This window comes from Melospiza georgiana, chromosome 7, assembly GCF_028018845.1.
Source record: "Melospiza georgiana isolate bMelGeo1 chromosome 7, bMelGeo1.pri, whole genome shotgun sequence".
NCBI classification, from domain to species: domain Eukaryota; kingdom Metazoa; phylum Chordata; class Aves; order Passeriformes; family Passerellidae; genus Melospiza; species Melospiza georgiana.
Genome location: NC_080436.1, coordinates 40,262,477 through 40,324,360, shown reverse-complemented (window position 1 = coordinate 40,324,360; position 61,884 = coordinate 40,262,477). Strand labels below are relative to the sequence as shown.

Genomic DNA, 61,884 nt, shown 5'->3' with positions numbered 1-61,884 from the left:
TCCAGCATATCCCACCTGCAGGTGATGCACAGCTCACCCGGGCACAGTGGGGTGTGTGTGACCCCTGCATGGGGAGCACAGCTCACCTGGGCACAGTGGGGTGTGTGATCCCAGCACATCCCACCTGCATGGGGAGCACAGCTCACCTGGGCACTGTGTGACCCAGCCCTGCACACAGCTCACCTGGGCCATGCAGGGACAGCGGGACAGGCACTCCTGCCCTGAAGCAGAGCGTGTGGCAGCAGCACAGCCCCAGGGGTGGCCTTGTCCCCAACAGCTGCCATCAGCTCCCGGCTGGCACGGGAACACCCAGATATTAATGCTGCTTTGGTATTCCCCATCACATTTCTGTCCGGGCTGCAGCAGCCACACCAGGGACCATAAATCTGAATTTGTGACCATTCTGGAGAGACACCACAGAAAGGGACCGACCCCAAACTCCCGTGCCTTCCAGCAGCAAAGGCAGGAGCTCGACACAAGGCAATTCTGGTGCTGCAAAATATTTGGGGCAAAGCTGGTCACAGCAAACATTCTTTTCCTTACCACTTACATGCTGTGGATTAGGGGGAACCCCATGATCTCTGCGGTTCCCCTCCAGTCTGGTTCATTCCCAGGTGGAGGGAGCTGCTTGTGCACCAGCACAGCTCCGTGGCAGCTGAGCCATACCCCTGCTACAAGTGTGCATTAACCCACGGAATAGCCTGGAGATGATGAAGATTGTGCTCCCACTGCCAAGGGCGCTGCCGATTCCCTGGCTGGGAAAGTGGATCTGCTCTGCTGGAGCACCCCTGGCACGGGGCAGCCCAGGCTCACTGACACAGAACACGACCCACAGGGGCTGGGAGACCCACAGGGGCTGGGGCCAGGATCAAACTCACCCGTGTCGGGGGCTGCTCCAGGCTGGCAGCCAAAATCCAGGAGATAAATGCATATACTGGACTGGCCAAAGCCAATGGCTGGTGCCACTGCAGCCCAAGGGCAGGGCAGGACTCCTCACCTGCACTGCCACCTCCTGCAGGGCCAAGGCTGCACCCCCTCCTCACTGCCACACTGCAGAGCACTCAGTGCTGAGGTAAGAGGGGACAGCACGGGAAACCCGGGTCCTGTTCCCAAACCCACCAACTCCACCTCCTCCTTCCCACAGAAACCTCCCCAGGACAACTCCGAGGGACTTTTGCACTGCCACACAAACTGCCAGCAAAAGGAAGTTTTTTAGCCACTTTTATTGATTCATGCTTTCAGTCCTTACTCAGTTAAAAACAAGGCACATTAAATACATCCTCTTATTGCTCAATAAACGCATGCGGCTCATTCCAGATATCAAAGGTAATAAATAATGGCAGGAAAACACCAAGACAGTTATAAAAATGACAACCCAGCTTCAAACACAGCATTGAACAGCCCAGGCTGCAACAGGAACCTGACAACAAACCTTAGTGCCACGTGGAAACCTGCAGTGTGTCTGTACACGTATTTATACACCCAAACACTGCAGGGATCCCCCTCCCCACAGGTTATTTACAATACAAAATACCCACAGAAACCCCAGGAATCCTCCCTTCACACACACAGCCCCATTGCTGCTTTCCCAGCACGGCAAGGCAGTGACACCTCTCAACTGTTCCACAGTGCATGCACGTCACAGGGCCCAGAGAGCAAAGCCAATTCCTGCAGGCACAACGAGGGGACACGAACACTGAGAGCTGGCAGGGACTGCTGGGGACACGGGCAGCTATCCCTGCCTCTGCAGGCCCGTGCAGGGCAGCAGGAGGGGACACGAGTGCCCCATGGCAGGGCAATCCATGTCCAGGGACACACACAGCCAGGGGAACCCACAGCCACAGTCCAGGTGCAAGACAGCAAAACAGGAGAGCAAAGAGCATACTTTGGGTGCAACACAGAAATCCTGCTTTCCAGGGAAGTTCAGGCTATTATTTTAACAATGCCAGTTAGAGAGGAGTGGAGAATTTCTCTTTAAACTGTACAAAAGCTGTTCTATAGTGAAAATATTTTTTCTTTACAAAAAACCTGTTCAACATTGGAAATAGTTTTTTCTTCCCGTGGCCTGGAAAAGATCTCATGACTTTTACTTTATTTCCCCTTACACTTTTGTTAAGAGCAGAATCCTGAACCCCTTCCCTTGCCCACTGAGCCAGAATGCCTGTGTGTGGTACATTCAATTCCCTCCATCCTGCAGGACATGTGAGATCTGCCACTGTGCGTTTGGGACACACACATCCTATCCTTCACCTGAATATTCTGGAACACAGCTCAAAAGGAAAAGCCTACAGGGCCACAGGAACAAACCCCTTTGTTCAGTGAAAGGTCCTTGTGGTGCCAGACGTGCCAACTCCCCCTTCCTCAGCCCCTGCTCGAAGCACAAAGCCAGAACCCAAACAACATCTGCATCAAAAAACAAACTGAACATGCAAAAACCATCTGAACCATTTTACGAACTCATTTTAGGTCAGTCTTACCCCTTTTTTTGTATCTACTGTTTTCCAACACCCAAATGTTTTATTTATTTTTTTTAAGGGCTCTGCTTCTGCAGCCAGAGACAGCATCTGCACTCACTGTGCTACATCCCACCAGTCCCCAGCACCTCCATTTGTGTCTGAAGCCACTTTCCCTGTTAAAATATCCAAGGAATCCTTGCTGTTCACTCCTGCCCTGCTGGGCATCCCTGATGGATGCTATTTTCCATCAGTGGACATGGTGATACCAGTTAAATACACCAAATTTTACTCCAGCAGAAATTCTGACCCCTGGGAAGTGAAGCTTGGTTTGAGGTGGAAATTGCTCTACTCAGGGAATACAGCAGATGCCAAATCCAGCAGCAAAGCTTTCCCTGCCTTGTTCTACATCAGCAGCAATGTCCCAGCTGATCTCAGCCCAGCCCAGCAGCAGGAGGACAACAGGCAGGTACAGCAGTGCTGGAAACAGCTCCAGTGAGGGCTCCAAGCTTTGGTTTTTCATTTAGCCTGCTGAAAAACAGCCTTTTTTTTTTCTAGAAAAGTTAGTAGGATGCAAAACACACACTTTGTTTTTTTCACCGCATTTGAGCATTTTAAAATTAACATTTAAGAATGTTGTGCTACCAAAACCTGCCCCATCCTACAGAGCATCAGGGTTTGCCCCAAACTTGAAGCTCTTTTTAGAATAAAACACCTTTTGCCTTTATTTCACTGCACAAAGCACCAGCTGCAGACAATGCCATTTATTAGAGGCAGTTTATTTGTGTTAACAGTGGAGAAGGGAAGCTGTGCCCAGCTCTCAGCTACATTATTACCTCGGGTGATTAATCCAGGTGTCCTGTTTTCCAGCTGCAATTTCTGAGTGGCCACTGGAACAACAGGGCAAACCCACCACCCACAGCAGGCTCAGGACAGGTCTCCAGCACCCCCAGGAGTGCTGGGTTTGCTCCTTTGGAATGGTGTCTGCCCTCAGAACACAGCTTCCCCTCTCTTGCTCCTTGGTGAAGAGGCAGAAGCAGCTCAGAGATTTTGTGTTTGCAGAACTCAGAGCGTTTAAGGGCAGGACTCACCTGCCTGGGTTCACCCAGGATTCACCTGGGGTGCAAATGTTAATGGCTGGGGCAGGATTCACCCTGAGCACGGGGTGCTCTGAAGGTGAAGGTGCTGCAAACGTTAATGGCTGGGGCAGGATCCACTCTGAGCACGGCGTGCTCTGAAGGTGAGGACGCTGCAAACGTTAATGGCTGGGGCAGGATTCACTCTGAGCACGGCGTGCTCTGAAGGTGAGGATGCTGCAAACGTGAATGGCTGGGGCAGGATCCACTCTGAGCACGGCACAAAGGTGAATGGCCAGGGACGTGCTGAGTGTGCCCCCAAGCCCTGCAGCCTGCACGGCCGAGCTCCTGCCGGCACAGCCCAGCCAGGCACGTCCCGGGGCAGCAAGGAGAGCATGAATGAGGAGGACAAACGCACCAGAGTCACTTGGGAGAGCTGCCCCGGGGCCAGGAGCCCCGCCCAGAGCTCAGAGCTCAGAGCCCGCCTCCGCTGCGGTCCACGGGGATGGCCTGGCGCCGCAGGTTCTCCTCGGCACTCTTCATCAGCACGGCCAGCCTGCTGCCCGACACTCGGCCCTTCTGGATGGCACTCATCAGCTGGGGACACGGGGACAGCGTCACTGAGGGGCTGCCACTGCAGCCAACAGGCACACACACACCCTGCATGCCCAACCTGCAAACCCCAACCAGCTGCGGCCCCAAAACCTGGCACCAGGCTCACTCACACACACACACACACACACACACACACCCCGCATCCCCAACCTGCCAACCCCAACCAACCGTGCCCCAGAGCCTGGCCCAGGCTCACCCACACCCTCAGGGGTATCAGGGACTGCCTTGGACAGGCCTGGGTGGCAAGAGGAGGGCAACTACCAAACAGGATCTGCTTGGAAGCAGGGCAGACAACCATCATCACTGGGGTTCCTCCACGACATTTCACAATGTGGGAAAGCTCAGCAGCTGCAAAGGCTTTCTCTGGTTATTTGTAATATCTGAAGGGTGCAGCTCACAGACAATTCAGGATTTTTTTGCACTTAGGAAGAAATTGCTCCCCATGAGGATGGGCAGGCCCTGGCACAGGGTGCCCAGAGAAGCTGTGGCTGCCCCTGGATCCCTGAAGTGCCCCAGGCCAGTTGGAACAACCTGTTCTAGTGGAAGGTGTCCCTGGCCCTGGCTTGAAGATGAGCTTTAGGGTCCCTCCCAGCCCACATCATGCAGGGATTTCGTGATTCCTGATCCATCACTGATCCCAGACCTGCCCTTTCCACCCACATGCCTCTCTCTGGAGAGACACTGTACTTGACTCCCACAATTCTTTCAAATCCAAATTCCTTTATAGACTTTTAAAACTAATTTGCCTCTAAGTCCTGGAAGCTGGACTCTGCTCTCTCCCAGTGCAAGCACACTAGTGCTAAGATTTTAGTTAATTCTTTTTTATCCCATGGATAAAGGCAGCATTAGAGCTGAAATTACCTGCAGCCAGCTCTGCAGAGAGTGCTGGGGAAGCAATTGGCACTTGCCAAATGCAATTTCTTACTCCCACCGACCGCAGGAATCCCTCAGATTCCTTCCTCCCATGGGAAAAGCTGCTTATTACACCTGCAGCTGACCTGTGCACAGACAGGGATCTCCCAGCAGCAGAGGCACTGCCTCCTGCCCAGTTAGTCACCCTCCTGGGCCACCAGCCTGCCAGAGCCTGGGGCACTGTGCTGTAGAGGAAGGGGATGGGCTTTAAGGACCCTTCCCACTCAAACCACCTGGCATTCCATGACTCCTCCTGATGGAACATGGGCTGGTTGCCTTTACCAGCAGTTCCAAGGCTCCCTGTCCCTCCTGCCTGCCCCATCACTCCGTGGGCACCGAGCAGCAGGGGCTGCCAGGGCCCCTCTCTGCCAGCCCTCTGAGGCCCCTCTGCACCGTGCAGGTGGCCCAGGCCGGCCCTGCTCTGCTCCCACCTGCAGCCCCCAGGCACAACCTGCTCTATTTTCCAACACAAACCTCCACAAATATTTGCCCAGGGCTTGCACAAGTTCTGCGCTCAAACGCAATTACTTGAAAGTTTTCAGAAAGCAAACACTCAAGTATTGGGCAGTGACTTAACAGATCCATTAAAAAATTAAACAAACATTTAATGTATTTTGCTCCTTCCATGGCAACCCCAGTTCATTTCAGTGGCACCCTCGTGCTTAACACTGAGTGCTTCCCTGGAGCAGTGCAAGGCACAGGAGAGGGCTCAGCCCTGCAGTGCCATTGATGCCTCAGGTTTGGCTTTTCTATGTTTCAGGCTCTGTGCTGCTTTAGTGAGCAGCTCTGAGCTTCACATTCAGCGTTGCTGAGCTCTGTGCACAGAGCAGGGAGACAAAACAATTCCTGCCCCAGCTGGGCACCAAGGACAAATGACCCAAACCTCAGCCCAGGAGCACAAACCCCGTGGGCTGGAGAGAGAAAAACAAGCAGGGTGGGACTGCAGGGGCTAAAGCTGCAATGGGACAATGAACTGCAAGGGGCAAATGGAGCAGAACTGATCCCAGGGACAGACCCCGGCAGCGCTCGTGCATTTTGGGGCCATTTTGGTTCATCTTGGGTGCAGCCCTGGCTGGGCTCTGGTGCTGCCCAAGGTGGATCCATGGAGGAGATGCTGTGAATGAATCCCTGCTTTATTCTGGGACTCTGTCCAGCCTCTGCTCCAGGGCAGCCTGAACAAGGCATCCCCATCACTGCTGCTCTGGGAGATTGCAGGAGCCACAGAGTGACACAGGTTTGCACAAACAACCCTGAAATACTCCTAAGCACTGCCTGGCCTTTGCATTCTATGGGATGATGTAGGGCTGGCAATCCCTGGTGAGCCTGGTCAGCCCAGCAAAAACACCCCAGGACACCCCCCAAACCCCACAGAACAACAATTACTGGTTGTTTCAGCGCCCCAGGCAATGTACCCAGCCCCAGCTCAGCCCTGCAGAAAGGGCTGGGCTGCCCCAGTGGAGGTACCAGGGTGTCCCTTTCCAGCAGCCAGAACCCAGCTGGGCTGCACTCTCCCATTTGAACAGGTCAGCATAAATCCCAAAGCCATTGGTTCTCCTTCCCCCCCTGGCTTGTTTGGTTTGGCTTTTCCCCTTCCCCCCAGTTCACTGCAGCCCCTCAGCTCAATTGCTGCATTTTAGGCAAATAAATACTCCTTTTTGCTAATGCTGGACACAACCTGTGAAAATTTTCTGCATTTAGATTCAACAATGCTGCTCTTATCCCCAGCTCATCTCCAGAGAGACAATTACCATTTCCTTTGCCTTGATCTTGTTTGTTTAACTTGACACAGTGAAGAAAGGGCTGACATTGACCAAAATCCCCAGCATTAATTTCTCTCCTGTTTGGCATTCATCATTGCCACCAGGCAGGGGAGACACGGCAGGCTCTGAAATACCACCCCAAAAAAGACTCCTCAAACACCAGCCCAGCTGACAAACTGCATATACAAAGGGAGCACCCTTGGGTTTGCTTGAAAGCCCCCCAAAAAGCAGATGCATGTCATTTTTTTCAGAGAAACTGGGACAGTTTAGCCAATCCAGGAATTAAAATGGGTTATAGGGCCTGGGATGGGCTCTAACAACAAGCTCATTCTTTATAATATTCAGTTTATTATTTAGTTATTTAGTTTATTATTATTAGATATATATTAGTAGTTATGATTATAAATATTAGGTTATTTATTTGTTTATTATTCAGTTTCTTAGTTTACTCATTTTTATAACAACTGTTAACAGCTGTGGATAATGTCAGTGTGCACACCTGTGCCAAGCACCTTCCAATGGACACCTGTATCCTTTTAAATACATTTAAACAGCATTTCTGGGCTTAAAATGTCAAATTCAGGTCTGGACTGGGGCCTACTTTGTAAATTTGACCTGTTCTTTGAGTCTGACTGGGAAAAAAAGCATTTTTTTCTGAATTTCTGAGCTGCTTGAGGATGCTCTGTGTGCCCCCTGCACCACCACAGGAACAGTCCCCTGGTCTCCAGCCCAGCCCTGAGCAAGGGGAAAAGCTCCCTAGCCGTGTGCTGTTCAGAAACCAGCCCTTCCTGGAACCAGATGAGGCACGTACCTGCAGGAACTCGTTGAGCTCCACCTGCCCGTTTTTGTTGAGATCCACCTCATTGAGGATCTCGTGGAGGGTGTTCTCGTCCATCTGCACGCTGATGCTCTGCACACAACGAGCACACGAGAGGGGCTCAGCTCAGCAGCCTGGCCTCAGCCCTCAGCAGGCTGCTCCCAGAGGGAGCCAGGAGCAGGGGCAGCTCACCTGCAGCACACGCTGCACGTCCAGGATGGTGATGAAGCCCTTCTTGTCCTTGTCAAACATGCGGAACCGCTTCTTGTACCTGGAGGGAGGGGCCGCACGTCAGGGCTCCCCGGGCTGCAGGGACAGCAGCACGGGCAGCCCTCCTGCCCCACTCACCTCTCAATGTCTGCAGGCACCAGGCTGATCTCAGAGCTGTCTGTTAATTGATCTGTTTTCACTTTGTAGCCCATTTCATAGTACAGGAATGTTTTAGCCGTTTCAAGCTCCTCCTACAATGAAAACACAAAACCTGAGGATCTGAGCAATAGCAAGTTCTTACGCAGGTACTTATTTTTTATACTTTACTATTAGGTTCTTTCACTTAACCAGTACTTTTCTAAGGCCCCAAAATTAAGCAGATGGCAGCTGAGAAGTATCAAAAAGTTAAACTTAGGCACTTTTTACTCTTTGCAAAAGGTATCCATGCTAGTAAAGACTTCCAATTTTTGTGTGAATGCTTTCGGATGCATCCACACCTTCAGTCACACACAGTCTGACTGTCCCTTTCAGAAAGAAATGGCCTTTTTAGGCTAGGCCTACAACTTGTCATTTTTCTCCCATTCGATATCTTAGTGTGATGATGATTTAGTGTGATCTTTAGTGTGATGATTTGGACTCAGCTGTCCAAAATCAGAAAAAAAACCAGGGAGCTCAACACCAGGCAGGTTCTTTACGGTTACAGGAGCTTCCTTTGCTGAGGCAGATCTGTTGAAAAGTGTCAATAAAGCAAAATAACTGACAGGAATAGGACAGCAATGCCAAGCCTGCTTTCATTTCTAAGGCTTGGGGGGCAACAGGATACAGATCTTCCCCCCGCCACCCCCTGGCCAATCCCCACCCATCTCACAGCCATTTTATAAAGCCTTTAGAATGAAATGCACCAAGTGCCTCATTCTGCCGGGAATAAAACATCACTTGTAGCTCTCTATTCAACCAGCTGGGATCCTTAACACAGAAACTCCTCGAGCAAAACAAAGCAGCTGGAGCTGAAAAGGGCCCTTTGTACCTTCTTCTTCTGCTCGCTCCAGTTGAGCTCCTTGGCCATGATGTCCACGATGCGGGGCAGGGCCTCGTCGGCAGCCTGCACGTTGAGGAAGGCCAGGCGCGTGCGGCGCGAGATGATGTCCACGGCCGTGCACGCGTACTCCTTCACCCCGTACACCACCTGGGACAGGGACAGCAGGGATGGCACCCGGAGACCCTCAGCAGGGCTGGGAGAGCCCCCTGTCCCTGGGACACTCTACAGAACCCACCTGGGGACAGGGACAGCAGGGATGGCACCCAGAGCCCCAGACATGGCTGGGAGAGCCCCTTCTCCTTGGGACAGTTTATAGAACCCATCTGGGATCCAATATTTGTACATGAAGTACAGAATAGGCACTATATAAATATTTAATTGTGCATAGATATATTCATATGTGTATATATCGATACACAAAGTGTGCTCCAGGTACAGGCACAGAAAATTTCCTTTGGCTTCCTCAAAGGAAAGGGCTCAAGCAGATGTTTCGGAGCCACTGGCCTGCTCGTCCCAAGGACAGAAACACAGAAGGTGACATGGTTTTTCCACATACCTCTGCTTCAATGTAAGGAAATTCAGATACCAGACGTTTCCCAACAATAGGCCACCTCTTCCCTGTCACCTGGGCTATTTTGGCCACCTCAAAAGCCTTGTCCCCGTAGGTGGAAGCCAGGTGCTGAGCCACCTGTGGAGAGGAAAACAAATCCAGCATGCTCTGAAAGCACATGAAAGACACATTTCCTTGACCATTCCCTCATCCCCAATAACAAACAGCCTGCCAAGGGTGCTGGAGTGTGACAGTGTGGGAGGAAGCTCAGTGCTGTGGGAGGCTGGACCAGCACTGCCCTGCTGTGTGTGTGCCACCAGGCCTGACAGCCCAGCTCTCCTGCCACACAGCGATCACGCTGCTGCACAGCTTGGGGGGCTCCAGGGACCACAGACCCCATGAGTCAGAGAGTTTTTGCAGGAAACAGTCAAGATTAGGAGGAAGGAAAAGGGGAAGATGATGAACAATTACTAACTTTATTTCTGTTAGAACTATCTCTGCCCCAGCTCTCATGGGGCTCACCAGACCTTTGCCCAAGATATGTTGGTGTTTCATTTAGAGGAAGGCCAAACCCCTCTGAGGCAGGAAGGCAGGGCTCACCTCACTCTCCAGTCCATAGTCCTGCACCAGTCTGATGTAGAGCGTGGGGCTCCAGTCCTGGGCCCCCTCGAGCTGCAGCCCCATGGTTCTGCAGGAGCCTGCCTCCAGGTTGTGCTCGCGCACAGCCGCGTCGATGGTGTCCCGGGCCATGGCACGGTAGGTCGTCCACTTCCCACCTGGGAACAGGGCTCACCTCGTTATTTGGGGGAAGCAGCAGGAACACAGCCTCTTACACCCTACAGACATATCTCCGTATTCCACAGACCACAGGACTGCTGCCAGGCTTGCTCCAAGCCAGTCCCGCTGCCACTGACAGAGCAGTTTGGTCACAGGAGCAGAATTATTCCCACAGAACAGGATTTTTGCATTAAATACCCCAGGGAAGCCCAGCAGAGCTGCAGCTCTAGGAACCCCCAGTACCTGCAATGGTGATGAGGCCGCTGTCACTGATGGTCACGACGTGGTTCCGGGACAGGGACTGGGTGTCCTTGGAGTCGGGGTTGGTCACCAGGGGCCGGATGCCGCTCCAGGCTGCCAGCACATCTCCTCTTCTCACTGTGCAGAGCCACACTGAGGCACGGCCAGCCCGAGCCCAGGGGTGCCCAGTTCCCAGTGGGCACTACCAAGGGCTGCTCCACACCCTGCTCGGCGCTGAGCAACCCCCAGAGCCCCGGGATAAGCTGGGCTATGGAATCCCAGAACCACTGATGTTGGAAAAGCCCTCCCAGCCCATCGAGTCCAGCTGGTACCAATGCCCACCTTGTCACCAGCCCAGAGCACTGAGTGCCACATCCACGTGTTCCCTGGACAGCTCCAGGGATGGGAACTCCAAACCTGCCTGGGCAGTGCAGCCTGACCCCCCTTTCCAGGAAAATTCTTCCCAGTGAATCTGAACAGTCCTTACACTGTATTTTATAAACCAAAATAAAGTTTGTTACATGAGTATAACATTTCCTTTCACATCTTCCAAGCTTTTCCTCTAGATTGAAGGTTATTATTCCAAGATTTCCTCTTGACAAGCCATCTTTATCCACAGCCTTCACCCTAAGTGCAGTTACCAATTTGCTTTATACTGAAGTCTTTAGAACATGTTTTAATACAACTTTCAAATGACCGATAATTGAAAAATCACTAAAAGGGTGTAAAACACATCCCCCAAAGAACACGGAATAGATTTCCGAAATCAATGTGCTCTGCCAGCGTGTTCAGGCTGCCAAAATGAAGTGTTAATCACAGACACAAGACCCTGTATTAGGTTTATAAACTAATGAAACTACAGAAAGCAGCATGCGTGACGCTGTAATTAAGCAGCTGGAAGGTGTCCAAGCCTGTGGAAGTTGATAACCCTGGCACTGGCTCTGGCAGCAGAGGCAGGGCTGTCGAGGGGTGATATGGGCAGTGCCGTTGTTATTTCAGCTCCAGCCATCTATAAACAGTAATTGCACAGGAAAACCAACACAGGCCCAGCTGGGCTGAGCCAGAGGGACTGAACACTCCTGAATGTGCTCCTGGAAAACACGTGGGAAACCAGGGAATGGCCTGGCTTGGGACAGACCTTACAGCCCATCCCATCCTGCCCTGCCATGGCAGGGACACCTTCCACCATCCCAGGCTGCTCCAGGCCCTGTCCAGCCTGGCCTTGGGCACTGCCAGGGATCCGGGGGCAGCCACAGCTGCTCTGGGCACCCTGTGCCAGGGCCTGCCCACCGTCACAGGGGAGAATTTCTTCCCAATATTCCATCAAATCTCTGTCCTATTCACATTCCCATTTCCCTCCCTGCTCTCCTGCACTTCCAACACCAACTGCTGCTCCAGACACCCAACAGGAGCTTCCCTGGACACTTTCAGAACTTTATACAACATGCAGACATCAATTCCTCAGGAAACAAGGAATCGATCATTTCCCATCTCCAGACAGCAGGTTTTCCTAAACCCAAGTATGTTACAGCGTTCCTGCCTGAGTGGTTTTCAGATTTCTTTCAATGCTGCAGCAGAAACACAGCAGTACAGAATAATTTAAATAAACCAAACCCTCAGTCTGGAGGAAAGACGGCTGCCCAGGGCAGTGGTGGAGTCACCCTCCCTAGAGGTGCCCAAAACAAAAGTGGACGTGGCACTTGGGGAGATGTGTTAGTGGTGGTGCTGGCTGGTGATGGACTGGATGCTCTGGAGCAGCAGCAGCACATTGTGCCCCAGGCTGGCATGCCCCCCAGGCTGCAATGCCCCCCACCCCTCCCAGCAAGGTCCCCCAGGTTACCTTCCACGTCGGGGCCCAGGTAGTTGCGCACTTCGCACAGGATGAAGTTGATGTCCTCCTCGGTGGGGATGGGGTGGGCAGTGACATCCGTGGGGCTGTCTGTGGTCCCTGCAATCGTCATCTTCTCCCAGGGCAGGAAGAAGATCACTCTGCCATCGCTGGTGTCCGGGTCCAGCAGCCCCATGTTGTCAGGGCTGGAAGAGAGGAGGGGTCTGGCTCACACCAGAACAGGGGGTGGCACCTGGGGCTGTCCCTGCACCCCCAGTGCCCAGGCAAGGACTGAGACACAGCATCTGTTCCCAGGTAAAGGGCTCAATAAATCAACAAATAATGGATTTCACGTGTGGCCGAGACATGGCTTTAAACAGATGTCCCAGCAGGTTAGGGAAACAAGGCCTGTGGATGTTTTCATGCCATAAAATCACAGTGATTCCTCCAATCTGCCTCCACAATAAAGGTGGAGCAGGAGGGGTGAGGGCTGGTGACTGAAAGTAAAAGGAGAATAAAGAAGAGAAATGAAGACATTTAAGGAATATCCTTGCAGTGACACTAAGCCAGAGTTTGTCACCACCTGCCACTTGAGCAGGAAGGAACACCCACAGACTCCCGAGGGATTTGGACCAAGGAACGTGCTCTGAGTGCTTCCAGCTCTGCTCCTGGAAGGGGAACTGTGCTTTGAGGGAAAAAGGCAAAAGGGACACTCGGTGGATGCTGCTACTCAGGCATTTTTCATTCCTTCTGACAGTGCTACAACAGAATGATTCAGTACAAGGATGAAAAACCGTAGTGCTTTGGATAGATTTTAATTAATGTATCAGGTTTTTCTGGTGTAATGTAAGAAAGATACCCACAGGTACAAACCCTCTACCTCCTCATGGCTTATTAAAAAGCTCTGCTTGTATTTCAGAAAACAAAAGGCTTTTATAAACTCTTCAAAGTAAACAGCTTTTATGTAGGAAAACATTGAACTGCCCCTTTTTTCGATCATTTTACCTTCAAGGACTGATGCTGACTTTCATTTAAGGTGCTGCAACTCCCTTTACAAACATGTGCAGTCGGGTCAGGGCTCTTCAGGCTGTGCCCCTGCTCCTGAGGCACAGGGAGCACATGGAAGGAGGGCAGGAGATGCAGATTTAGGTGCCAGTTATGGACTTCAGGGGGGAATTATTCAGTGGACTCAAATCCTAAGGCAGGCAAAGGCCTGCTTGGGTGGGATTTACCTATTCAAGCTGAATATTGCTTTTTTAGGAAGTCTGAAGTGATTACTGAAGGGAAGTTGGCAATATCTGGCAAGGCTGGGAGAGAGGCTGAGAATTTCATAGCTAGCATGTATATTAGACCCATTTTAGCTGATATTTATAGACAGCTTAGGCATACGGTGGCAGAGGTACAATCTAATAGGGGAAGTCAACACAGGTTTGGGAAAGGTAAATCACCTCAGACAAATGATTACTTTTTAAAATGAAAAAGCTGTTGATTTAGAGACAGAGGAAATCAGAGGTTTAATATACAGTATCAGAATTTAGAAACTTCATAGACATTTTCTTCAAAGTATGAATTTTTTTTATATGATTTCATAAAAACTGCTGAAAACAAGGAAGATAAACAAGCAAAGACTTCCAACTAAGTTTCCCCACAGCACCTCTGGACTGAAGTGTTTTAGATTGCACAGCAAGTGCTGAGACAGGCTGGAACAGTTTTTCATATGCCAGTTATTTACTGAATCACTGATACCAGCTATCCTGGGAAGCTCTCTCTCCATGCCCTTTGCCATGCTTGTTCCAGCTTATTTAAATAACTAAAGAACCACCCAAACAAATGCAAAATAAGGTGTTTTGCATCAGAAAGAAGCATCTTAACACCCAAATACTGGCCTTCCTGAGGCCTCAGGAGTCATGCTGCTGCACACCAGGAATAACTCTGAAACAACACGATTTTATGAGGCAGGAATTCCTATGATTCCGCCATGGATGGGAGAAGGAGGTAAGAGCCATGTAGCTGCGGTGAGATTTCTCTTTAAAGATGGCTAAAATAGGCAAATTGAGGATTGGAAATTCCAGCATGAAGCATATAGCAATGCCTTTAAAGAGAAATGTAGAGGCAAAAGGTCTGGGAGATCCATGGAAGGTCTTGGATCCATAGAAGACCTCCAGCTGAAGAAGCGTTTGACCAAAGCACCACAAATGCAGTTAAATAACAATATAAAGTGACTTTCCATAGAGAAGTGAGGTGCAAGTTTACCTGGAATGTGGAATGCAGAGCAAAGAGGAAAATTCCAGAAAGACAGAAACATCTGAAATTGGTCAGAAGGGAGAGGAAAAAGCCTTGCCTTCACAGACACTTTCCAGGCAGGAAGCCTAATTAATGAGGGGAGGAATTCTGGGACTATTAATGAAGGACTTCAATGAGTAAGAAACCCATGGGGAGTGAATGCATTAGGTTAACATTAGTTTTACAAAATCTTGACTATATTTATAACTAAAACCCTATAGATGTTAAAAAAAAAAATCATTTGTGTGACTGTGGGCCAAGATCCTGCAACACATTCACAGGGCACACATGGACACGGTGAAATGCCAACCCTCCTGTGCTGAGCAGTGTTCCTTGGCACCACGAGAAGGAAGGCCTGATACAACCAAGATTAAATCCCACGAGTGTTTGCTATTTAGCAGACAGTTCCCTGCTTTCAGCTATCCCACTCCAAGGAAATTCAGTGCAGTGTTATCTTATCAGCTGTGCTGTGGAGGCAGTGTGTGGGCAGATACTATTTTCCAAGGAAAGTAATGCCCACATGCTGACATACACCGGGGAACATGGAGAACAAGAATTCTCCACATTTCCAATTAAAATTATTGGGTTATTACAGAATAAATAAATCAGAGCTCTCAAGCGTATCCAGCCATCTTCTACTTTGAATTTACCAAGTGAGTCCAGGTTCCAAAGCCTTCCATGTTTTTGTGTAGGGCCATAAAGCTAATCACACACATCCTTCTCCTGGCATATGAGGAAACTGGGATTACAGCCCATTTCTCCACATTTTTAGTACTTTAAAGCAGCTATCAGGTCATTTTACCATTTTTCATGGAGAAAGACACAAAAATGAAAAAAAAAAAAACCCAGAAGAGAATGCAGGGGTGATTTTACACCAGGCCAAAAATGCCTCAATTTTCCAGTGTGTGGTGGTGTCCTGTTGGGACAGCTCTGGCAGAAGCACCCCCTGGTGCACTGGAAGGCTGAATTCCCATTCTGAGAGGGGCTGAGGAAGGCATTACTGCAAGGGCACTGTATCAACACAAGTGGGCTAAGTCCATAAAGGGGAATTTCCATTAGGATGCTAATGACTTCAGGAACCAAAGGCAATATTTGAGTTCCGACTGACAAGGCTGGCTCGGGAGAAGGGGATTTGGCTTTGCACAGCAAACAGGGAGGGGAGCAGGAGACTGCAGGGAGCAGAGTGCCACGGGAACCTCTCCTGGAACACGGAGGGCACGTCCTGGCCACCAAAACCCCCAGGGGTGGGCACGTGGGCTTGGGGCCACAGCAAATGTGGTTGTGCTACTCTGAGCTACTTCTATTGCCTGTGACAGTAATTATCGTTAGTGATTACACTGCCCATTCTCTCACTTACTCTGTGCTTCTGCACTCCTGTTTTCTCTTGCACAGCCACATCCCGGCAGAGTCACTGCACAGGGAGTTTCATATGTGAAGGCAGGCAGTGGAACAAGATGATCTTTAAAGTCCCTTCCAACCCAGACCACTCTCAGATTCCATGATTTAACAGGACAAGAGATTCTGTAGGAAGGTGCAACCTCTCTGGAAGGCTTTACATGCTCCCTGTTTCCCTGAGGGGGTGACCAAGCAGCAGCACACTCAGCTGAAAGGCATCACTGAAACAGGTGCTTTCACACCTGGGGATGTGCTGCCTAAACGCCTTCTGCTTCAGCAGGAGTCCTGCCTTGGGCAGCTCTAACTAAAAACTACACGGTTTTTAGTTCAGTCTGTTCTGAAGAGATGAAATTGTTCTCCTCACCGGCACAGCGCCAGGATCCTCTTTGAAAAACACAAACAAAAATCAGAGTCAAACTGTGCACGGCGAGCTGCCGCAGAGCCAGCGGTGTGCCTCTCCCAGCTGATTTATTCAGCAGCAGCAGCAGAGATTACAAATGGTGTCACACGGGCTGCAGGCTCCCTGTGCCTCACCTGTAATAACCAGGCATCACGATATGCACGCCTGCACTGGGCTGACAGATGTTGGGCACCTCCTGATCATCCATTTTGCGGACTGAGTCTGTGAAAGGTCCCGTGGCATTGATAACACACTTGGCTCTGACATCGAACTCCTTCCCTGTGAAAGAAAACAGTATCAATCACAGACACCATTTGTTTCCTGCTCACTGATGCTCTTTGTTATTCATCTCTCTATGAACTCAACCTACTGTAAAGCGTACCCTGTGCGTCTGAACACAACAGCTGGGACGGGTTCTAAAAATTAACCAAGTGTTCATCCAACACCAGATTTGAGAGAAAATGTTTTAGAGTGGAATCCCAGCTTATCTGTAAGGGCAGAAGAGAGGCACGTGGGGTGGAAGTTGCTCAGCTGAAATGTGCCTCTCAAGAAGAGAGATTTCAGTCTCAGCCCACAGACTCGGTAAATGGGATTACTACTGTACAGCATGGAGCCTTTTACAATGTCATCTTCTTTGCTTGACAGAAGGGCTGGGATGCCAGGCTTAGTCTGGCCTGCCAAAACACTGGGGTTTGAGTGAGAAATGTGACAGAAGTGGAAGCTGAGTGACACTAATGGCACGGCCCAGAAAGATGGCTCCTGTGCTGGTTCAGGGCTGTTTGCAGACAGCAGTGGCCCCGCTCCTCCCTCTCATGTTACCCCAGAGTATCACTGCCCTCTGCAGGGCACCCCACAGAGCCCACTCACCTGTGAGCAGTGGGACCCTGCACACCCCATTCACCTGTGAGCACATCCCTGCAGTGGGACCCTGCACACCCCACTCACCTGTGAGCACGTCCCTGCAGCGCAACCCACAGATCCTGCACACACCCCAAACCCTATACAGACCCCAAACCCCATACACACCCCAAACCCCACACTCACCCGTGAGCACGTCCCTGCAGCACACGTCGCAGACCCCAGACACACACCCCAAACCCCACACACACCCCAAACCCCAGACTGACCGGTGAGCACGTCCCTGCAGCGCACGCCGCAGACGCGGCCCGTGTCCGAGCACTTGAGCAGGTGCCGCACCTCGGTGTAATTGGCGGTGGCAGCGCCGTAGCGGGCGGCGGTCAGGGCGATGGCCAGGTTCATGCGCGCGTCGTTGTGCTGTCCTGCAGGGAAGGGAAGGACAGCCGTCACCCGCAGCACGGCCGGCGCCGCGGCAGCGTGTCAGCACGGATCTGTCACAGCTGTCCCTGTCACATCGCGTACCGCTCACGGCCGCTCGCTGCCGGGCTCTGCATGCACGGCCGGGCCGGGCCGGGCCTGGCCAGACCGGGGGGGCACCGCAGCGTCCAGCGCGCCCCGCGGGCTGGGCCTGCCCCATGGGCTCTGCCTGCCCCACACGGGCTGCGCCTGCCCCACACGGGCTGGGCCTGCTCCACACAGGGGCTGTGCCTGCCCCACACACGGGCTGTGCCTGCCCCACATGGGCTGGGCCTGCTCCACACAGGGGCTGTGCCTGCCCCACACACGGGCTGGGCCTGCCCGACGGGCTGTGTGTGCCCCACACGGGCTGTGCCAGCTCCACACGGGCTCTGTCCACCACATAGGCTGTGCCTGCCCCATGAGCTCCGACTGCCCCACACGGGCTGTGCCTGCCCCACACGGGCTGGGCCTGCCCGACGGGCTGTGAGTGCCCCACACGGGCTGTGCCAGCTCCACACGGGCTGTGCCAGCTCCACACGGGCTCTGTCCACCACATAGGCGGTGCCTGCCCCACGAGCTCCGACTGCCCCACACAGGCTGGGCCTGCCCCATGCCAGCCCCACATGGGCTGTGCCTGCCCCACACATTGAGCCTCTCGCTGAGGGTCTGCACTGCTGCACTGAGCAGCACACAAACCATCCCTGCCTTTCCTTTATCATCCTGCCCTAACTCGGTATCCACACCCAGGATTTTGACAACACAACTGGTATTAACCAACAAGTCTGATTACCAAGTGAACACATGACACTCGACATCCTAAACGTCCTTTTAGAGACTCGGCCAAATTTAACTGGGTTTTTTTTTTTTTTGTATATGCCTTTGAACTTCCCAACATATAACATAAAAGCAACCAAAAAAGAGAAATAAGTGGACAAGAATTAATGAAGGATTCTTAACACATATCATTAAAGATTTATTACTGAAATTCCCTCCTTAAAGGAAACCAAGAGAGAGGTGGAGGGACTGTGAGGGGAAGATGATTAATTACTCTGAAATACTGGTTTCACCTGAGACTTTTCCTATTTATTATTGCACTGAAGTTGGAGGCCTGGATGCTGGCTGGAAAGAATTACTATACATTGAAGGGGCCAGGCTCTGTGTGTCCTGAATAATTAATTTCCGAGCAGGCTAAACTTCCTGAGGTTCACTTGCCCACCTGCTCAGACCACTCCTATCACGGACCATACTGAAAAAGTGATAAATTTGTAATAGATACTGTAGGTGATTTATGTTGCCAGCATTCCCAGCATTTAGTATAAATGGTTTATGTAAAGTTTGGTCCTTCGGATTCTGGCTGCGCAAATCTCCAACCCCTGTGCAAATCATCTGTTCCCAGCTAAAAGGGCAAAGTTATAAAGATGGGATCAATGGCCTCGCAAGCACCACCTCCCCTCCCCAAACCCCTCATTCCAACCCAGCCCCGGCTGTGCAGTGCCATCCGTCTTCAGCTATGAGAAAAAAAGTTACACAAAGTGTGCAGAAACGGCAGCATGATAAAGCACCGATGAAGAAACAAACAGTAACTCCAATTCCACTCAGCAAACAATGCCCAGAATCAGCTGCAACAACGGAAGAACAGCAAAACAACTGAGCAAGATGTCAGGAAAAGTTGGGGATGCTCCATCACACGAGATGCACGAGAGGGAACAACCATCGGTCAGAGCTGGCAGGCAAAGCTTTCAGTAAATGCACGGGCCCTGCTGCTGCTGCCATGGCAGGGAGGGATAAATGACCTTATGAGGTTCACCTCAAAGCTGCCCACTTTCAGGCAGGGTTGAGAGAAGGTACAGCTCGTGTGCAAAGGGAGCGCTGGGTGAAAAAGGGACAAAGGACAGCGACAAGCTGCGGAACAGCAGCTGCTTCCACACAACAACAGGGATTCCAGAGGAACCCAGTGCTCAAGGAAGGACTGGATGTGGCGCTCGGTGCTCTGGGCTGGATGATGAGGTCACAGCTTGGACTGGATGCTCTCGGAGGGCTTTTCCAACATAAATGCTTCAGTGATTCTGTAAGCCAGGAAACGCTCCCCTAGCCCGTGGCCAGGGGCTCTGAGGAGCTCATTGCTCTGGAGACATCCCCCTTTCCCTGGGGCTGAACTGGGCCAGCCCGAGCCATGGCACCGCAGGACTCAGCTGCCACACACCATGCAGCACCCCGCTGAGGCAGGGCCCCCAAACCCAAACCCTGCTGTGCCATCAGCGCAAGGGGATGTGCTCCCTCCTTGCAGCAGGAGCCTGGGGCCAGGGCGTTCAGGCCCCCCAGTCTGCTCCTGCCAGCAGGGCCCCAGGTGGCACCAACACAAACCCCCCTCCTGGGGTGCCCTGGTGTGGGGATTCATCACATTCAGCACGACCCCACTTCAGCCAATATTAGCTCTGGTCTATGGAGCCCTGACTGTTTAAATTTGGCGAGTTTGCCTCTTCCCAGACTTGTCACTTATTTGTCCAGAGCAAAAGCAATCCGGAGAAGCCAATCAGCAGAATAAATAATGTGGAAATGGGTAGCTTCTATAAAACCAAACTTCCAAGTAACAATTGTTTAGCAAGCCCCAAATCCAAAGGCTGCTCAGTGTTTTGTTGAGCCTCCCAATGCTCCTAAAGTCAGAGTGAGCTCAGGTCACTCTCAGCACATGCCAGGATTTGGACCACTGTGCTCAAAACAACATTTTCCTCCTTTCTCTGAACCTCTCATCCATTTTCTCCTCATCATTATTCTGACGCAAGAACCCCCATGCTATTACTCACTCCTCAGCTGTCCAAAAGCAACTGAGTGCCCATGGAATGCATTTGCAGGCAGAGGACTGGGAAATAACCAGTTCCTGATTAACTACACGGCTAGAAAAGCACACTGGCTTCAGATTGATGTGACCTACAGTGTGGAGTGCTTGAGTATTTCATGGCATGAACAGCAGAGATCTGCAGAGGTCTGGGTTTGAAAGGAGTAAAGAGTGACTTCCTACCTTGGGAATCTATCATCTGTGGAGAACAACAGTGCAGTTTAGGACAGATGGGGTCACAGGATAGTGGTTCCATACTCAGGAACAGCTGGGTTTTGCCTTTTTTTTAAGGGCCTGCCAACTGGCATGTGTGTATTCTCCCTAGATAATGACATTAAAATCCTGCACTTGAACAGAGAATCAGAATATTCAAATACTTCCGCCAAAAAGTTATTTTCTAACAACAGAGTGGCTAAGCCAAATTAATTTGGCATCCTTCTCTTACAGGTGAGTATGCCCCTGAAGATCCCCTACATCTCCTAAGTGTAGGCAGCCCAGTGAAAAGGTAACCGTGGCATTCCCCAAGAGGAGATGTTCACCAGTGCCCTGCCTGGAGAGGACTCTGCTGCTCCAGGGCTGGGTTTGAGTGTTAGTCCCTTGCATGTGCCACTTCTCACCTGCTGCACCCCAACAGAAGGCAGCCACAGCTCAGCACACTGGGAGAAACCTCCCTGAGCATGCTGAGGAAACATGCTGAGCTCTCTGCAGCTCCTTGTGCAGTGCCTCTTGAAAATGGCGAGGAAAACTGAAAGAGTCATCCCTTATTTGCTGTTTTCACCTGCTGTAACATGGTGACAATGAAGAGATACTTTCATTTTTATAAGGGCAGTCAACCCAGCTTTTCCCAAAACACTGGCCTAAGTGCTTTCACCAAATTAGCACTGAACCCTCTCAGAAACCCCTCAATCCTGAAAGCCACACTGCTGAGGACATTTAGTGTGCAAAGACAGTTTGAGTAAGTCTGTCCCACACCACGTTAAGCCCAGCAGTGATGCCATTTGGTTTATAATTTCTTATTTTTGTGTAATTTGGGAGAATTCTATTTTCACTCCTTAGTAGCAAATGCTGTATTTCTCCACATCCGAACAGACAATGTTTCCGTTGGCACTCACAGGATCCTCCCCCAGAGTGCACACAGCGTACATTCAATTTTATTTTTATCAGAGCTGAGCCCCAGCCAGCAGGGAGAGGTAACAAAGCCCACAGACCAGAGAGATTTGTTTGGGGCTGGTTCAGGAGCGTTGTGTGAAAACCAGAGTGGGAATGAGGCAGCTCTGGCAGCTCTGGTATGTTCTGTCCTGTGTCACTCTGACAACTACCCCATCACACCAATTCACAGAGCCCCAGAGAGGGATGAGAGGGACCTTAAAGCTCACCTGCCTACAGGTGTGTTCCTTACTGCAGCCCTGCACCAGGTAACAGCAGGCACACAACAAAGCAACACAGGAAACCAAATCCTTTCCTGCCCAAGGTTTTCTCACTGTGTACCCACAAACCTTACCCCAACCTCACCACACTGAAGGCTGGTGAGTGATGACACAATTATACATGTGCATTAGATATATATAACCACACTACACTAAGTCCCCAAGACTGTCCCTCTCCTATAATTTTAAGGAAGTGCTTAATTGCACGAGCAGTTTTATTACAAGCATTAAGCAGGAGCCCAGGAGCTGTTGTGCATATGGAAAGGGTTAGATCCCAGTTAGGCACGATGAATCAGCTGGAGTGACTCAAGATCGTTCCAGACTTCTCTGAGCGAGAGCTCAGCGAGCTCTCCTCCCCAAACAAGCAGAGTAAGCTCAGGGGGAATGTCCCCTTTGACTCGTGAGTCACAAGTCAGAACAATGCCCTCAGACCTGAACTCTCCAGCTCTCTGAATCACAAGAAGCTGAAGTGGAATTTGCTGCAAACTCCAAGACTTTCTAGGCTGTGCAGCACTCATGTCCTTGCTCCTGTCCTGCTCCAGGGGACGCGTTCTGACCCGGCTCCATCAGCACCATCCCCCCAGCAGCACAGCGACAGCACTCCTGGCTGTGCCTGCAGCTCCTGCAGGGCACACAGCGCCCACCCTGCTGTGCCCTGGGCACCCATGCTGCTGAACTGAGGCCCAAGCAGGTGGGAAGGATGGTGGACAACTGACCGTGCACTGGAAATAACCACACCCCACATCTCAGCTCTCTAACACCTGCCCAGAGCTGTGAGCTTTTGTGGCAGGGGAAGCCTCCAGCCTTCCCACAGGTAAACTGATTCCCAACAGATTCAAACTCACATTTGACACATCCACAGTTTAGTAGTCACCCAATAGTAGTCACCTTCATTTCTGACCTCCTCCATTTAGCACCAGCTGAGATCACAAGAATCTTGGAATCACAGAATGGTTTGGGTTGGAAGGGACCTTAAAGCTCATCCCATTCCACCTCCCCTTCCAGGGACCATTTCCACTATCCCAGCCAACCTGGCCTTGGACACATCCAGGGGCAGCCACAGCTTCTCTGGGCACCTGTGCCAGGGCCTCACCTCCCTCACAGGGAAGGATTTCTCCCTGACCTCCCACCCACCCCTGCCCTCTGTCTGTTTAAAGCCAATGCCCCTGTTCTACTATGATTTATTCCAAATTCTGCAGTTATAAACAAAGCAAGAGGCAGAAAGCCCATAAAATGTTTTTACAGAAGAAATCCCAATATCCTTCAAACGTCTGTCTGATTGAGTCTGCTGCCAAGTTACAGCACAGGAGCTAAAACTCCTACTGAAACTAAGATCCCCACTAAGAAAGCCACAAAAATAAGCCACAATATCCACCACATCCAGTGACAGACAAAATTTGGAATTCTGGCTCTGTGTGACTGCTTTATAATTGCGTTGTTTCCCACTTCTTTTGTATCAGCCTTCAACTTGTCACTACGCTGTGACTGCCGTGTCAGTGGCAGGAAAAGCACTGTGTTAAAATGAAACTAAACATTGTCACTGTCAGTTTATGGAAACAGCGCTAAAATGTCACCGTGAGTGCCCGTCACGGCAGGGCTGCTGCAGCCGTGCCACCGCGCCAGGCGGGGACCCGGGATGTCACCAAGCTCTCTGTGTCCCCACCAATGGCTCCCAGGGGGAAATCCCATCAGGGTGAGCTCCCATGGGGGCCAGCCCGTGCTGGTTTCTAGCTCCCAACGCAGCAGTGATGGCTGTATCAGCCCCCGTGCACTGAGCTGGGCCAGCTGCTGCTGTGCCATGCAGGACAGCCCACCTGGGAGCCACATCACGCTGGCCAGAGGGAGGGAGTGCCGGGAGGGACACAGTGCCCTGCCACAGCAGAGAGAGCAGCCCTGCTCCCACAGATCACAGAGCCCACAGCAGCAAGGCAGGAACACACCTTCCGGACCACCCAGCACTGCCATAATCTCCCCACAACCACGGCCCAAGTGGCACATCCAGATGGCTCCTGCACGCTGCCAGGGATGGTGACTGCACCACCTCCACAGACAACTCACTACAATGCCTGGCCACTGCTGCAGTGAGAAGTTGTTTTGAACATTATTCTGATGCTCCCCTGGGCAGCATGAGGCCGGTTCCTCTGCTCCTGTCCCTTGTTCCTGGCAGCAGTGAGATGGGCAGGGATCCCATTGCCCAATTCCCCTCCCAAGGACACGTCCCATGAGGAGCAGCGCAGCTGGCACCCCGTGACCCACTGCAGCCCCCACAAACAGCCCCTGGCTCACAGCACAGCTCCATCCCTGGCCCTGAAAGCCACCACACACCGGGGACCACGCAGATGTTTGTGCCACAATGAGCAGTAACGTCGTCTTGTTCAGGAATAATCTTAAATCTTTTTGGTAACACGATCTGAAGAATTATTCCCCGTTCACTTCTTAAGGGACACAAACCCCATCCTTTGCTTATACAAGCATTAAAAAAAGAAAAGAGAGAGGCCCTGAATTCACCGGAATATTCATCATTTCCAACCTTAAACCCAGAGCGTACAAACAGACGAATCCAGCAAGTCAGAAAGCAAAGCCAATTTAATCTGTGGCTCCCCTGAGGTAAATGTAGTTCACAGTCCTGCCCCCACCCCAACCTCAGCCATAATCCCTGCTTCCTGGAGGTAAGAAAGCACTGGAGTGAGGAAAATTCTGCAGCAGGATATAATGATCCAAAATGACAGGGACAATAATGACAATGAATTTCATGTCTCCCAGTCATGAGCTGGGGATGCTTGACTGGGCTGACTCACACGATTAAATTGTTACAGGTACAGCGGAGACGCAGCTATCATCCGGTGCTTTTGGGAAGGCGCCCGGGGCAGCGGGCAGGCAGCGCCCTTCTGTCGGGAGCAAAGGGCTCCTCCTGCAGCCACGCGGCTGCGCCCGCACCTCCGACAGAGGCAAAACTGGGTTAAACACGCAGCTGGTGCGGCCCATTGATTTTATCCCTTCTGAAAATGATAAAAGGGCCCTGGCGGGGAAAGCGCAGCGGGACCGGAGCGGCGAGGCACGGCGTGTGCCCGAGGGAGCTGGGCATCTCTGGGAGCTGGGGCTGCCTGTCCGTGCTCCAGAGCTCTGTGCTGGGCTCTGTGCATCTGCATCCCTGGGAGCTGGGGCTGCCTGTCTGTGCCACCATCAGAATGCTCCAGAGCTCTGTGCTGGGCTCTCTGCATCTGCATCCCGGGGGGCTGGGGCTGCCTGTCTGTGCCAGCTCCAGCTCGGTCCAGAGCTCTGTTCTGGGTTCTCTGCACCCCGGGGAGCTGGTCCTGCCTCTCTGTGCCACCATCAGAATGCTCCAGAGCTCTGTGCTGGGCTCTGTGCCCCTTCCAGCTCCCCACCCCACAGGATTTCACAGGTAGCTCTGAGATGCAGAACGCCCGGGCACACAACCGGGCACGGACACACACCGAGTGATTCCCAGCCACACCACGGTCAGCGTGCCTGTAAGGCTTCTCTCTCCCACCCAGCCCCAGGCTGAAACACCGGGAAATATCAGCAGCTGCGTGTTTAAATTCACCTATGGAAAGTCTGTTCAGTGACAAGCTGTCAGAGTTTTTATATCCAGTGAAGGAAAACAGCCACAGAGTTGTCTGTAATACCCCTATTACAGCTCAACATCTCCAAATATCCATTTGTCAAACATGAATTATAAAGCTATAACATTTCATAATTCAGGACACACTCAAATCCTAGGAAAAATAGCTACAAGAGCCCAAATAAAAAAAAGCATTTATTCCATTTTTGACAGCTTAATGAATGCCCTACTCTTTTGCATTGATTTTTGTGTGTGTGTCTGTGTGTGCACGTGTGCCTGGGAAGGATTTCTCAGGGGGCTTGCTGTAAACAGGGAAAGCGAAATCCTCTGCCAAGGCTTTTTCTACTTTTAAATAACCTCCATATTAAAATATTTCAGCAGAGAATGCATGCAAAACTACTGAGAATGCAAAAAGCAAAAAACAACTACTTACATCCCAGTAAACATACTGGAGATTTGTAGAACAAGACAATAAACAATCCAATACTTCAATGTGGCAAGAGAGTCCCAGACACAGCATATGTTAATTTCTTATTTCAGGAAATAACAGCAAATTCAGAAAGCACGGTCAGCAGAGCCCTAGAATCTAAAATTCAGGACTGATTCCAGAACACAGATTTTCCTTACACACCTAAGGGCTCTTGCAAGGCAAAATATGTTAAAGAAGCCTGCAAGCACCTAGAGACAGAAAAATAATGTATCATGAAGAGAACCGTGCCACTTGGAATTGCTGAACACTTTACATTGACACACTCTGGCCAGCTGGATCCCTGCTTTAATGGTTTTCCTAGTTGTTATCATAATGAACTCTATATAATTTAAATGGAGATTAATTCTCCCATTTAAAGTGCTTTGGAACAATCCTGCCCGAGATCCTGAGCTGAGCCCAGCCTCTCCCTGTGCCTCCTCTCCAGTTCTCCCGCAGCCCCTAAGTGGATCTGACAGATCCCTGCTCAGATAGCAGCCGCCTTCTCCCCCCAAAATGTTGCCTTTTTGCTATTCAGGAGTATCCTAATACCAACAAATGCTAAATGCAGTCTGACATGTCCCCCTAAGAAACAAACTTGTAAGTTGTGGCTTCAAAGCAAACCTTGAATAAATAGGACACGTTGTGTACACCCCGGCTAACATCCAACATATGCTTTGGCTTCCCGATGCTCAGGCAGAGCAGGAATAGCCTCTGGACAAGGCTGCGATTTGCTCTTGCTGGTACTTGCAACGTTTATGATGTACCATTTCTTTGTGCCTGTATAAACAAGTGAGAGGCTGTAATGAAGACGACCCCGGCGCGGTTGGGAACGAAGCGGCCCCATGAATTATGGATGGCTGGAGGTGCCAGCAGCCCCCCAGGGCCACACAGACACGGGGACCCTGGGCAGGGCTGCAGCACACCGGCACCCACCTGCTCATGCAGCGTTTGCACCTCTTCCCCTCGGTGCTGGGGATCCACAGCTGTCACCATTAACAGCTCCGTTTGCAACAATTACAGCGACAGGGGATACAGAAAGTGAGGAAATGGGATAAAACTGCATTTAACTGCACTCACAGTTGAGACACTCCATCCTTAAAAGGCCAATTTATCAATTCATCCTTCGGGGGAGAGAGAAGGGATGGACAGAGAAGAGAAAGATATCACCTACTTTAAGACTTGTATTTTGCTTTGCTATTATTTAATACTCTATTTTATGACTAATCCTTCTGAAAGGACTAAAACAAATTAAATTTCTTTCATCACCCCTTCCTCTACTTTCAGCTCCATTCCCTCTCCCTTTGTGCTCCATCCCTCTGGATTTAGGGTGTGACAGCACATCACTAAAATTCAAGTACAATAATTTACAAGACCTAAAGGGAGCTTGCTGAAATGCTGTGCCTTAAAGCCCGTTTCCCGTGGCCAGAACACGGGTTAATTGATCAGGACAAAGCAGTCCATGTGCCCCAGCCCCACGGGGGCCCCTGCCCCAGGGGCCGCCCCAGAGCAGAGTGACACAGACAGCAGCAAGCTGAAACGTGGCCGGCTCACCACTGAATTAACGCTCCAGCTGGGCAGTGCTCATTCTGCACTAGGCGAAGCCTCAGAACACTCACACGTGCACTATCCACTCACAAATTTCACCCCTGAGTCCTTCAAACCCATCTTACTCTTCAGGGAAACTGAGGCTTGGAGCTTGGAGAACTTTTAAAATTTTAATTCAAAACAGCATTTCTTTACATTCTGCCTAAAACCGAGGACAACTAAGAGAAAGCCACATAAAGCAAGACAGATTTTTCCTTTTTTTCTCTATTTTATCTTCCTTCCCAATAGTGAGTGTGGGTTTGTTTCCCTCTGTTGGGATGGCACTGAACCTCCAGGGACATCTCTCAGTCACTCAGAACCTTGCCCTGCCTGTGCTTGCCATCAAAGCCCACCTGGCATCTTGATGCTGAATCTTTATATTTACAGCACTGTTTAAAACAATCATTCATGTAAGAAACGTGAAAACCAATTTTAAGGCTACCCTGAAAGATGCATCTTTGGAATGCTGGAGTAGTAAATAGCCACGATACAGCCAAATTATTTATTTAATCAGAAAAAACTTCACTAGATTATAAATAGATTTCAAGCTATAGTGCTCTTATGAGAAGTGTAATTACAGTTAAGAGAACCACTTCGTTCTTCTGGCAGGCTCCTGGGATCCCTTAAAACAAGCTAAGGAATAGCTCAGGATACAGAAAAAATAAACCTGAATTCCCTCTCTGTGTGCTGTGTATGGCAGGTCCTGGGTACAAAAACTATCACATAATCCCATAACAAATTTTGCTACATTTGTAAATTTTGCTCTAATTTCCTCCAGACCTTAAAAATGAGATAAAATGCAGCTTCTATCAGTAGTAAAACCAACTAAACACAAGTCCATCCGTTAAATCCAACGCTCCTCCCAAACAAGAATCTGCACATACATATTCCCACACATATATATGAAGTTTTAATTCATTTCCACTGGGCTGCTGGGCTCTGTCTGAGACACCTGCAATTAACAACACAAGCTTTAGGCAGAAGCCTCATAAACCCCACTGGAGTCCAGTGTGTTTCCAGAGCTCTTCCCAGTCCAGAACCCCTTTGATGAGCTGATGAATTGTTCCAAATGCAGTTCTACAAAGGGAAAAGAATCCCCTTATAATCCACCTTGTGTGAAGACCTTTTGGCTGCCAAAAGGTCAGAAACCACATCTCCACCAGAACACTTTCACACTGCTCTACACCCAAGGAAAGCCAAGAAAAGCCATTGCATTTTCTCCTACACCCAGTAAGCTGCTGCAGAAAACATGACTTCTCTCCCACACTAACAATCAAGAGGCAAGCTGCAGAGAGCCAGGGCTCAACCTCCAGCCCCCCACTGGTGTTTGAAGCCCAAAGGCAGAGCCCAGGAGCCCAGAGCAGGCAGACAGGCCACGCACCATCGTAGTAGACAATGGCTCCCACCAGCTTGTCCCGGCGCAGCATGGGGAACAGCTCCAGGGCCCGGCTCTTGGTCAGGACGTAGCTGCTCTTCAGGCACTGCCTGCCTGCCACCAGGTCATACAGCTTGATCCCAATCCAGTAGTAGGGCAGCTGCCACCACCTGGGGGGAAACAGCGCCGGCAGGTGAGACAAGGCACGAATGCAGCATTTACAGGTGCGTGCACACTCTGTTACTGCAACACAGCGAGTAACACACAATGTTCTTACAGCAGTTCCACCTCGTGCAGCATTACAAGGCACGAATGCAGCATTTACAGGTGTGTGCACACTCTGTTACTGCAACACGGCGAGTAACACACAATGTTCTTACAGCACTTCCACCTTGTGCAGCATTACAAGCTCGTGGTAACAAGACAACGTAAATACTGCAGGCTTAGGTGTTGTTTGCCACTGTTTTCAACTGAGCTACTCTCTGCAGTGAGTCAAGCACATTCAAGGATTTGTTTGCTCTAAAATCAGGATCTAAACGGGGCTGTTGTGCCTCTGGGTGAGATACTGGAGCTGTGTGTGCAAGCTGAGAGGATTTCCCCAAGGCAGGGTGTAAGGCCTCCTGCACAAACAGGACCACAATAAATGCAGGCAGCCACTGACCTACTCAAGCTCCAGCTCTTACAAGCCCCTCACACTAAGACAGGAATAATGAAAACAGCAATGATCTTAATAAAATTGGGTTCCTTCAGCAAAACCTCCCTGGTCTGAGTAGCCTGTTCCAGTGAGTAACTGCTCTTGCAGGCTGAAAACCTAACCCAAAGCACTGAGTGCCTTCCTCAGAGGAGGAGGAATCTGTTCTGTGCCCACAGGGACTGAACAGCACCGTGCTGGGAACACTGGGGGGACAAGGGTGCACTGCAAGAATAGCAAATACATCCTGGCAATGAGAGGTCTTTGCAGCTGTCCCTGCTGGGGTGCTGGAAGGGCTGCACCCCAGGATGTGCCCCCCAAAGCAGCGACTGCTGGCTGTCCACAAGTGAGCTTTGTGCTTCTGTAGCCCAATAACTTCCCCCAGGACAGCTTTAAGAAACCCTCCCAGGCCAGGGTTTGCTTGTGAGAAGCCAAGGTAAAGGAGAGAAGGCACAGCAGAGCTTACTTGTAGATGGGCAGCATGATGGGCAGTGCACCTGAGAGGTGGGGCGCGCTCTGCAGCAGGTGTGCACGCTCCTCCAGGGCCTCCTTCACCATCCTGTACTGCAAAACAGCAGCCAGGGTCAGTGCCACAGCACCCACCATGGTCAGTGCCACCCTCCTCCAGCCCTCCCTCACCATCCTGTACTGCAAAACAGCAGCCAGGGTCAGTGCCACAGCACCCACCATGGTCAGTGCCACCCTCCTCCAGCCCTCCCTCACCACCCTGTACTGCAAAACCCAGCCATGATCAGTGCCACCCTCCTCCAGCCCTCCTTCATCACCCTGTACTGCAAAACCCAGCCATGATCAGTGCCACCCTCCTCCAGCCCTCCTTCACCATCCTGTACTGCAAAACAGCAGCCAGGGTCAGTGCCACCCTCCTCCAGCCCTCCCTCACCATCCTGCACTGCCAAACACCAGCCATGGTCAGTGCCACAGCACCCACCCTCCTCCAGCCCTCCCTCACCATCCTGTACTGCCAAACACCAGCCAGGTGTTTCCCCTGAAAAGTCACCACTCTGGCAGCAGCATTTCAACCACTAAAACATACTTTGAGAGGCTCCAATGGAAAGACAAAGTGAGTCCTCAAAACAGGAATATCAGGCTTCCACCCACACAAGAATGCACAAAAGCATCTACAAACTCTCACTCATTTACCATATTTTCTTTCCCCATGCCAAAATAAATCACTCATTTACCATCTTTTATTCCCTTATTCCAAAATAAGTTGCTCATTTACAATATCCTTCCCCCATTCCAAATTAAATCACTCATTTACCATCTTTTCTCTCCCCATTCCAGAACAGGACAGCCACTCACTCACCCCAGTTCATGACATTGCCCGTCTCTTTTAATTTTATTTTATTTCATTTCAAGCTGTTTTGGTTCTGAGATCAGCCCTGTCTCTGCCTGCCCTTCCCAAAACCCACAGCCTGCAGGGCCTGGCAGTGACACTGCCCAGCAAAGCTCCCCAGAGCAGACACTTCCCATGCACAGTGGCTGTGGAACACAATGCTGGAACCCAGCACTGGAAAGCTCCAAAGGAGACTCAGCTCTAACTGGGACAGTGAAGTGTCTCCCAGCAATTCTTGCTGAACAACCAGCACAAAAAATTACCTGCTCGAAATCCAACCTCATGATGGCCTTCTGGAGGTACCTCACCCCACCATGGATCAATTTAGTGCTCCTGCTGCTGGTCCCCGATGAGAAATCATCTCTTTCTAGAAGGGCTGTTTTCAGTCCTGTGTTACCAGAAAACCAAATTAACTTCTTAAATTACACAATTTGTATGTAATTCATTAAAGACACTTCTCTAGGGTAGAGACAATCACAAGAAAAATTACTCTGTACATGGATAAATTTGTATTCAAAGTGTAGTGCACTGTCTATATTGTAATGAAAAATTTTCGCCTTCTTCCTGAGGGAAAAGTCAAAGCAGAACTTAAACAGCAGCACATTAAAAGCTGGGTATTTCACAATGGAAAGGCATTACTGCACATTACGGGGGCACGCTCCCCAGGGAAATGACAGCTTGGATGCATGGCAGGAACAGAGGGGCTCCGTGGACACTTTTAACCCTTTGCAGCAGGGAGCTCCACACCTCTTCAGCAACCATTTAAGTGGCATTCCAGAGAGGGAGACAACTGGCAGCTCTGCTTACTTGGAGCTTGCCTCAGAGGTGCCCAAACCCGTGGGGCACGCTTGGAATTCTGATATCCACAGGAAACAGTCCAATCAGCCTTAACCACTGAAGCCCCGGGGCTGGAAAAGACTCCAGCACCACTGGGTCCAACCATGCTCCAGCCCCTCAATGTCTTTTTGCCATGAGGGACCCAGAACTGGACACAGCACTTGAGGGCCCTCAGCAGTGCCAACACTGAGATTTTTACATCTGCTGGTCTCCCAAAACTTTTATGTGCTTAAAAAAATCTAATTATTACTGGTAACTTAGAAAGATCAGAGCAATTTATTTTTGTCGAATGTGACTGAAGATTAATGGACACAATCAGAAATAATTTGGTGAAGATTTATCAAACACACGAAAAGCAAAATTTGTTGTTAAGCGAAGCAAACACGATAAAAGAGCAAGTTCCATGAATGAACAGCAACGAGACACAACTCATTAACCAAATGCCCGTGAATATTTCACACCTCAGAGACCTACTGATATAACCAGTACACCCAAGAAAAGGATAAACAGAGATTAACTGTAATAATTTCTGTCTGCTTTACAACTGCATTTTCTGCCAAAGCACAGCAGAGGCAGAAGGGAGAAGATCTTTGTCCTGTGTTATTAAATATAACAACCAGGCTGGAGTTTGGACTTATCTCCCTGTGCTCAGGCCCTACTGCTTTATCCATTCATATTACCACACCTGCTGGATGAGTGTTTCCCAGCTCAAACTGAAAGGTTCTCCTGGGGTTTTGTCTCTGTTTCTGAGGTGCATGTCAGGTTAAAGAGCCTGAGAGCTTCAGGGCTCTGTGCTCTGGCCAGTTCCCCAAAGTGGGGAGACTGTGCTGTATGACCTTGTGATGGTGTTCACAGGGGTCTGAGCATGAGGGGAGAGATGAGGATCTGACTCCATGCTTCAGAAGGCTGATTGATTATTTTATGATATATATTATATTAAAACTATACTAAAAGAATAGAAGAAAGGATTTCATCAGAAGGCTGGCTAAGAATAGAAAGGAATGAATAACAAAGGTTTGTGTCTCGGCTCTCTGTCTGAGCCAGCTGACTGTGATTGGCCATTAATTAGAAACAACCACATGAGGCCAATCACAGATGCACCTGTTGCATTCCACGGATAATCATTGTATACATTTTGTTCCTGAGGCCTCCCAGCTTCTCAGGAGCAAAAACCCTAAAGAAAGGATTTTTCAGAAATTACCATGGCCACATGACCTTCCTCAGGGTCCTTCTGGGAGCAGAGGTTTCCCAGCCAGGACAGCCAACCTCTGCCTGCGGGCACTTGAGGAAAGCCCCCCAGAGCAGTGTGCCATCGCAGGTAACCCACGGGTAACAGCCCGCAGGTAACAGCCCGCCCTCACCTCTGGTGGCTGCGTCCAGGGCGCAGCCGCAGCCCGTGGCTCCCCCGCCGATGACCAGCACGTCGAACTCTGCGCCGCTCTGCAGGGCCGCCAGCTGCTGCTCCCGCGTGGGGAGATGCTCCTTCCTGCCCGGGACGGCCTCCGCAGCCTGCACCTGCACCAGGGCGCCCTGCAGAGGGGGAGCACGGCCGTGAGCCCCGGCTGGCTCTGCACACACACACACACACACACGTGGGGGCAGACACCCCCAAACGCAGCCTTCTCCACAGCCACAGAGGTAAACTCACTTATTGCAGCCACTGCCCCCACCTTTCACAATCACAGCGTATTAAACACTGAGGAGCAAACGGTACTAAACCCATGGAGGGCTACCACACCTCTACTTCACCTTGCCCACATCAATGTAACACTGCACTCAAGTGTTACTACCTGTAATTATTATTTCTAGGAACTCTCAAAAGTTACAGGATGCTGTTATTATTTTAATAAGCACTACAAAGAAAGCATTTTAATAAACAGACACATGGCTGGGCTCTGGACTCTCAAAAAAAATTCACCAGAGCTGAGTGTACATTTCCCATCTCATGCAGTGGCGTTAATCCAAGCTAAGTTTAATGAGGTTCAGGAGTGATGTGATTGTCAAACATAGTGCCCTGAAACACCAAGAAACTCTAATTTCACCTCCTTTTTGAGAAACTTCTAAGCAATGCAGTTTATGTCCTAGAGCACGTTAAAATACAAGTTTAAAGTGACAAAGCTTAACAACGTGGCAGTTTGCAGACAAGTTCCCATTTCCCTGGAATGGCCCTGGGGATCTCTTTGGGCTGATATTCCCAGAGCCAATGCTGCTGTGTGCAGTGACTGTGGAGAGAAGGGCTGATGCTCAGCCACCTACCACGGACCACGGCTCAAGCAGGAAGGGTCTGAGCAGTCTCTGAAGGCTCTCTGCTGTTAACGTCAACTTAAACTGAATTCTGAACGTTTCCAGACTTTCTTGAAAATTATAAACACTTTGAACACCAGAAAAACCTGTTTAACCCTAATTTAAGACCTAATTTAGGCACAGTCTCCAGGCCAAATGGCAGACTTAACTATGCAGAATAGCTTCTGCCCAGATCTCCCAGACAGGAAAGAGCAGACTCATAAAAATTCAAGTGACAAACCACAGAAACTCCTTTCCAGCCAAGCACAAAAAGCCTCAGTTCAGATTATATGGTGCATGCAGCCTAAATATTTTTGTTCAGAATTATTTGCTCATTCCTCAGCAGTATCATGATTTAAATGCATTCGTTCTGTGCCCCTATGTCTGCCATAGAGCTGAAAATAAAATCTAAAAACTAGTAGCCATGACTCAAGGAAGTGCATATTGCAAAGATAATTAATGGGCAGGTTCATCCTGCAATCAGGGATGATATTGACTGTAATGCTGACTAAAGCAGCTGATGAAAATCCCTCAGGACAGCAGCAGCCACTGCCACTGCCCCTGTGGTACAGCGCAATCCCTGGGGAAAGTGGGGCTGGAGACAGAGTCCTCCACTTCATACTGAGGATCCAATGGGTCCTGGAGCTGCTCCAGGGCTGCAGCCCCTCTGCTCTGGGGCCAGGCTGGGAGAGCTGGGGTGCTCCCCTGGAGAAGGGAAGGCTCCAGGCAGAGCTCAGAGCCCCCTCCAGGGCCCAAAGGGCCTCAGGAGAGCTGGAGAGGACTGGGGACAAGACAGAAAAAATAAGAGTTTATAAGAAATCCTGCTTTTTCCCAAGCGTGGTGATCCCTGTGGGATCAGCTCTGTCCTCCAGCCCAGGCAGGGCACTCAGGAGCTGCAGTGCCCAGCTGTGCCCAGCTGCACAGACAGCAAACTCTGCTCACAGGCACAGCAGCCCTCAGACACAGCCTGCAGCTCGCGAGGCACTCTGGGGCTGGGAGGAGACAGGCGAGAAGTTGAGGAATTTCAGAGAAACTCAGGTGCCTGGTTATTCTCCTGGCCACGGAATTGTGCCCATCCCCACCTCCTCCTGCCTCTTGCCCTGCTCTCTGACCGGCCCTGCCGGCTCCAGCACTGCCACAAACCTTTCATATCCCCAAAGTACAGGAAGAGCATATAGCAGAATCCCAGAAGGGCTTGGGTTGGAAGGGACCTTAAAGGCCACCCTGGCACTGCCAGACAGCAGTGACAAGCAGGAAATTGGGGACACTAAAACACCCTGTCTTGCACGTGTTTTGGCTGATCAAGCTCAGCGACATGTGATCAACTTCCACGAGCTCTGGAGAAGGAAACTCCCCTCCAAATTTACTGTGCACTACATTTCCTGGGAAATTTCCAAGCGTGCTACTTCAGGAAAATAACAGAACACCACAAAAGAGAGATTTGGAGTTCAAGAAACACTGGCATCAGGTGGGTTTGACTCCATGTCTAGGTTTGCTTTTAAACCCATTATTTACAACAAATGGCTCCTAGCAGAGCCCAGAGCAGAGTCCCAGCATCCAGCCCCTGGTATAGCCAGAGTGTGGAGATTAGCCCTGGAATATAAGCAGAGTGATTAGTACCAGGAATTGATATAGATATGATGCATCTTGCTGTCAATTAAATGGGGGAGTGAAGAAAAGCTGCACAGAGGGATTCCATCTGCAGTAACGTGATTAGTTTGGCAGTGAACAAGTGTGTTTACTGAAATAAGCAATTGCTGTTTATATCTACAATTTCTCAGGCAAGAGTTCCCTGAATGGTTTTGATTACGCTCTTAGTGAGAGGAATTTAGTTTGGCAGTTTGAATTTAATCATCAAGTTATAAAGTGATCTAGTAATCCATAATCCAGTGCTCTCGTTAATTTGCTACTGTAAATCTCCAGGTAGGTTTGCAGAGTCAAATTCATCATCCTTATTCATTTAAACCAAAAAATACAGTAATTAGAACTCCCCAGAGCAGGCCCTGATGCATTATCATATTATCACACATTGGATTCACCTTGCTGAGCAATTCCTACTGACCAACCACACACTCACACACCAGGAAGAGCAGGGCTGGGAAAGGGCAGCAGAATCCTGCAATTCCAAACCAAAGCACTGCCTTTTCCTCAGTGACCATGAGGGGAGAGTGGAAGGAAAAGCCAGCAGCGGTCTCCAGTTGAACCTGGCATGTCCAGAACACCCCATCTCACACCTGGCACCAGCCTGCTGAGGCTGATGCATTCAATAAAGGCCCAAAACCAGAACGCAGCACTGCAGTCAGGAAGCAGGAGGATCTGTGTCCAACTCTGCGTCCCCATCAGTGCTGGAAGTGCTGGTGAAACAGCCAGCAAAGGCTCAGTGTGCCACCTGGGCCATGCAGGTGCCTGAGTGTTTGAGGGCAAATCACAGAATTCCACAATGATTTGGGCTGGAAGGGACCTAAAGCTCATCCAGTGCCATGGCAGGGACACTTTCCACTGTCCAGGGGGCTCCAAGCCCTACCCAGCCTGGCCTGGGACACCTCCAGGGATGGGGCAGGGCTGCAATGACATGAGCTTTAAGGCTCCTTCCAATCCACACTATTCTGGGATTCAGTGACTCAGTTCCAGTTGCATAAATGTGACCCAAAATGCCAGTAGATGTGTGTGTACAGAAAAATTAGTTGGGATAAAAGCACAGGTGGTTCTGTGATTTTGACTCCACGATCACACTCTGTAAAACCCGGGGGTTTAACCTGTCTCTGGAAGCTCATAGTGGCCATCCATCCCCAGAAAAAGAGGAATTCCCTGAATTCTGGGGTGCTGCAGGCAATATGGAACAAGTGACCTCTCCCGGTGACTTTTCCCTTCCAGCTCTCCTATTTAGCAGTCCTCAAAGCTGCAGCTGCCATTTCTGCCAGTACTGAAGGCAGGCTGTAAAACCCTGGGACAGAGACTCTGGAGAGAACATTACCAGCTTGGAGCAAGGCAGGCAGCACGATGGGGAGCTCACTTGAAATGCTGGGGTTTATTTTCTGCAACAGCATCTGAAGCCATAAGAATCCTGCCTTATCCACTTGCAGCTTGGCTCCCCAGACATGACTCATCTCATTCCCAGCTGCTCCTCCTCCTCCCCACAGAAACAGCCAGAAAAGGGACTTAAAGACCACTGTGGACGTGGGGACATGGTGGCCTTGGCAGTGCTGGGGGAATGGCTGGACTAGGGGTCTCAGAGGAATGTGCCAGCCCTGCAAGTCCATGGTGCAATGGTGCAGAAAGGAGCCCAAGAGCACAGCCACTGCAGCCCTGCTGGGAGGAGCAGACACCCAGGCAATCTGTTTTCTGCAGCAGCAAGATGCAGTGCACAGACTGACGTGGGATGTGCCGCTTTGGCTTTGGCTGGTGGCTGCAGCAGCAGCCTGCCCTGCTGGGGGAGCTGCCCCTGCCCACGGCACCTCAGCTGGGACCCCAGCCCACCAGAGCCTGCCCTAGCCCTGCCTTGGCACACACCCTGTCCCCAGCCCCAGGAACCCAGCAGCAGCTGGCACCAGCTCTGTGCTGAGCCTGGGATATTCACAGGTAGTGCTGCTGGTTTCAATTCCAGCCTCTCAGCTTGAAAACACTGTGCAGACAGCACTATTACTTCAGTCAGGTCTTTCCACTCCTCCTGCAACTAAGTAAAGCCCCCAGTGGCAGCCAAAGGTCATTCTTTAAAACTATTTGTACAAGTCTGACATATGCTGTGACAGATTTTAAGTTTCCTATTTTATCAAAAATCATAATTAATACTTACGTGTTTGTTTCTATGCTGAGAAAATTGAGAGAGGCCAAAAACTGTTGCTATGGCACCTCCTCCAATGAGAGCAGTTCCTTTCACTGCCTTCTGAAATGCCATTTTTTACTGGAAGAAAAGAAGATAAAAATTAATTGGCAGTTTTACCATGTCAGGATCTGGTACACGCAGAATAAACCATTTGAAGAAACTAATAACAATGTTGTGACAAGTTGAAATTTAGGGTAGCAATATCTTAATTAGAGATTTTCACTGCAATATTAGTAACTTCTAAACAAAGTCTAGACAGAGGCAAGCCAGAGTGCTCTGGTGTCTGCTGAGAAAGCTGAAGGATGAAAGAGTATTGAGATCAGAGTAGATATCCACAGCCCACAGTGACCCTGAGTGTGACAGGCACTGCCAATCCCACAGAAAGGCAGACCAGGGACAGCCTGTCTGCAGTGACAGTGCCACCAACCCTGATCCCAGCACCACAGGAGGTGTGACCAGCCCCCCCTCAGCACCTCCTGCACTGCCTGCCCATCCCATCCCATCCCATCCCATCCCATCCCAGCCCATCCCAGCCCATCCCATCCCATCCCATCCCATCCCATCCCAGCCCATCCCAGCCCATCCCATCCCATCCCATCCCATCCCATCCCATCCCATCCCATCCCAGCCCTGCTGCCCAGAGCCCAGCCTGTCCTACCCGGGTGCAGCAGGAGCAGGGCCCTCAGCAGCAGCAGCAGCACACACACAGGGACAGAGCTGCATTCCCATCCCATCCCATCCCATCCCATCCCATCCCATCCCATCCCATCCCATCCCATCCCAAGCCATCCCATCCCATCCCATCCCATCCCATCCCATCCCATCCCATCCCATCCCATCCCATCCCATCCCATCCCATCCCATCCCATCCCATCCCAGCCCTGCTGCCCAGAGCCCAGCCTGTCCTACCCGGGTGCAGCAGGAGCAGGGCCCACAGCAGCAGCAGCAGCAGCACACACACAGGGACAGAGATGCTTTCCCATCCCATCCCATGCCATCCCATCCCATCCCAGCCCTGCTGCCCAGAGCCCAGCCTGTCCTACCCGGGTGCAGCAGGAGCAGGGCCCTCAGCAGCAGCAGCAGCACACACACAGGGACAGAGCTGAGTGGCACTTTGCACCCAGCTCAGAGGGTGTGAAACCAGCCCTATGTGGGTCAGGCAAACCCTTAATAGGCCCAGTGTTCGGGTGCTGAATGACAATCGTGCTCGGGGCTGACCGGAATGTTAAACAGGCCCAGTCTGCTCGGTGCTCCCTGGTGCTGGGGCTGCAGCACGTCAGGGACAGCGTCCCTCCCACCTGGGGATCCCATCAGCACCCACGGACAGCCCGGCCTGGCCACACTCCCCAGCAGTCCCCAGACAGCGGCTCAGCACCTACAGGGCTCAAAGCAGGGGCCGACTGTGCGTGCAGCCCTGTGCCAGCACCGCAGCACCAGTGCTGGGGATCAGCCCCAGGCCAGCAGCAGGGAGCCAGCTCCCCATGCCAGGCTGGGCATGGAAACATGTTCCCAGGCCGGAATGCCTCAAAGGAAGGAATTCCTGGTTAGGAGGGTGGGCAGCCCTGGCACAGGTGCCCAGAGCAACTGGGGCTGCCCCTGGATCCCTGGCAGTGCCCAGGCCAGGCTGGACAGGGCTGGGAGCACCTGGGACAGGGGAAGGTGTCCCTGCCCACGGAACGAGAGGAGCTCTGAAGTCCCTCCCAAGCCAAAGCCTGACCTCATTCCCGGAGCACTTTGCCTGCAGCACCCTGAGCATGGGGGAAATCCCCCACACAATTTCTGGGGCAGGCATTCAATGCACAGCTGCAGCGTGTACAAACTGAGTAAGTAATCATATACAGAAGGCCAAGACTTGCAGCTTCCCACAAGTTTTTCCAAAGAGGGCCACTTATGCTCTTGGAGACTCCCACCGTGACTGCCTTTCCTGTATCACATTTTCCATTTGCTTCTTACTATGGCTGCAAAAAAAAATCAGCTTCAGCTTTCCCTTGTGGCATGACAGGGAGTGAAAGGGAGAACTGACAGACAAACCCCAGCAAAGAAAGCTGGGAGGGAATTTACTGTGGAGGCATGGCCTCAAACACTACAGCACCTCCGTGAAAACAGAGAGGAACACTATGGACAGTCAAAGTTGGATCACAAGGTGGAACCCAGGAGAGCACAGGAACTGGAAGAGCAATGGGAACATCCAGGAGAGCACAGGAGGACAGCACAGGAGCTGAAGGGCAGCGGGAACATCCAGGAGAGCACAGGGAGCTGAAGGACAGCTGGAACATCCAGGAGAGCACAGGAATTGGAAGAGCAGTGTGAACATCCAGGAGAGCACAGGACGAGAGCACAGGAGTCGAGGAGCAGCGGGAACATCCAGGAGAGCACAGGAGCTGAAGGACAGCAGGAACAGTCCCGTGGCCATCCCCACACTGAGGAGCTCGGGCCACCATCACTGCCACCACCTGCAGCCACAGCACACAGATGGTGACAGGAGCACTGCACACCCCAGCCAGCACTGTGGGACACACACCTGTGCCCGAGGCTGCCAGGGGGCAGCAGTGACAGCTCTGCTGCCCACGGAAGGCTGGTGGCAGTACTGGAGCGGCTCCACACCCCTCACACAGCAGCACAGGCATCTCTCTGAGAGCCTGGAGCCCTCCAAGTGCCTGTGCCGGAACACAACAACCCAGGGAGCTGAAAAGGAACAAATCAGCATCTTCCAAGGAGTGTGTCACACGTCTGCAGAGATGCTGGCCTGCAGGAAGACAAAGGGAAGCGTGCCCTTTCCATGCTGTGTGAGCTCAGGAGGAAGGGTGATGGCTGGAGCACAATCCCTGCTCAGAACCAGGGTTCCTGCAAGCGCAGACACCACTCAGCCCTGCTCCTCATCCCCTGGCTTGGACCTCTCCTGGGACTTCCTTTGGGACACCAGGGACACACCTGTGAGTTCCAGCATTCCCTTCCATGGAATTTACACACGGTACACTAACCACTGACTAAGGAGCTCAGTGATTGTCACCTGAGCCCAGCCGGGTACAGCTGTTCAGCTGAAGTGACATCAGATGTGCCACAGGGCGTTCCCACTCTCATCCTGCAGGTAACACCTCTAACACCCAGAAAGGGACTTGATGGCCCTGTGCAGGAGGATTTCTGGCCTCAGGGCCCCGGGGCATGCTGCATTAGCTCTCCTCAGAGCTGGGAGCCGATTACAGGCAATTCTCCCGAGAGAGGAACTCTCCCAGCAGACCGGCTGCTCAAATTGCCACATCAATCTTGCTCTCCATCCCTAACAGGAGCTTATTCTGGAGAGAAAGGAAAACAGGGTTTAGCATAAGCCACTCTAGCACAAAGCCAGACAGGCATTCCAGCCAGACGGTGCTTTTACACCTGGAACAGCTCAATTGCATCCCGGGAAACGCGAGCCTGCATTGCTGAGGATGTGTTTGGATGAGGCACTGCAGGCGGGCAGGGCCGGGCACCGCTGGCACCAGGCTGCCCCAGGCTCTGGTTCTTCCCAAAGGAGCGGCTCTGCAGGCAGCAAGCGGCTCACACGGCCTCCTCTGCAAAGGACTGGACACTGCCTGGGGGCCACAAGGCACAGGGAAAGGAGAGACCCTGGTCAGACACTGGGCTTTTCCCCAGCTCTGTCCCAGGTGGCTGAGGAAGGCTGCTGCCCGTTCTGAGCAGGATCCACCCCAGGGCAGATGGAAGGGGAAGGAATGCAGCCCATGTGGTTCCACGGAGGCTGTACCAGGGAACTGCCCACGCTCACAAACCCCTCCTCTTCTGGGAGCAGCTACTGAAACCTGCCTCTCTTCAAGCTGAGATCAATAGCTTGTGACAGAAATGGGATTTTACTTTAATGAAAATTATAATAGCAACCAGCATGAGAAGCACTACAGTCAGAAATGTCATCTTTCCATCACGCAAATATTCTGAATCACCTTTAAAAGAGGCTCAGAGTGTTTCAGTGCTGTCAGTGCCATCTGACACACTAAATCTGCATGTTAAGCCTTACCCTTGATTTCAGTGGAAGCCGTAAATGGCACCTTTGGACCCATGGCCTCACCTGGAGGGTGAGCTGAGGTCCCTGACAGGCTCTAGAACAAGCTGTGGCAGGAGCAGGAGCCCCTGGCTGGCGTGGGAAGAGCCAGGAGCACGTCACAAGGAGCAGCTACTGCAGAGAGTGATCTGTCCAAGGAGTTCAATGTCCCCGGGGAACAGTTCCCAGGAACAGCTGAGCACTGGGGAAGATTCAGAGGGACGTGAGCTCAAACTGCTATTAAAGGATTCATGATAAGAAGAAATAGACTTTAAACTTGAAAGGACACAAAGGGGCGGGGAGAGCAGTCTACAGAAAATGGAAACTACACAAAAGATTTATCAGCACAAGTTCCTGCTTTCAATTTCCAAAAGTTAATACAAACCCTAGTCACAGTAGGAAGTCCTTGGTGCATTCCTTAACCATCAGTCACAGTCACTTGGACTACAGCAGCAAGGAACAGCCACTTGCAGAGGAGTGTCCCACTCCAGAGCCAGGCTGGTGACCAGCTCCCTGCGTGGTGAGGTGCCCAGGGGACCCTCCCAGGTATCAGAGCCTGGACCTGCTGTGCCAAAGGCAAGGGCTCCACTTCAGCAGGTAATGCACTCCTGACACTGCTTCAACCCCAGAACCCTACAAGGCACCACTTACAGCCTGGGTTTCAAAGAAGGGATTTCAACAGCCATCCTCATGACTCTGCACAGCGTGTCCCACATGACAAACCTCTGCCACCCGCAGCCCTCACCAGGCTGGCACAGCTCCTGGGAGTGACTTTGCCTTCCTTACTTCCCGTAATGCCCGGCCCAGCCAGCTGCCAGATATTGTCTGGACATTCTTGGGACTTGTGCAACCCACTCCCACCCCAGGCAGCCAGTGGCTGAAAGGGAAACACCACAACCAGCAGCGCTTCTCTGCTCGGGTACAGGCTGGATGTGAAACACCACAACCACCAGTGCTTCTCTGCTCAGGCACAGGCTGGATGTGAAACACCACAACCAGCAGTGCGTCTCTGCTCGGGTACAGATGGATGTGAAACACCACAACCACCAGTGCTTCTCTGCTCAGGCACAGGTGAATGTGAAACACCACAACCACCAGTGCTTCTCTGCTCGGGCACAGGTGGATGTGAAACACCACAACCACCAGTGCTTCTCTGCTCGGGTACAGGCTGGATGTGAAACACCACAACCACCAGCACTTCTCTGCTCGGGTACAGGCTGGATGTGAAACACCACAACCACCAGCACTTCTCTGCTCGGGCACAGGTGGATGTGAAACACCACAACCACCAGTGCTTCTCTGCTCAGGCACAGGTGGATGTGAAACACCACAACCACCAGTGCTTCTCTGCTCGGGCACAGGTGGATGTGAAACACCACAACCACCAGTGCTTCTCTGCTCGGGCACAGGCTGGATGTGAAACACCACAACCACCAGCGCTTCTCTGCTCGGGCACAGGTGGATGTGAAACACCACAACCGCCAGTGCTTCTCTGCTCGGGCACAGGTGGATGTGAAACACCACAAGCACCAGTGCTTCTCTGCTCGGGCACAGGTGGATGTGAAACACCACAAGCACCAGTGCTTCTCTGCTCGGGTACAGGCTGGATGTGAAACACCACAACCACCAGCACTTCTCTGCTCGGGCACAGGTGGATGTGAAACACCACAACCGCCAGTGCTTCTCTGCTCGGGCACAGGTGGATGTGAAACACCACAAGCACCAGTGCTTCTCTGCTCGGGCACAGGTGGATGTGAGCACCCAAGGCCAGAGTGAAAGGAGCGAGGGGATGGCGGGAGCTCAGCCCCGGGGCCAGGAGGATGAAGCAGGATGGGCGCCGCAGCAGAAGCAGGGGCACAGATGGATGGAGGCTGCGGAGCTGTGCTGCAGCAGCGTGAGCCGCCCCGCGCTGCCATCACACAGGCTCTGAGACACACAGCCCTGGAAACTGGGAGGAGAAACCCAATCTGTTGTGTTGGATACCCGTGTGCCTTGCGAGGCCATTACCATGGAATCCGGGCGCTTCGCATTCCAGTGCAAACGAACACGTCTAATAAAGTGAGTCACTCCGTGCAAGCATTAAAAATAGAAAACTTATAATCATCTACACTACGGTTTGCGTAACCTGCCATGGGCGCACTGTCTAAATCCTTCCTTCCCAACGCTCCTCAGGTGAGTTTGGGACGATGAGAGGTGCAGACTGACGTCCCTCTGGGCTGAGCTGAGTCCTGCCTCTCCAAAGAGCTGCAGTCCTACCCTCACTGCCTCCAACCCAGCTCCCATCCCTCTCACAGGACTACTCAAGGTGCCCGCGGTGGCCTAGCAGCAAGGCCAGAAAGTTAAGTTCTGACAGGGCACTTCCAGCCTTCAGTGCTGTACTGGTCTGTTACCCTCAGTTCCAGGGTGTGTAATGCAGGAAGCGGCCAACTAACCAGAAAAGGGGATGTAACCTGAAAAGAGCCCAGTTAGCACCCTCTTCAGCAGGTCATCTAGCAAGCTGTCTCTCGCGTGCCTTTGAGAAGCCGGGAGTGGTTTATGTTACACGGGATGTCAGGCCAGAGCAGCTGAAGCAGCTGGAAAGGAACTGATTAAAGCTTAACCCAACCCAAGCAAGGCAGACGTCTGGTGAGGCACAACCCAACACAGCCCAAGGAAGGGCTGCAGAGGGTCCCACCAGGGCTGACACAGCACGGCCACAGCCACCCTCCAGAGCCTGCCCTGGAGCCTCCCCGTCACTCCGGGCTCTCACACACAAGGCAGGCATTGCAATTTAAGTCATGATCCGAGATCACCTCCCCAGCCAAGCACAGGAGCACAGCCTGCGATATCCATCCAGTTCACAGGGTCACCCCGCAGCCATGGAACATCCTGCATGCAGGATTTAAACCCCAATCCCCCGGTCGCTCTGTGCCCTAGGTGGAAGCCAAGCAGCACTTCACCATATGGGGAAAGTCCTTCCCACGCTCCAGCACAGGCAACCAGCTCGGCTCCCATGCCCAAAAGTGGCTGCAGCACTTGTCAGGCACAAAAATAAAGGAGAAACAAAGCAGAAAATAGGTATCCTATCCTCATTCCTCCTCTTGGTCCTACTGCTTCCAACTGCTTCATCTGCCTTCTGTACCCAGACACCAAGATATTCCCACCCTGCTTTAGATGACGCAAGCACTGCTGTGAACTCTGTCCCACAAGGAACAAACTGTTTTAGCTCCTCTTTCCAATGTCAGTGTTTCGATTTTAGCCTAACCTTCTTTTTCTGCTGCTTCATTACCCTCCCACTTACAGATGATGAGTGGAAAAGTCCTCTGTGTAAATCCCTCTCGGAATTTCAATAGCAATAGCCTTGCCACAGACAGTAGCAGTCCCTGGGAATGAGGCAACACTGCACACAGGGATGGCTGTAATCCCAAGAACTGTATCTAAGGACGAACAGGAATACAAAGAAACTCCAATGTCAACAGGTATTTTGAGCTTTCCCAGCATACACACATCACAATATATTTATCAAGTTCTAGATGAAAGTATTTCAGTTCCCTCCTGTCCCATGGGAAGCCTGGTCTCCAGCCTGATCACTGGCTAATGTGTGCAGGATGATTTCCATACTTTTGTGTTCTTGTGCCAATGTTGTTTTAACTTAAACTTCTCAGATAGTCACTCTTGCTTTCACTGTTGGTGGGGATTAGTATCAGCCATCAACCATGCACGCAGTACAATGACTGTGAGCCAATAACTGCCACTGGAAAGAAATGCATTTGTCAGATACAGTTAATTTATAGCTGTTCCCCTTTTTTATATATATTCTTCATTCCCCCCGTTTTTAATGCGGATATTGGAATAGACAGTCTGCCAGTTCAACTGGATCCCAATGCTGGCACTTTATCCGTGCTCTTCCTTCTGCTCCCTAGCCAAAGACCCAAGGAGCAGGGGTTAGAAAACAAGGGGTTTTGCTTTTTACAAGACTGGACATATACCTGCACACACAATCAGGAACCTGCTCAAAAAATAGCTACTAACTAGGTGAATACCTAGGTGTGGCAAGGAAGTAGCCTAGTTTTATATCCTGGGATACAGATTGAGACCTGATAGCACATGCAAATCTAATCCTGGAGGAGGGGCCTGCGTTCAGAATCACTCTGAAATCAGAACCAACGCTTCGTATGAGAAGCTTTGCAAAGCAAATAAATCAAGCCAGTCCAAGACTTTGGATGCCATCCACAGGATCTGGCTGTGATTGGGGGTGAGTTCACCTGGAAACCCCTGGAGACAGAGCTACACGCTGGCTCGGGAACCCGGCCCAGAGAGAGCCTTTTAGGGATATGGAATGTTTCCAAAATCAATACTGTGATGTTGTGGAAGAGCTCTGATTACAAACTGTCTGTTCCTTACGTAACAAAAGCTATTTCCTAAAGTGAAGCTTTTTGGAAGAAATGGGCTGCATCTACATTAGAGCTAATTAGTGGAGTCCTAGAGCCCAACAGCTGCTGCTGCAAACAGCTCTGTGGTCTCTGTGCTCTGCAGTATTTACCCCAAGTGGCTCCAGTGATCCACAAGCACCCATGGAGCAGTAAAGTGCAGGAATCCTTCCTTCCTTAAAGGATGATCTACTTCTGTCCCACTTACTTCAGCTTTCTTTTTCCACCCTTTAATTTTTATTGCACAGAATCCCCAGAAATACTGAGGTTGTAAAAGCCCTCCCAGCCCATGCAGTCCCAGCTGTGCCCATGCCCACCCTGTCCCCAGCCCAGAGCCCTGAGTGCCACCTCCAGAATTGCTGGGACACCTCCAGGGATGGGCACTGCAAACCTCCCTGGGCAGCCCCAATCCCTGAGCCCCCTTTCCATGGGGAAATTCCTGCTGTGCCCCCCTGAGCTGCCCTGGGCCAGCCTGAGGCCGTTCCCTCTGCTCCTGTCCCTGTTCCCTGCGAGCAGAGCCCAGCCTGTTCCCATTTCCCACCTTGGCCCTGGTGTCCCTTGCCCAGAAGGTCCCAGAAGGGGGACAGGACAGGGATCAGCACCCTGGTGCTCACATCTGTGCTCCCAGGAGCACACCCACCATGGCACAGCTAATCCCTGCAAAAACCCAGCTGCCAACCACAGCCACAAGGCCAAGAACAGACAGTGGCTTGGTTAATCTGCACAGCCAGGCTGGCAGAGCTCTGGCTGAGACTGAGGGTACCCAGCCCATAAAAAGCCAAAGCAACTCCCTATGTCCCATTTGCCAGCACACAAACAAGCACCAGCACAAGGAAGATGTTGCCTAACTGAGCTACTTGCAAATGCCAAGCCCTGTTTTGAAACCATCAGCTACGAGTGGAAGATGAAAGTCACAACTACAGCAGAAAACCCACATTTCTTTCAAATGTTTGCTAAAGCTTGCAGAGACTTGTGTGGAGACAAAGCAGGCAGCAGCAAGGAACCTGCAGGAGCTGTCCTTTGGAAAACTGCTCTGCATGAGTGGCCACTGCACTGACCACATCCTGCCAGCTTCCTAAACTCCTGTCAGGGACAGCCAGCAGGCAGAGATGGATCTCCAGAGAAAATACCACATTATGCAGCAAGGTCTAGCTCACAACGTTGTTATTATTACTGTGCTCCTGTGCACACACATAATCAAGCACAACAAAGTGTAAATCCATATATACACAACCAAAGTAAGGCTACCAATTAGACACAAGGGGTGTGAATAATTTTGTATGCACACTTGTGCCTACTCAAAACTTCCATCCAACTTCAGACTAAGTAAACTGCTAATGTCTAATGTTAAAATGAATAATATTCTGTTATTGCTATTGAAGGGGCAATACTGGCCTTTGCTTTACATATTAACACAGAAAGATCCTGAACTATCAGACCAAGTCTTTACTGGCTAATCAGTCACTGCTCCTCACTGAAAATTCCTGAAGAACTGTAACCAAGAATAAGAGAGGAAAAAAAAAAAAAGGATGGAAAGGAGCAGGGAAGAGAAGAAAATGCAAATCCTTTGGAGAGGAGAGCCCCTGCTTCCCAGCAGGTGAAAGGAGCTGCTCTCAGCACACCTGCACTACCTGTTCACCAGAGGAAGTCAAGGAGGGAGTAAACCTGGCTGCTTTGGAGCCCAAGCTCTCCACACACACATTTACATCTTTTCCTGTAGAATCAGGCTTACAAACATTCACTGACTGCTTAACAGAGGTAAGAACTCAGAGAAGTTTAGGACACCAAGCAATGGTCCCACGAGTACTTTCAGCGGAAGTAATAACTTACTTTCATTTTACAAAGTTCAGTGTAATTACAGCTGTGCTATTTCTTACCAAGAATTTGGGGCCTTTTTTATAATGGGAGATATTATTTCTACCAGCTCCATCCAAGAAAAAAAAAAAACATAGTTAATCAGCTCTGCAACCTCCTTATTTATTATATATAGACACCTACAGGCACACAGCAGCTGTCCTGACAGGGAGACACGGAGGCTGGACCTCTTGTTGTGGGACATTCTTAGGGATGACCCACACACAGGACAGCTGCCAGGGGCTCTGCACCACCTCTGTAAAACTGCCACACTGTCCTTTTTTTATTATTTTTTTCCCCCATCCAAAAGCTTAAATAAAACAGGGGGAGGAGGCTGAGAACACTTGGCATTTAAAGCTGCTGTGTAAGATCATAGAGTCATTGAATGGTTTAGGTTGGAAGGGACCTTAAATCCCATTCCATCCCACCCTTGCCATGGCAGGGACACCCTCCACTGTCCCAGGCTGCTCCACCCTGTCCAGCCTGGCCTTGGGCACTGCCAGGGATCCAGGGCAGCCCCAGCTGCTTGGGCACCCTGTGCCAGGGCCTGCCCACCCTCACAGGAAGGATTTCTTCCCAATATCCCACCCACCCGTGCTGTTCCTGAGCCTCCCACAGGGAATGATAAAATCCCAGAATGGTTCGTTAAAGATGCTCCGGTCCCACCCTGCCGTGGCAGGGACACCTTCCCCTGTCCCGGGCGCTCGCAGCCCCCGTGTCCAGCCTGGCCCTGGGCACTGCCAGGGACCCAGGGCAGCAGCTCTGGGCAGCAGGGCGGCATGTGCAGGGGAGGCAGGCAGGATGCGTTCCATACGCGTTTCTAATGAAAGCACTGCGGTGTTCAGGGCGCTCCACCCGCGCGTCCGGGCCGGCCCCGCTTCCCCATCCCGCCCGCCGCGGCTCGGAGCCCGGTGAGCCGGACCCGAGAGGCACTTACTGCGGAGCGCCGGGAGCCCGCGTCCCTCTGCGGGCTGCTCGCCGGCCGCGGGAGGAGATCAGGAGGGCGGCTCTCTCCCTGCCCGCCCTCCGCCTGCAGCAGCCAGCCGGGCTCCCCCGAGCTCCGCCTCGCACACCGCCGGCGCCTCCCCGCCCTGCTCCCCGCCCGGGGCCGCGGCTGCCCCGCCAAGGCCGCGGGAGCGCCGCCGCTGCGGCCTGGGCCCGTGGGGAGGGGCCCGCCGCGGCCTCCTCATCCCCGGCCTTGCGTGATGGGGGTCGCCGCCCATGGCGGCCCCTCCCCGGGGCCGCGCCCGTGGCGGTACCGGAGGCCTGCGGCCCACGCGTGGGGCCCGGCTCCGCCGCCCGCGCAGCTGATCGGGGTCTTCAGCTGTCTGGGTGTCATTTCCAGTCAGTAAACAACTGCAAGGATTGGATTTCGTGAGTTCTGCAAAGTCAGTGATATTTAGTCACTGGTGATGGGAGCCGTGTTTATCCCAGGAACATTAGTGCTCTTAAAAGGAGCTAAGATCTCGAGTGGCAGCCGGAATTAGAAGATACTCTGGCTTAGAAACTGTCAACTGAAGAGAAGGAATTGAAAAGAAAAGGGAAAAGACCAGACGATGATTCATTTTTTTCTAAGGGTATGGTTTTAGGGTGTGTGGTGTTTGGAGCACAAAGGAAGAATAATTGGGATACAAATAAAATTTTTTTTTTTTTTAAAAAAGGATTACAATGCTTTTTCTGGCAAATAATTTCATCGTGACCCAACACACAAGTTCTGGATGTGGCTGCCTACCCCATGTATGTGTTCCAACATGGCACTAGATGTTGTTTCATCCATCTCTTAACAAATGTTTGTTAGAGCTAGGAGAATCCCCTTTCCTCCCGCCTCTCAAAGGGGTTGTCTACCCACATGCTGGACTATTAGTGTTCATGTATGACAAATTTTGATTGATAGAGGGCAGTTTATGAGTGCAAAATGTATCTATGGCTGGTTTCCAAGTGAGCATTTTCTGCACTCCAGTGCTGTGTCTCATCAACTTTTTCCAACCTGCAAAATCTTGAAGGGGGTAAAAAATGAGAGTGTTGTACTACTCTCCTCATAAAGGAAAGTGAAAACTTCATAAGGATCACATTTCCCAAGCAATCTCACTTTCTAGGGGAGGTTCTCCCCGCCTTCACAGGGCAGCTACCAATAAACAGGACTGGGCTGCTCTCTCCCCTACTTCAGGCTTCTGTTCAACTACTACCGTCTTTTTATCTTAGTTACTGATTGTTTAACATTGGGCTGCATAAGTTTGAAGAGTGAAAGAGTTTTACAAGGTTAAGTAAAAAAATGAGATGCCTGAAAGTATTGCAAAATTCATCCCTCTCAAGTCTGTTTTTTATTTAATGCCTGGATGAAAATATTACCTCCAGAGCAAGTCTCCGTGCGTGTGGCTTGGTCCCCGGGACACCTGCCAAGACAGGAATTTCAGATGCCCGAAATCATGTGCTCAGCAGGTGTAAATTGTGTGCAGGGAGAGTTCACCTTTTGTCCTCAGCCCCAGAGGCACTTTCTCTTCATTAGCAAGGGAAGATGGGGAAAAAGATCATCACCATTTCCTGACTGCATGCCAAAGTTATGTATCATAAGAAGAAAATCTGTTCATACGTTCACAAATATGTTTTCTGCTAATCTGTCTTGAGGAAAACGTCTTTGTGAGGAGCAAGGGTGGTGGCAGTGGCAGGAGAGCTGAGACAAAGGGACAGAAACAGATGCAGAATGTCACTGCTGGGATTTTCCCAGCAGGATCCAGGGCAGGTCCTGCCGGTGGGAAATGCAGGTGGCTGGCGGTGTCTGTGGTTAGGTGTGAGATCATTCCCATCTCGGGCCGGGGTGTCGGGTGTCGCTGCAGGTACAGCCCGAGGCTTTCTCAGTTTAGTGCCCAGCAGCATGTGCTGCTGCTGCTGCTGCTCTGCTGCTGCTCTGCTGCTGCTGCTGCTCAGGTGCTCCCCTGCCCTGCAGGGGATAAATCCAGCGCTCTGAGGGGAGAAAGGGGCTGGTTTTCCTGTTCTGGTGTGTTGTCACTGTAATCATGTCTGATTGTTGGCTGTCCCACCGAGATCCCGCACGAGGGCTGAGCTGCAGGAACAGATGCAGAAATTGCAGATTTAAAAGAATAAGGTCACGGGTCACGTTATTGGTGGCAGAACAAACACTGTAATTAATTGGCCTCTCCCTGCAATGGCAGCACAGGAGGGAATGGAAGGAAGGGATGTGGAGCATCCGTGTTTTTCTGGGGCAAATGGCCCAGCTAGGTCTGATGGACAGCACAAATTCGTTGGTAAAGAAAAGAAGAACAGTATCTTTTAAAAAGCAAGACTGCTTGCACTAGTCAAGAGTAGTTATTTTCTCTTTAAACGTTTAAGGAGCTTTGTTGTGGCAGGAAATATAAGAAAAAGCCTATTAAATTTATTTTCTGTACATGTGCTGGAGTGAGAAACTGTATTCAGCAAAAGCATGGCAAAAGGCTCTTCAGAATTTGTGCTGTATTATTTTTTTCCCTCAGACAATGACCGATGAAAACCAGCCCTGGTAACTGTACATGTCTGCTTTTTATCCAGGTATTTTCTCCATTGAATTGGTTAGGAAAAGCTTAGAAAACCTGCTCAAAGACACATACAGTGACTATTAAAAATTCCCAGCCTGGTATCCCGTAATGAATAAATCCAGGATTTGAGTCTCCTGTTTGCTTCCAATGCCCATTTCCCTGGCATTGCCTGCCTGATGGCTTTCCTTTGGGACACTCTAGGCAGGATCTGGGATGAACAGTTTCAGGGTGTCCATGCATTTATAAGGAACTTGCAGATTGCCAGCAACATCATCAATAATTGTGCCGGGAAGAGTTATTTTAAATAACCACATGTATCATTGTCAATTTGGTTTCAGTGACCTTTTGTGATCCAGAACGATTCCATTGAAAAAGAAAGGATATTGGAAAATCCCTGAGAGGCTGGTATCTGGAGCAATCAGCCTTCCTGGGTGGGAGTGGCAGGGATATCTCACCCCATTTTCCCTCAGCACCATTTTGACCACGCCAGCCATCCTGTACCTTGCCCGGAATTTCAGATTATGCTTTTTCATCTACTGAAATATTTCTCCCTGCAGATTTAAATAATTAATTGGGACGTGCCTGGTGGGTCTTGAGCTAAACTTCAGAGAGGCAGCAGATATGTGTGACCAAGTGACCTTTTGCTGTCCTGCTCGTCCCCGCGCGCTCGCTGTGCTCAAAGGGACGCTGTCAAAATTGCTAGGCCTTAAAACTTTAACCCGCACTGACAAGTTGTTCTACATTATAAGTCTCCCCTAAAAGATTACCAGGATTGTTTTGTTTGTTTTGTTCCAACCATCTTTGCTGAGGGCTCCACAGTACGGATTCATTTGTCCTTTTGGGTAGGTGGATATTTTTAAATGCCCGGCTCATTCCGTGACCTGTTAAAATCGAGTTGATGTGCGTGTGCCCCACTCAGCGGGGATGGAGCAGTTTCTCTGCACTGTGCAAGAGGAGGCAGGAGCACGCCTGGGAGAGGCTTTGAGAAGCCATTTTGCAAGGCCTCTGGTTATCTTCAGTGCCTTGGAAGTCTTGACTGGGCTTGCCTGGTGTGTGAGTGAGTGAAACACCAGCTGGTTCCTACACAGAGGTTTGCTGTCTTTCATGGTGCTCTGATTTACTCATTGGGCTTTATTTCTAAGATCTCCATTTACAGAATCACAGAATCCCTGAGGTTGGAAAAAGCCTCCAAGACCATGGAGTCCCCGCTGTGCCCAATCCCACCTTGTTCCCAGCCCAGAGCTCTGAGTGCCACCTCCAGGAATTCCTTGGAGACCTCCAGGGATGGGCACTGCAAACCTCCCTGGGCAGCCCCTGCCAAGGCCTCACCACACTTTTGTGAAGAAAATCTTCCTGAATTTCTAAAAATTTTCAACCTGCTGCCCACCCTGAGCTGCCCTGGGCCAGCCTGAGGCCGTTCCCTCTGCTCCTGTCCCTGTTCCCTGGCACGATCCCAAATCCCCCCGGCTGTGCCCTCCTGGCAGGAGCTGTGCAGAGCCACAAAATCCCCCCTGATCCCCCTTTTCTCCACGCTGAGCCCCTGCCCAGCTCCCTCAGCTGCTCCTTCAGGATGTCCATGGTTTAATAGAGCTCCACGTGAGGAGGTGGAGCAGAGCCAGCGGTACAGGTACAGCTGTGCTGTCACACTTGCCCATTTTCCTGTGCCAGGACAAAGATCAGCGCACACCCATTTTATATGGACTGGCTGCACAGTCCCTCCACGAGACAGGGGAGCACGTGTCCGAGGCAGCAGGCAGGAGGGAAGCAGTGATAGCCACTGCCACACCCCAGGTCAGGCACACCTGCACTTTTAGGCTTGATTTGAGCTGATTTACCACTGCCTATCAACCCAGCCTTGTTCCTGTCACAGTGCACCGCTGAGCTTGGGGAGAGAGGCTGAGGGTGGCCCTGAGCTCAGCATCCTCCTCAGAGGGGCACAGCAGAGTCAGCAAAAACACCTGAAGCTCCTGGGCTCTGCCCTGCCAGGCCTCAGCCAGAAGCAGGGACACCTTCCACTGTCCCAGGCTGCTCCAGGCCCTGTCCAGCCTGGCCTGGGACACTGCCAGGGATGCAGGGGCAGCCACAGCTGCTCTGGGCACCTGTGCCAGGGCCTGTCCACCCTCACAGGGAAGGATTTATTCCACATATCCAACCTACATTTCCCCTGTCAGTGTGAAGCCACTCCCCATTGCCCTCTCCCTGCAGCTCCTGGTGAAGGGTCCCTCTCTGGCTCTGCTGTACCCCCCTTCAGACACTGGAAGGGCCCGTGAGGTGTCCCTCAGGGTTTAGGGTTAGGGGTTGGGGTGTCCTTCAGGGTTTAGGGATAGGGGTTTAGGTGTCCCTCAGGCTTTAGGGATAGGGGTTTAGGTGTCCCTCAGGGTGTAGGGTTTAGAGTTAGGGGTTGGGCTGTCCCTCAGGGTTTAGGGGTAGGGGTTTAGGTGTCTCTCAGGCTTTAAGGATAGGGGTTTATGTGTCCCTCAGGGTGTAGGGTTTAGGGGTTGGGGTGTCCCTCAGGGTGTAGGGTTTAGGGTTAGGGGTTGGGGTGTCCCCAGAGCCTGCTTCCCTGCAGGCTGACCAGGCCCAGCTTTCTCAGGGTCACAGGGAGCTCCAGTCCCCTCACCAGCTCTGTCACCTGCTCTGGGCTTGCTGCCACAGTGCCATGGGCACACAGAACACATCCCTCTGCACTGCAGCTTGGCAGGGAACCTTCTCCCAGCCAGTGTGACAGCTGAGGCAAGGAACCCCTTAGAGCTCCTTGTTCTGTTGGCGTAGGGTTCTGATTCCTGCTCAGCTGAACTGACCCTGTGAGATTTTCAGCAGTTCTGAGGCCTGGAGCACCATTTCTCATATTGCAGGTGTCCATTTCTGCCCCGTTCAGCACCCCCTACTCCCAGGCAGTTCTGAGGGAAGCCAAGTGTGAGCCTGGCTCACACAGCTTGGGAACAGATTCCCAGAGCATGTTCTGGGGTGACCTTGGGCCCCAGGGAGGCCTGGAGTCACCAAACTCCTCCTGGTGACAGAATTCCCTGCAGGACGTCAGCCAACGTTCCCAGATGTTCTGAGCGTTTGCAGAACAGTCCAGGGCACATGAGGAACTGTTCTGTGAGCTGTTAGGGTGCAAGGACAGGTCCCATTTCTGCTCTGGGAACAGGTAGTGCAAAGTCTGTGTCACTGTGGGACCCTGTGTGCAATGATTCTCCAAACCGACACAGACAGCACGTTCTGCTCTGCCTGCCCCACAGAGCACAGGGGCACCTGGGGACAGGGATCAGAGGTGCCCTGCCAGCGCTGGGTGACCCCTTGGACCCGGTGATCTCACAGGGCTTCTCCAGCCCCCGCCAGCCCCGGTGTTCTGGCTCCGTGCCCTCTCTGAGGGCGTGCTGCTGGGCACAGCTGCTGGGCACAGATGTTGCCAGGTGTCCCTGCCTGGCACAGCCCCAGCTCACCAGCAGTGAGGAGGTGGAGAACAGAAACAGGGCAAGCTGTGTCTGCATGGCTGACTCCCAGACACAGTAAAATGGGGAGTTAGGCCTTCTCAGTATGAATGTCTTTTACCTGAATGCTTGGAGGGTTTTGGTCCTCAGCTTGTCTGAGAAACTGAAAAACAAGCTTTTCAGTTTACAGACACAGTTAAAATGGGGAATTAGGGCTTCTCAATATGAGTATCTTTTGCCTGAGTGCTTGGGGGGTTTTTGGTCCTGGCCTTGTCTGACAAAACAGTTTTGCTGACTAATCCAACCATAAGCCACAGCCTAAATGATAATTAGATAATTATTACTTACAGTTTTTATTATGTTGCCTTCTGGCAGCGGAAGCTGAGAAGGAAAGGGAGCTGTGCTGGGTTGTTACCTTGTGGTGTTCACGCACATCCAAGCACAGGACGCTGGAACATGACCTGCAGTGCCAGAAGGTTGAACCAGAGAACACCTGCGTGCTTCTGACCTGTGCTGACCTTGCCTGTGACCTGTTCCTCCTGCCCAGGCAGTGTTCCCCAGCACTTTTGTACGTAACCCTCCATGTTCCCTTGATGTGAAGCACTCATTGCAGCTTTTCCTTGGGCTCTGGCTCACATGTGGCTGTTTGTGGGAGTGTGTCCAAGGCAAATTGATAGTTTATTTTGGGACACAGCATGGCCGTGTCACAGCACAATCTGGGACTCACTGCTGACATCACACACAGGCACAGTGTGCTGAAATGTCATCACCTGGCAAGTCACAGAGACCATCGTGAGCACACTCCGATGACTCCCTTGTGGGTCAGCTGAGCCTCTGAGCCCGCAACCCCTGGCCTCCCCTGGCAAAGTCCTTCCAGGGTGGAAAAGGAACAAAAATGTACATTTGTGACTTGATCTGAAAGCTTTTACATGTAAAGCATGATCACAGAACCATTTAGGTTGGAGAAGACCTTTAAGATTGACTCCAACCATAGTGCTTGGGGTAAAGAATCTTGGAAACCTTCACCTATAATCTCCTGAAGTTCTTCCATTAAATCACTCCTTACTTATTAGTTTATCCCTGCTACAAACAGAATGCTTAGAAACAAAAGAAGTTTTCAAAGAATATACTGAGGAAAAAAAAAAAAGTTTTTAAAATTATCACAGAAATAATGATTAGTGACGTCTTGCATCTGTGAGAGATGAACAAGACCAAAACCAAGTCAGGCCAGACTCTGTGGCGTGTATGGTGGGTGCAGTATACACTTTGCCAGGGTTTTTTTAATCCTTTAGTATATATTTTCGTGGGTGCCGTGGGTGAGCTGCTTCAGCCAGGGGCGGGGCAGGGTTCCCAAGCGCGCATTGGTGGTTCAGTGGTAGAATTCTCGCCTGCCACGCGGGAGGCCCGGGTTCGATTCCCGGCCAATGCAACTGCCATTTTTTTTTTTTTTTTTTTTTGTACCGCGGAGGAGCCTCCGCGTTTTGTGGCCGCCGAGCTTTGATTTTCCTCGCGGGGCTCCCGGGCGGGAGGAAGCGATACCGGGCCGGACGGGGCCGGGCCGTGCCGGAGGCGCTGTGCTGGTTTGGCGTGGCGGAACCAGCGGCCGCGCGGATAGACGGGAAAAAGAAAAAAAAAAAGAAAATAGTGAAAAAAAGAAGCGCCTGGAGATGCCGGGGATTGAACCCGGGACCTCACACATGCGAAGCGCGCGCTCTACCACTGAGCTACATCCCCGGCTGTGCAAGACTCCCGGCAGGCGCCCCCAAATGGAGGGCAGGCCGCGGCCTGTGCCGGTGCTGGTCCTGCCCCGTTCCGTCCCCACACAACTCCCTCTGCCGGCACCGCGCTCCGCCCACGCCGGGACACAGCAACAGAGCCCCGCCGGAGGCACCGGGACGCGGCCACGGAGTCCCGGGACCAAGACACGGAGCCCCGGGCGTGGCAGCGGCCCGTCCGTGAGCGGGGAGCCGCAGGCAGGGCCCCGGGCCGGGGGCAGCCCGCGGTGCTGATCCCCCAGCGGGGACAGGAGCCGGCGGGTCTGGAGGCCTGGTGCTGACGGAGAGGAACCCAAACACGTTGTTCCCGTGCGGAGACCCAGCAGAACCAGCGCCGTCCATTGCCTTTACCGGAGCTGCGCGGTGCCGCCGGTGCCGGAACCCAAACCCCATTTCCATGACGGCGCTGGGTGTGCTGCCCAGCCACCGCACAGCTCACAGCCTGGGGGTGTGAAACCCTAAACGCCATCCCAGCCGGGTGTGCAGCCCAACCACCCCAGATTTCATGGCCTAGAGGGGTTTGAAACCCTAAATGCCATCCCATCCCATCCGGGTGTGCAGCCCAGCCACCGCACAGCTCACAGCCTGGGGGTGTGAAACCCTAAATGCCATCCCATGCGGGTGTGGAGGGTGTGAAACCCTAAATGCCATCCCAGCCGGGTGTGGAGGGTGTGAAACCCTAAATCCCATCCCATCCCATCCCATGCGGGTGTGGAGGGTGTGAAACCCTAAATGCCATCCCATCCACCCTGCCATGGCAGGGACACCTTCCCCTGCCCCAGGTGCTCCAGCCCCAGTGTCCAGCCTGGCCTGGGGCACTGCCAGGGATCCAGGGCAGCCACAGCTGCTCTGTGCCAGGGCCTCACCTCCCTCACAGGGAGGAATACTGGATACTATATTTAATTTATTAAATAAATTCATTTCATTTATTCTCCCACAGGCAGCCATACCAATCCCTTAGGGCCCTTCTGCACCCAGCCATTCCCATTCTGACATCCATAACCTTGGCCACTCAGGTGTTTCCATCCTGTCAGAAAACAGCACTTACAGCTTGACTTTCTTCCAGCCAGATTTTAAGAAGCTGCTTTCTAGGAGTTACTGGGTTTTCCCAATCAACACCCAAACTCTGGTTTGTGTGTAACCTAAGGTGCAGAGTGGCCATGGCTCCTCACCAGGCTGAGCCAAGGGTGCTAATACCAACCTTGCAATAAAAACACAAAGCAATTTAAATATTTCTCTTCAGTTTTTTCTCCTTTTGTTTACTTTCCTGTAGAGTTCAGAATGTCCAAAAGTGAACAATACAGGTATTACTATGGTGTTATGGATTTGTCAGCTGTGATGGACAGTCACCCCGCTGTGGAACGTCCCCTCTGGGCGGTGGATGGAGGCAGAGCCCATTCTGTGTGCTGAGAACAGCAGCTCCACATCCAGAGCCTATCAGTGCTTCATTCCTGTCCCTGTGGCAGCAATACGAGTGCTGCCTATATTGAACTGAAACACGGCTTCGCTTCCAGCCTGGTCTAACTATCCTCTAGACCTCATCACCTACCAAACACAGAAAAGGTGAATTATTCAGGCAAGACACAGCACGAGGATGCTACGGGAGAAAATAAGCTGCCATAAAGTGACTGAGGAGGAAAATAAAATGCCCGTGGATTGTAGCCATGATATTTTCTGAAAAATCCTTTCCTTAGTATTTTTCCTCCTGAGAAGCTGGGAGGCCTCAGGAACAAAATGCAAACAATGGTTATCTGCTGCTGTGGAATGCAACAGGTGCATCTGGGATTGGTCTAATGTGGTTTTTCTAATTAATGGCCAATCACAGTCAAAAACCTTTGTTATCATACTTTCTTTTTCTATTCTGAGCCAGCCTTCTGATGAGATCCTTTCTTCTATTCTTTTAGTATAGTTTTAATGTAATATATATAACAAAATAATCAATCAGCCTTCTGAGACACGGAGTCAGATCCTCATCTCTCCCCTCGTCCTGGGACCCCTGCGAACACGGTCACAATGGATGGATGTGCACTGTGGGGTGAAGCCCCAGCCCTGGCAGAGCGTGCTGATAAACAGCAGGGAGCAGGATGGGGCCCTGTCCTGCTGCAGGCACATTCACATCCCTGACCTCCCCCAGCACCAGGCCCATCCCCGAGCCTCCCCAGCTCGGTGGCCGGCCCAGCTGGCCGCAGCCAGCCCCTGCTTCCAGGAAACACTTTGTCATCTTGTTCCAATGCGGCCGGACGCCGGCACAAGCTCCACATTCAGCTGCCTCCAAGGACTACATTCACCTCTTTGTGTTTGGGTTTGTGCGCTGACAGCAGGGAAAAACAATGTCACTCTGTTATCTGGCAGCCCCTCCGAATTCCTTGGTGGGATTAACTCATTCCTGCTACCTCGGGAGGGGACCTCAGCCTTTCAGGGAGGCCCTGGGGATGGGCTTTTCTTTGATCTACTCAAGTTTCGGATTTTTCGTCAATTCTCGTCAGATACACGCACAAACTCGAGTTTTCCAAGCACAAACTCGCTGTTTTCCAGTGCCTCTCCTGCACGCTGGTGGAGCCTACAAGAGCTCTGTTCCAAAGCCCCCGGGCTGCATGGGAGCAGGGATCACAGCAGGGCTCTGAGGACACACATGGACAAGTCCGTGTTTCCTTCCAGCACAGCTTCCTCCCAGGGCACTTGTTCCCAGGATGAAATGTTTACACTCCAAGTTCCCTCTGGAAACCAGCGCTCTGTTCAGGGGAATGCAGCAGCAAAGCCCAGTGGTGCAAAACAAACAGGTGAGGAGGATTGGTGAGGTGGATCCAGCCCTGGAGCAACGCCAGAGCTGTGTGTCTCTGCTCCCAGGTGTGTCTGACACCTCCTGTAACACCTGAGCCCACCTGGCGCCAGCATTTACACCTAAATACATCAGATTCTTTTTCTTTCCTCACGTGGCCATATCGTCAATTAATTTGAGGTATCCAAATGAGGGGGTGCAGAATTCCATCCTGAATTCCAGCCTCTTATCCTGGAGCAAAGGAGGCTCAGGGGCCCCTGTGGCTCTGCACAATTCCCTGCCAGGAGGGCACAGCCGGGGGGAACAGGGACAGGAGCAGAGGGAACGGCCTCAGGCTGGCCCAGGGCAGCTCAGGGGGGGCACAGCAGGAATTTCCCCATGGAAAGGGGGCTCAGGGATTGGAGCTGCCCAGGGAGGTTTGCAGTGCCCATCCCTGGAGGTGTCCCAGCAATTCTGGAGGTGGCACTCAGGGCTCTGGGCTGGGCATGGGCACAGCTGGGGCTGCATGGGCTGGGAGGGCTCTTCCAACCTCAGGGATTCTGTGATTCTGTATGATTATTTATCTTTTATTGAGCATTCCTGTTCCCCTTCACAAAACATTCCCGTTAGAGACCAGGAAAACTGTGAAGTGACAAACATCAGAGTTGGTGTGTTGGAACAACACTGAAGTACTTAACACTACAGGAATGTGCCACTTACTGCAGTATTTTATGTAATAAATTTGTCAGAAAAACAAAATATCACTACAGACTTGTGATTTGCAAAGTTAAACAAGTAAAAAACCTGCCAATGTTACATTTCAGAGAATCAAAGAATCATTAAATTTGAAAAAGAGCTTTCAGATAATTGAGTCCAAGCATCAACCCACCACCACCATGGCCACCAGTGGTGTCCTCAGGCGTCATATCCCCATTTTTTGAAACATATTTCCCACTGGCACTAATCAGGGAATAGAGTGCTCAGAATGACCTTTAGGAAGTTCTGCACACAGGTTACCTGAGCTGGAATGAAGTTACCACCTTGAGTCCTCCAAACACAAATGGCTTTTTCTCCTGGATTTTTGCATCTTGATTTTTATTGACTCAGCTCTCTGGCTTGTTGGAATTGAAGAATAAAGCAAGGAACCCTTTCAGCAGCTCCCAGCCATGAAGGAGAGCTACAGAGTGCATATGCTTGGCTGCCTTTTGTTGTGAGAACAAACACAGCCCCAAAATACAGGTGACAGATGAGCCCATAGTAAACAATTAGGAAAGTTGGAGTTAAAAAAGGAGATAAAAAGGCAGAAAACATGATTAAAGTACTGAGCTGGGAGATTCATTAGTGTTGCAGACAGATAAGTAAATTAGAGCCCTGCAGAAATTATTTGACTGGCAAATTAATTACACAATATTACAATGGCTTTGCCAGCCAAATTTAGCCCTCGGGAAGCAGGTAGGAGTCTGCCTGACTTAATAAAAGGAGCCTCCACTGGTCTGCAGCTTAATCAGAGATGAAAATTAACATTTCAGGATTGGAGGCAAAGGGAGGAGGCCGGGCTCCAGCACAATTACCAGGCTCCACTGGCACGGAGGCTGTGCAGGCAGCAGGGTGCCCCTGCCTCCTCCCTGCCCTTCAATTCTCTGCCCTTCCTGGGAGAGCAGGGCAGGAGCTGCTCTGGAAACCGGCGTGGAGCCTCGTTAGCCAGGTCACCCAACAGGGCACCTTCCGTTTGCTTGGAGAAGGCCTGATTAAAGTATTTCACCCTAGCCCTTAAAAAGTACACTGTACTATTATTATTATCATTATTATTATTATTATTATTATTGTTGTTGTTGTTGTTATTACTACTACTACTATTACTACTACTATTACTATTACTATTACTACTACTACTACTATTACTATTATTACTAATATTATTTTAATGTTATTACTACTGCTATTATTGTTACTAATATAGTTCATGTAATGTTATTACCATATTTCCTTCAATGTTGACTTATTCCCCAAACCCACTCTCCATTTGCAGCTCTCACTCTGCCCCCAGCCAGCAGAAACACTTCAGGTAAGAAATATTTGTTTTTCAGTTTGTTTGCTTAGTATCACGTTTTTAAGGTTTGGATATTAGGAACTCCCTCCCAGACCCATTTTTTT

The 61,884-nt window shown here is 51.3% G+C and overlaps 1 protein-coding gene and 2 non-coding genes across 4 annotated transcripts; 1 reads left to right on the top strand and 2 right to left on the bottom strand.

Annotated features, from left to right (window-relative positions):
• Window positions 1-1,204: 1,204 nt before the first annotated feature.
• GPD2 (glycerol-3-phosphate dehydrogenase 2) lies at window positions 1,205-49,318 on the bottom strand. 2 transcript variants are annotated; one of them, XM_058027933.1, is made up of 17 exons: window positions 49,171-49,318; window positions 37,908-38,015; window positions 33,193-33,361; window positions 31,258-31,382; window positions 30,104-30,201; window positions 28,953-29,116; window positions 17,483-17,635; window positions 16,490-16,634; window positions 12,290-12,483; window positions 10,453-10,587; window positions 10,033-10,208; window positions 9,439-9,570; window positions 8,871-9,029; window positions 7,982-8,094; window positions 7,826-7,904; window positions 7,628-7,726; window positions 1,205-4,126 (listed from the first exon to the last, which is right to left on the bottom strand). In XM_058027933.1, exons 2-17 carry the CDS (start codon window positions 38,007-38,009, stop codon window positions 4,004-4,006), a joined length of 2,166 nt encoding a protein of 721 aa, XP_057883916.1. In that variant the 5' UTR covers window positions 38,010-38,015; window positions 49,171-49,318; the 3' UTR covers window positions 1,205-4,003. The 2 variants fall into 2 exon arrangements, with proteins under 2 accessions (XP_057883916.1, XP_057883917.1); XM_058027934.1 differs by lacking the exon at window positions 49,171-49,318 and adding an exon at window positions 38,596-38,646.
• Window positions 49,319-56,555: 7,237 nt separating this feature from the next.
• Window positions 56,556-56,626, top strand: TRNAG-GCC (transfer RNA glycine (anticodon GCC)). Its single transcript has one exon. It is a non-coding gene; the product is annotated as a tRNA-Gly (tRNA).
• A 233-nt stretch (window positions 56,627-56,859) lies between these two features.
• TRNAA-CGC (transfer RNA alanine (anticodon CGC)) lies at window positions 56,860-56,931 on the bottom strand. Its single transcript has one exon. It is a non-coding gene; the product is annotated as a tRNA-Ala (tRNA).
• Between the last annotated feature and the right edge of the window lie 4,953 nt (window positions 56,932-61,884).

Excerpts from the sequence above, each read along its gene's own strand:
- GPD2 (XM_058027933.1), bottom strand. The coding sequence starts at position 38,009 with ATGGCATTTCAGAAGGCAGTGAAAGGAACTGCTCTCATTGGAGGAGGT. Across the intron at positions 33,362-37,907 it reads CTCAGCATAGAAACAAACAC|GGCGCCCTGGTGCAGGTGCA; the intron begins GTAAGTATTAAT and ends CCCCCTCTGCAG. Across the intron at positions 10,588-12,289 it reads CCTGGGCCCCGACGTGGAAG|TGAGAAGAGGAGATGTGCTG; the intron begins GTAACCTGGGGG and ends GGCTCTGCACAG.